At 41.9% G+C, this 57,139-nt stretch overlaps 1 protein-coding gene across 1 annotated transcript; it reads right to left on the bottom strand.

Annotated features, from left to right (window-relative positions):
• Window positions 1-1,164: 1,164 nt before the first annotated feature.
• On the bottom strand, window positions 1,165-56,253 carry kndc1 (kinase non-catalytic C-lobe domain containing 1). The gene is made up of 31 exons (XM_004554555.4): window positions 55,809-56,253; window positions 48,731-48,929; window positions 40,163-40,221; window positions 36,814-36,960; window positions 35,560-35,677; window positions 35,329-35,465; window positions 33,188-33,817; window positions 32,368-32,482; window positions 32,087-32,158; window positions 31,861-31,922; window positions 31,594-31,752; window positions 26,367-26,444; window positions 23,432-23,519; window positions 23,003-23,195; window positions 21,430-22,121; window positions 19,006-19,144; window positions 17,251-17,510; window positions 15,823-16,184; window positions 14,882-14,975; window positions 14,671-14,768; window positions 14,400-14,584; window positions 12,578-12,688; window positions 12,285-12,432; window positions 12,040-12,198; window positions 11,695-11,901; window positions 11,480-11,562; window positions 8,186-8,339; window positions 7,345-7,467; window positions 6,914-6,973; window positions 6,314-6,471; window positions 1,165-4,418 (listed from the first exon to the last, which is right to left on the bottom strand). The coding sequence occupies exons 1-31, from the start codon at window positions 55,905-55,907 to the stop codon at window positions 4,190-4,192; spliced, it is 5,418 nt and encodes a 1,805-aa protein (XP_004554612.3). The 5' UTR covers window positions 55,908-56,253; the 3' UTR covers window positions 1,165-4,189.
• Between the last annotated feature and the right edge of the window lie 886 nt (window positions 56,254-57,139).

Consider the following 57,139-nt stretch of genomic DNA (forward strand, 5'->3'; position numbering starts at 1 on the left):
CAGAGCAACAGCCGCACTGACTGTATTCATTTTTTTTTCTTAGTGGGTCACTAGCTTGGATAAAGTCACTCAGCTGGTTTAGTTTATTCTTGAGCAGCTGGAGCATCAATCTTTGTTTAAAAAAACTCACACAGGAAATAAAGGCATTTAGGGCCTTCTGGTTTAAATGAAGCCTTTAGTCATCAGACCCTGGATCACTGGTGGGATAACTGTTTAACTACCCATGACACACTCTATTGCCCAATTACCCAGTGGGTAATAGGTGGGCTGCAGTGTGTTACTGAACCATATATCCTATTACTGGGATTTTTTTTTACTGGAAAATCCTAAATAGAGTAAAAAGTGAGAATTTTTTTTCAGTTAAATGTAAAGCAGATGTATGAAGTCTGAGCACCCCTAAATTATGCCTCAGTCTTACACTCCACCACAGTCTCTTGCATGCTTAAAATCCCACTGAGCTTATATTAGATTTGCTTTGAACGGATGACATGTTTCCGATATCCCCAGACGTCCATACGAGATGTCAGAGACAACAGCTGTAGGACACAGTTCATCACAAAGGATGCTCATAAATATCTGAATATTTGTGCCTAACAAAAGGATTAAAATGGAATTTCAGTGCCCTCCGGTTTGCAGGATAGCATACTAAAAACTGATTTGCCAGTGAATGACTTTCTGCCAAAATTAATGGAGCACAAAACATGAAACATTTCGTTTTTTAGGAGTTATTTCAGTGCTGTGTACAGTCATTTCATATTTATATGAAACACCTAGTTGGAGGGAAAACTGAGCTTTACTTCTACAGTCGTCTGATTTCTGCACATTCATCTCACATATTAGCTTTTACTAAGATCAAAAAATGGCTGAAATGACGGCTGTTATCAGTATGATTTACAGTATGTGCAGTGCAGATAGGCACGCTTGCTTGGTGAGTAATATAAAAATGTAAAAGCAGATTGTGGTCAGAAGGTTTACTCCAGCTTAAAACTTAGTGTAGCCATCATAATATAACTCCCCACACTATAAATGACATTTTAATCCTGTAAACTGCAGGAAGACGGAAACCCAAGCAACAGCTCTCTGCCTGATACAACAGCACTCTAACCTGCCATACGGCCAATCTATCACGGATGTTGTCTGACAATAATGAGCTCTGGCAAGAGAAGGTTTATAAAATCTCATTTATTTGGCCATATTAAGCAAATCGTCATAGCACGTCACATTCCATCTCCACGCTGGGTTTCACCGCGTGCGAGAACAGACAGCAGACACAGGCTGAACATCATTCCTCGAGTAACATTTTGCATGCCGACATCTCATTATGTTCCATCATTTGCTCGGTAATGGCAAGTTTTTGTCACGACTGTGAGCGTGTCTTTCTGCATTTCACCACACGCTATTCTTAATGAATGCAATTACTACACATGGCGCTGTTTAAATGGGATTATTATATTTTAATTTATCAATCTAGTCATGTAATTCTTATTTCAAATCCTAATTGGTAAACAAATAGAAGCTATAGGCTTGTGACCAGCGAGAGGAAAAACAACATCAAGTGTTTTAGAAAGGTGTTCACCCACCATGTGTCACAGGAATATCTTCAGTGCTCCTTGGCATTGATTTTTCAGGTGTCTGGAAAGCTACTGGAGGGATGGAAAACCATTCCCCCAAAGACCATCCCCTCTTTTGGTGTTTTGGAGAATGCATCAGACTGCAATGTCCCCTCAATTAGGTTGAGATCTGCTGACTGTGAAGGAGCAGTGGATGGGCCCGCTGCAATACTGGATAAGAGAAATCTCATAATAGCTAGAAAGGATTTTTCATACAAAAAAATAAGGTGATCAATCAGAAACACATTTTTGGATCTGAAGCGAGCCTTCCCTCTGCGGGGACAACTGGAGCCAAACTGTGCCACTTAATCTCGTACCACCTCTGTGTTGAACTTTAAAAAGGAAAAAAGAAAAGAAATAATCGTGCTTTATTTCACTTGAATGACTGACATGGCTGGATTCAAAGTTTGCAACCTATTTACCTCCACTACTTTCCTCTGATGCAATTACTCATGCTCTGCAGGTTTTGCTGTGTGGTGATATAATGAAACGCGGGCCTTTAATCATTTTGGAATATGCACCGTGTACGCACAATATCAGCTGAAATAATGGAGTCCTCAATAATCTCGCATTCACTTTACATTGTGACTGCTATTTGTGCAGAATCACAGTTCTCTCTTTCATTATGTTTTCACAGTCATTTCAGTCACGTTTGTGTAGAAAACCATATGAATTCCCTTCAGAACAGAACTTGGATCTCCCACAAGTTCCAAGGAACCGAGAACATTTTGAGGAACTGCATTTCCAATGATATTAACAGCGTCTAAATTAAATGCCGTGTCAATCGAAACAGGAAAAAGTTCCCGCTCAGTGCTCACTGCTTTCCAGAGATTCTGAAACTTTTTGATGTCGTTGGCATCACTGAGTGCTCAACTACAGCAGCATTTTCTTACTGTACCTATTAAAAGATTGAAACTGCGGAGACCGTCTTTGTGGTTTAATCATCGAGCTGAGATCAATAAAAATCATAATGAAGAGAATTTATGACCAAGTCCAAGCAGTTTGATTAACACTGTAGCCAGAGCAGTTCTGGTTAAAATAAAAATCCCAAAGAAGTGACACGACGACATCATTTACCTGAAAATAGTGTCTTTTTGTCTTATGGGCTGACAGGCATGTTAATTGCTGCTGAGGAGGAACTGTCTTTGAATCCAGCGTCCAGTTCTTATAACAATCACAACACATCGATGCTTTGTGGTAAATGCTAACGTCAGCAGTCCAACATGCTCACAATGACACTGCTGCTAGTGTTAAAGTTTGCAAGCCACATTTTACGCTCAAAGTTTAATGTGTTGTTAAATTTGAGTTAGATGTAAACACAAAGTTTTCTTAGTCTGCTCTAAACTCAAAGCAGAAATGTCAAGCATGCAACCAGAACTTGCTGCCAGAGGCTCCACTGCAGTCCAAAGTATAGAAATAGCTGTGAATTCATTAATGACTTCTTCTTTCTGCTTTTATTAAAATGCACTAGTATCCCTGGTGTGTTCATGCAGTGCTAGCATAACTCCACTGTAGTAAAAATGTATCAGAAAATGAAAAAGCAGTTTTATATCTAGAAAAATTATTTGAATCATAAAAGAACCACAAGTTACAAAAGTTTTTTTCGACTTCATAGATCTGCTCTTATCTGTAAATTGTAATTAAAGGATGATGACAGCTTTACTTAGTGTGGAAAAGCTTTTTTTTTTAATAAAGGTTATGACGTGAAAATTGTACTCATTGAAGATCAAATTATACCGTATGTGCCCCGGGACTTAATAAGTGTGACATCCAGAGCTGAAGTATTAATGAAACAAACCTGACCTCACGACGGCGCTAAATTAAGAGTTAAGAATCGGTGAAGCTGTAACAGTCAGTTAGTTAGTTGTCGGGAGATTTAAGTGAAAACCAAACTACTGGTATGAGGAAACTAGTGAGAGGATTTCTAATGTTTCTGTATAAAACAAAAATATTTGCAGAAATAAAATCTTTACAAATGCTTCCAAAAGGTGCCAAAAAAGGTCATTTTGGAAGTTCCCCTTAAGGCTCCTCACATATCAGCTGATATTTTGCTTAATGGTGCATATTCTAAATATCTTATAATTGATCATATTACTACACTGCTATATAAAGAACCTTTGGCTTTTTGTGTTTTAGGCCCTCGCACAGTAACTCACTTTTTTAATCCGATCTTGGTGTTGGACAAGCATTGTACAGCTGCCATGTTTAGTCCAGATATGCTTACATACAGGTTTTAACAGCTAAATTACAGAAGAAGAATGTCAGTATTAGCTGAGGAAGAAAAAATTACCCACTACTCCTGTTGGTTTATAGGAAAAAAATGCTAACATGAAAATCAAGCATGTGGGAACAACAGCAGAACCTGTTCATACACAGAGCTTTTAGCTAAGTTCACCTCAGATTCTATATTACTGACTAAAGTTAAGGTGTTTTTGACAAACAGTCAATTGATATCAGAAAATATTTTCCAGTCTGGGACCAGGGAGTGTCTGCGCACTGTGGTCTGGACATGGCGCCTCACTTTTTGGCTCGTACATATCCAGGTGTTGACCTCTAACGCCGGGCTGTGAAAGCATGTCTCACTGGAAGGTGGCCTTAACCCTCCTCAGTGTGTCCTGGATCCTCCGTGTCTGGCGCTCGCTCGACTGCTGGAAGTTGGCATCGCTGTTGGCGGCCAAGAGGTGGATGTCCGAGGTGGTGAACCGGGCGATGCGGCGGCGAAGGTAGCCCTGCAGGTCCCGGTCTGGGCTGTAAGGGTACACGGCCTCTTGGAAGGCATGGACCTGACTCACAACCTTTGCTATGCTCCTACAACCAGTGACGGAACGATGAGGATGAGCACAACATGAAATGGGGAGACACAACAAAGTAACAGTGACACCATTATAAGAATACCTAGGTGGTGTTTTTTTCTTGTAAGCAGCATTCTTAGCTTTGCCTGCGACCTGGTTTAGAGAGCAGGGATAGCCCAGGGTCCACAGTAACCAGCTGTCTCTGCTAGACATGCTCGTGACCCCAGCATCTGGCTACACTGCGTCACCTCTCAGCATCTGGCCCGAAACCTTTTCTTCCAATCAAACGCCATCCCACAGGCGCCATCTGGTGCTAGCGCTACCCTAACCGACACCTCGAATTCAACAGCTGTGCCATCACCATCCAGCCGCCACGTGTTGTGACCTCAGCATCTGGTCAGCCATATTGGAACGAAGGAGAAGGACACAGGAAAATGCTTCCTGCTGGCTGACTTTGTTGTAGATGGATTCACAGAATATGAGGCCTGAGCTCATTTTAAGTTAATGGCACTAACTATTCATACTTTAGGTTACTCCAGGGACAGGTAGCAAGCTAACTTTACTGGCTGTATGCATGTTTGAACAGCATCACTCCTTTAACTCTGACATTAGTGCAAATTCCAGCATGCAGTATAATAACACTTTATGATTCCTAGTGATATTTTTGTGGGGATCTTGATAAGGAGAATTATGCACATGTAGGACTTTGGCTGCTTGTCATCACTTTGATTCCACGTTTCAACAAATATTCGACCGGCACAACTTGCCGTTCGTTACTGGCAGTCATTAGTTAGCAGTCCTCATGATGACTGCTCAGAATGTGTTGGCATGTGTGTTTTTCTAATGTGTGTACACATAATTAGCCATGCTTGCTCTTATATTACTCCATATTAGCATCTATGAAATGAGACGGAAGGAACGTTTTATCATCAGTAGTAACAAAAGCATACTTTCACTTAATGTGTTTGCCAAGTGTTACCTCACCACTATTTTAATTTTTACCTTCGCCAAGGTGCTCATGTTATTTGGCAGCTTCTGTGAGCGCGTGTTTCATTCTGTCTCTAAACACAACAGCTCAACAAGTTTTGAATGACTTCTGATAAAACCTTGTAGTGGTGTAAAGTGAGGTCACCAAGATCTTCAAGGTCAGCTTAGTGATTTACCCTAACCCTATTGGTCGAAGATGGACAGAAAGTCATATAACTTAGAACTACTATGACATTTACCACTGTGGTGTGTATTGTCATCATATAGAAAGTATTGCATGAAGACTTAAGATATTGTGTTTGACCTCTGACCTCTCCTTCAAGGTCAGTAGGCTGAGAAAGTCAAAGTGATAGAAATGCTATGCAGAGCTTTTTAAAACTATCTGTTTTACTGCCATTGTTTGTAACACAACATGTAGACAAGTAGGGAATTATGTATGTTGGGATTCTACATATCACATGACTTCAGACCTCAGAGGTTTTCTTCAAGGTTAAATAAGGTCAAACTTTAATAACGTGTCTTTTATCTTTAAATTGCACTTAAAATTTTTCTGCCTTCGTTTGCATTGCAAAATTTAGGAGATTACACTGACATATGGGGATATTAATATCGCAAATATGTCACATCTGACACTTTACATTTGACTTCTTTCTTGACCCCAAAACATGTTCTATCTTTAAAGAAAGTACCTGTCAAGAGAGCCCGAATATGCTGCCTTGTTAGTTAGAAATATACTGTTGCGTAATATTATATAAGAAGCTCAGGCTACCTACAGAAGTAGAGTGCGTGTGGGGGGGAGGGGGGCATTCAGTGGTCATGCCTCACATCCGACACTGTTTTTATTATTTACGATAAAAATCCAAAGGTGAGCAGGCTAGCAAGATAGTACCATAAATACTATACCATACATCAGACACAGCGTACCTCAGTTTGGTCCATTTGTAAGCCCCGGTGGTGAGAGTGAAAGCTCCGATCTCTAGCTGCTGCACGTGCATAGCCAGGATGTGGGCTGAGGGCAGCGTGGGCTTCTTTGTTGTATGTTCACCTCCCATAAGACACAGATCATCACTCTTCAGAAAAACCTGATTAGGAAGCAATACATCCACACAGTGAATAAATACGCTCTTACTGGCAGAGAAAATCAGGTCAAAGATACTTGATGGAGTCCAGTGCAGAGGTGATAGCGAGAGCCTCGGAAGATTAAAAAGAAAAAAAAAGTCAACCCTTTGGACATTTCATAGTCAATAGGCCACGCAATTTATCCTACAAACTATTACAGCTAAAATAGAGAAGTCGGCAAGTGTTTCATTTTGTGTAATGTGTCAGGTTTTTTGGGTTTTTTTGAGCAACTTGGAGCAGGAGAACCAGCTGTAAGCACACGACACCCGGGAAAGTAGCTCGAAGCTGTTTTTCTATTGATTTGTTTGCCCTGCAGCCCAGTTTCACAATATGTGGCCATCCTAGCCTTCAGTTACAAACACCATCCGTGTGTGCTCATGCTCAAACACACACACACGCACACACCTGCACAGCTCGTAGCTCCTCCAGAATCTCACACACCTTGGACGACAGATGTTTCCACGCCTGTTGGCAAAGGCAACAGTAGTTTTATTAATCATCACCAAAACAGCAGCTTCCATATAGCAACACTCAGTGAACGGCACCTCCCTGCAGATGGATATATGGAAATTTCTCCTATTTTCCCCAACTCTGTTTTTTTTGTTGTTTTTTTTAATCACTGCTTTTCAGAGTGGGGGGGTGGGGGGCACATTCTTCCTCGCTGTGTTTGTTCTTCCTACATCTTATTTGAATAGATTAATTTGAATTTTTTTATTTGTGAAACTAATTAAACACCATCCAAACCTTCTCGCAGTAGAGGGAAACATTTAGCTTGAGGGGCAGCAAGTTATTGCACAAACTTGTGTGAGGAGGAAAGCATTGTCACGGAGCCTTACCGGTAATTGCCTGACAATCACGTTCTCCAGACCTCCGAGGACCTGCATGGCCGTGGAAAAGTTCCTCGATTCGTAGCAGTGCTTTCCTATCCACAGATACTTGGTCAGCAGAGCAACTTGCTTCTGCAGGGGAGGAGAGATTGCAAGAGAAACAAAAATAAACAAAACAAAAAAAGGCAGACAAAGCAAAATGCTAAAATCACGCAGCTCTCTCAGGCTGCATTAATACACACGTACACTGGCAATATATGAAACATGTTACATGTCAAAGTGCTTTGTGGACACTATGTTTTATCTATTACTCATCTGCTTTCTTGAAAAAGATATCAATGTGAAAATTATTTAACGTGTGTGGAAAGTGTTCATCTGAGAGCTGCACTTGAAGCTCCTTTATGAGGACAGCTTAAATCAGTAGGAGTGAATCCACATTTGTCCAGGAGCTGCTTTTTTGGGAAGCAATGAAAGCTGTTGTCCTTGTCATAGAAATCATAAGCAACACAAATAACTGAAAGAATGAGGTAAAGCTGAGGTGAGGAAGTGCAAAGATAGTTTAAGTGCTCTTTAAATAGTCAGAGTATTTGTCATAACGGTGTGAAAAATGCTCCAAAGTGCACGGATAAGTCCTAAAACAGCTGAACATCTAGTGTGTTCTCAAGATGTATTCTCATTGGTTTGCTCGGCTTTTTGTGAGACTTATTAAACAGTTAAATAAAGAAGCTACTTTCAGCCTGTGACTGACACCAGAGTTCACGTGAGAAATCAAAGCCCGCGCTGTGACAGCGATCACTCCCTTTTATTCTCACCGGGGAATAAACTCCCACCGAGTTATGAGTCCTCTCACCTTGACAGAGTCGCAGATGACTATTTCAGCAGAGATCCAGTTAGTGACACTATCAGCGTACGTGAGCAGCCGCTGAAGGTAGCTCTCTGAAGCTGGCCCCTCACGTGCAAGCCCACTGCTCCCCTCTGCTGGTGGAATATGCTGCGACACATTTCTGTTAGGAGAGCGTGAGATGTCGGAAAATCTTCACTGGATTTTATGGCTCTAAGTAAGCGCCCACCAAAAATCCCATGTATTAAAGAACATCTTTAGATTTTCAAATTTTGTATTTTTCCAGGGAAGCTGTGATGGGTACTTCCACTTGTGGAAAATATTATACTTTGTTTATCTGGCATTCACCTGGACCTTTCATGTTTTTCTAGATGTCACCTGAAGAGTCGTCCCACCCACACACTACAAGACATAACTGCACAATTTACATTTGATACACAGTGAAGCCCACAGTTATTCATAGCTCCTCTTTGTTTGTGTCTTTTGTAAAGCAGTAACAGCGTTTTTCTGCCAAATTTAAACTCACTAAAATCTAAAATCTTGACTTTCTTTAAATTCTGTTCGACTATAAAAGCAGAACTAGCCACATGCATACCATTCAGTCAAAGTTTAACTGTGATGAACGCTCAGGTCAAGCGTTGTGAGAGCCCACAGAAATGATTGCTACAGGTGGGTTTAGAGTTGTGATTTAAACTGTTTCACAGAGTCTAGTTCAGGGATGTCAAACTCATTTTTCATGGTGGGCCACATACTGCCCACTGTGATATTAAGTGGGCCACACCAGTGAAACTCCTCTTTCTGTCAGTGTAAAAACATTTAACTAAACAGGTTTTTTCCGTCGTAAATGTGTAATTGCAGAAAATGTCCCGGGAGCTCATTGCTCAAAGTGTGTTGTATTTATAAAAATGAAGAATTTGTTAATTCGCAGAAAATAATTCTTGCCATGGATGGACTGTAAAAAAAATTCCATAGCAGATATGAAAAACAGGAAATTTTCTGTCATTTAATCTTTTATTTACCCTTCTTCCTAAAGCAAAAGGAAAAGCTGTAGAAGTGTGGGTGGAAGCAGACTGAAAGTGAAACACTACTGTGTGCAGTAAAGTATTGTCCAAGGTGGATCCAAAGACCTTTGACACTGGAGGATATGTTGACCTAAAGGTAGGGCTGCTCAATGAATCGAATTTTAATCACGATTACGATCTGGACTTTCAACGATCATTAAAAATGACTGAGCCGATTAAGATAAGATAAGATAGAACTTTATTTTTGTGTCTTTATGTCATCCATAAGGGATGCATTTGACATATGTTTAACATATTATAGCCCAACAAGTTACTTATAGCACTTTAAATATGAGCAATCGCTTTTTGGCAAATACCGGAAATCAGTTTTTGGCAGACAATCACTTTTTGGCACAACACCGGTCCGTGAAAATATTGTGGGGCATAAACGGTCCGTGGCGCAAAAAAGGTTGGAGACCGCTGATTAAGAGGACCCGAGGGAAGCTCGGAAAGCTAAGCAGAAGTTATTTGGAGAGGAGAGTGACTGCCGTTGGTTGAAAAGAGAGGTAAAAAAAAACTTCAGTGGTGTTGCACACTATTTTATATTATTTTTTAAAGTCATTGTTAACCCTTTAAAGCCGGTCAGAGCAGCACGCTCCGTTTTGCGTAACTATTTTTAAATCCCTGTACCTGAACCACGTAAGCTAGCGCAATAATTTGTTTTGCATATGAAACCGGAGGAGTTGTACTTACATCTGATGCCATCAGCTTGTCCTCGGTCACGGTTTCCTTCCACATAAAGCTTTGCAAAAACTGCATAAAAAGCGCTTGCAGGAACAAAAACATAATATTCCAGAAACACGCTTTGCCGATCCGACCAGCTGTTCTTAACACTTCCCACAGTGAAACAGATGTCAGCACATCGCATGTCCGCAATTTCCTGGCCGAAACCGGAAGTGACGTCATTTTCGCGGAAGTTGTAGTTTTTTACTTGTAGGCCTTAAAAGCCTATACTGGTCATGTTTGACTTTTCTGAATAGTTTCTGGGATGCTTAGAACTCGAATTGCACTGCTGGAAATAGTTTATTTTGATGCACATGCTGTTTTCTTTGCAAATTTGCATCATAGGATTGTTTTTTTGTTTTTCCTGCAGTATATAAAAATTGGTGTATCTCCAAAATAAAACTATGAAGACACTCAAAATAAATTTCCTGTTGGTGTAAACTATTTTTGCAACTTTTTTGTATTTAAAGTTTTGAGGGATAAACCTCTTAAATTTCTCCAAGTAGAAATATATGTAAAAAAACAAAACAAAAATGATTTTCAATTTTTTTGTAGTTTATTGCACTTTTTTGCAATTAATGTAGTTACTATGGACTTAATGCATACATATTATTAAAATATGGGCTATAACAGTTGTATAGCAACTTGAGATGCTCCCACAAATGGCACTACAACATGTAAAAAATAATATAAGCTCTGGCGGACTTGGTTCTATAGTAGGTCGTAAGGGTTAAATAAATATCGTCAAATATTCGAGATCTCAATTTCAGTGAAAATAATCGTGATTATCATTTTTGCCATAATCGAGCAGCCCTACCTAAAGGTGTATTCTGGAAAATGAGCCAGTGAAGATTAGGCAGTTTAGTTTGAGCTCAGTATCACAACTAAATTGTCTTTAATAACCTGCCAACTCCCTCGTCCAACGTCTGTGTGCTTCCCACACATTCACACTCTGATGAACTCATCAGGAGCAAGCTGCGGTTCAGTTTCTTGCCAAAGATTGTAGTAGCCAGTTAGCGAACTACCAGCCTTCCAATAAGTAGAATGTAGAGCAGACCTAGGTGTTGATGGAAACTTTATAAGTAAAATCTTCAGTATGCATATGGTTAAATAGATATATGATAATTTTAGTATTTCATGTACTGTGCAGAGAAGAAGTACAAACAGGTGTTTGTATATGGAACACACACTCTGCATAAAGACTGGAAGAAACAGCAGAGAAAGAAATGAAGTGAATCTGTGAGTGGGGACGCTGAACAGTTTTTCTATACAGGTCACTGAATGTTTGATGGGGTATGAAAATGATGTTAATCATACACTGCGACCTTCACAGGCAACACTTCTCAGCACAATTGAGCAGCTGTGGGTGATTGTGCATAAACATTCAAATGCTCTGCACCTAAAAATCCTTTCATAATAGAGGGCCAGAGACCTCTGATCGTTTGCCAAGGTGCTGTGAAAGCTATTTCAGAGGCTTTCAGAGGCTCTCTAATGCAGGCTTTATAGCTTTTGTACTCACTTGTTCGGGGTTGAGACTTTGTCCCTGACTCCTTGTATTCTGGAGTTGAGTAAATGAACTGGATGGCATCCTTGGAACATTTCCTGCATTACAAGAGTTACAAATACAAGATGCAACATGACAAGCTGGTGAATTCTTAGAGACACGGCTCCCTCTAGTGGCTTGAAATGATAACAACATTAGGTGGTGTACCAGTCACATAAATGGTGTGCTACCTGCTGCAGGAGCGTGAGCTGTTGGGCTATGTGCTGTGCACTGTACTCATTTTGGCTGAAGGGCAGTCGTTCTTCATTGTGCAAGCAAGTGCTGGAGAGCTCATCCATCAGGGAGCGGTGACAAGGCATGGGCAGAGCCACAGCAATGGAGAAGGCCTTCTCTTTAGACATGGATGCAGAGGGCTCCACCACTCGCGAGATCCTCCACTGCAAAGTTCACACAGAGGCTTAGAAATCTGGGAAGCCATGTTTAGGGCAATAAAGACTTCTTGTTAAGGGATCTGATCTTATTGGAAAATAGATCAAGATGAAATTTGGCTCAACAACAAGAATGTAAATATTGACCTTTTTCCCAAGATCCTCAGTAGATGAATGCAAACACCCAGAGTCATCGACTTCGTCAAAGCTGATTAGGCTCCCTGTCAGATGGCTTGCTGCACTCATACTCAGCGGGCTGTGAAGACCAATAAGCAAGGCTTCCCCTTGGCTGTCTACAGGAATCACCTGTGGAAGCATTAAATGGAGAATATTTGAGAATATTTTTCATTCAAAGGAATGGCGCTGTACACAGTGTGTACATATCTGGCTACCTCAGTATTAAGGAACTTTTCTAACACGTCCACGAGGCTGGAGTTAGGCACAAAGTCCACTGTTCTGCAGTCTGTTATCCAGAAGTGAAGCAAGTGCAAACTCCGATGGAAAACCTTTTCACTGTCTCCTGACAAATCAGGTCCCTCCCTGAAATGGGAAAAGAAATAAAACCCACATGTAACGTGTTTCATACCGTGTGCCACATTTTGATTAGTCATTTATTGGAAGAATTGGAACTGCACACTGCTCAGAGCTGTTCCTCTGTCGTCCTGAGCTGCTGGTTGTACTTTACCTTACAGCACAGATGAATTTATTCATTATGAACTGCAGTAACTGCTCAGGAGTGCAGAAGAAACGATACGTATACAGGAACTGCTGGATGTAGCCCTCCACAGCTGCATTTCTGTGATGAAAACAATCATAGAGACACTAATTAGAAATCAACACAAGGCATTATTAGAAACATGATATATAGAAAAAAAAGAAACACGATATGTAGAACAGATACATAATATACAGAAAGGAATATAAAAACATTCGCAAACCGTCCAGACCCGGCAAATATAACATACAAGAGGTGAAGTTGAAGGAACTCTGAAGCAACTTCCTGCTATATGTGAGTTACCCTACATGTCCTACATCTGGATCTTTTCCCACACAGATGTGTAAATTTCACAAAGCATTTTAGGGAGAGATCCTTCCAAGGTGCCCTAAGCTACTTTAACGACTCCTTTCAATGTGAGGGAGCAGTGACGTCACTAAAATCACAACATTGTCCAGTGGTGGTGGGTCTCATGTGAGCGGCCAGATAAATGGGAATTTATAAAGACCCTCTGTGTTTAGCTGAACCTGCACTTTGACTTTAAGGCAAATTAAAAGCTAAAATCTGTGAGCCAATTGTTGAGGACAAAAAAATGCCAAAATTGTCTGTAAGTTGTACTACTGGCAATAAAGCCCCCAAAATCTTGGAGGGATCTAAGGGGAAACAGTTTGATGTGTGGAGGATGATGTTTGAGAGCCTTAAAAGTTTCTTAAGCACAGGAGAAGACAGCAGAAAGACAAAAAGGTGGAAGAAACACTGCAAATGCTATCTGACCGAGCTAAGAAGCTATTGTAGATCTTACAGCTGATGCTGTTTGAGGTTAATTCCACTGACGATACAGTTACATGTCCCACCCAGTGCAATAACGCCGCTCATTTAAATGATCGTCACAACAATCAGACAACTGGTAACTCGAAAAATGCAGGAAGGAGGGAAACCGCTTCAAAGCGCGCATGCCCTGACAGAAGAAGCCCCATCGCTCTCGGACCTCAGCTGAGACTGCAGGACGACCAGAAGAGCTTCGGCTGAGGACCTCAGGTTACGCGCAAACGGTGTCAGGAGAGCTGAAACACAGCTTGGTGTGAGCCCAGAAAGGGCCTTAAATTTCACAGAAAAAAATCCCCAAATCAATTAACCAATAACCAATGAAGCGAAGCTAAAATAGAGGAAAGTCTGGTTTCTGAGTTTTTGGACAAGCTGTAGTTTGTGTAGTCTTTATTGGCTCAAACAAAAATATAATAAATTACAATAATATCACCTAGAGGTAATAAAAGGGGATCACCTGAGCCGTCAGCTGAGGGCTGGACGTGAGCTCAGCTGATTACTGTGGAGCGTGACTTCACAGCCAACCAGAATGCAAATCAGAGAAAAACTGCACTTCCAGTTTCAACTAATTGCACCTTTTGATCAAATGTTTCGTACCTAGTTCAAATTTTTAAGCCCTCAAGTTTAGCAGGTATGCTGCCTATCAGCCAATATAGTATATAAGTGTAGTATGCTGACATCCTTACAATTAGTCAGCATTACTGAGAAAAAATACCCTGCAAATAAAAAATTCCAGCTGTAATAAAGGCCTTATTTTAGAAAAAACACATCAATAAAACATCAAATATATTCTTAAGTTTCCCGTTGTAAGTGAATACACTCTTTTGACTCTGTAAAATCCCTTTGTTGGACACATAAAAAGCAGACGGAAGGTTAAATAACTCAGCCTATGACCTGGATCACAGCACTGTAAAACTTGACTAGAAAAAAAGAAAAGAAAAGAAAATCGACCCTCAATCAAATGTACCTGGCGTAGAGGTATGCCATGAGGCCCAGAGAAGATCCAGCCTGCAGAGTGCTCTTCCCTTTGCTGGTACCAAAACTCAAGACTGAAATGTCCTCTGAGGACTCGAGGTCCAACGACTCGAGTTCACAGACAGCCAAAGCGGGGAGCAACGAAAGCTCCAAACCCCACTGATCCACACTGAGAATCTGTGGAAATGAAAGAAATTCTATCAAGCTTACAAGAACTGGGTTGTTAAGTATGATGCATAAGATTTTTGGGTAAGCTTCTGTACCTCGAGGTATTTCTTCACACTATCCAAGAAGGCTACTTTGGACCTGAGTTCCTCGAGCTGTGACTTGAGTTTAAAGAGCATTGGCTTGCTCTCAGGACCTTTGGAATACAATAAAGGTACAATACACACACACAGTCTTTACATGCTGTATCAGAAACACAGCATTTTGCCATTTTCATACTCCTGCGGCGTGTTAAAACGAGCACCCAACCTTTGTTTTTCCTCTCTTGTTGAATCAACTTCTGGTAGAAATTTCTTGTTTTCTTTAGATTCCTTGTTTCAATTACAAGCTGCTGCTGCAGTTCCTGTTCAAAGGAAATCACACAGAATCATACAAAGGCCCTAAAACTGCACCACATGCCTTCTGCTGAAAGAAGCCGTCGGGCGTTTTAAGTGTGTATGGGCCAGTGTTTTTGTTTTTTTTTTGTCCTCTCTTCACCGTGGCAACAGAAAGCAACAGCTCTTTTGAAGTGAACTGAGTAAGAAGTCGCAGCATCGCAGCTCTTAAGGTACGTTTATTAGCTTTCACGCAAACCTTCAGAAGGAGCAGTGGTGCCATCAAAGCGCTCAAACACAAGGATGATTCATTAATATTCTTTTGCAAATGATAATAACTTTCTCTGCTGAGGGGCTAAGTTCAACATATTAATATTCAGATCCAGTTTGGAGAGAATAATATGCCAATTACCCTAAAGTCCCCCACATGTTCTCGTCCTATTTACCCCAAAGCCTGACCGTGCCCCACTTCATTACAGATAGGAAAATAAGTCCCACGCTTAATCAAAAAACTCGACCAGGTGAGGAGCTGAATGAAACAGAGAAGCACTCGATTTCAACCTCAAGCAGCACAACCAAAACGATTTAAACTTTAACTTCGAGGATATTTTGATGGAAATAACTTATCTCGGCTCAGGGCACAGAAGACTGTATTTATTAGTTTTTTTCAAATGCCTTAAAAAAGCGATAAAACATTTGCATTTACATGAATTTATAGAATAATCCATTGAAATTGCATAACATTTAATACATACACATTTAATGTAAGCGGCATGAAAAGGTGATAAATAAATCATGGCATCTCCCGTTCGTTCAAACGCTCAGGGTTAAGGTCAGGGATGATTCAGAGGCGGTGGCCATCGTAGCTTTACCCACCTGTGCTTTTACGTCCAGACATGGCGATCCTGTGTGCTGTCCCAGATTCCCTGCATACTGGATCACATCGGGACTAAAGCACTCTTCGCCGAAGAAGGCCAAGGCCCAGTCCGGGCTCGAAATGAGGCCAAGACCCTCTGCTCTGAAACCGGAGGAGAGAAGCCGCTCAGACGCCACGGAGTCGCTGTCCTCCATGTCCTCGGAGCAGTCTGGGCTCATCTGCTCATCGTGGGCTCCTGTAAGCCTTTCCTCTCTCTCTGATAGAACCTCAGCTTCAGAGGGGCTTTCATCGCTGCCCCCCACTGAATGACCTCTTCCTTCCATGACCCCCAAGTCTGAACTGTCAGCGTTCACGCCTGGAACTGTAAATAAAGACAGAAGAGAGAGAGAGAGAGAGAGAGAGAGAGGGATTGGATCACATGGAGAGTATAAAAAAGGCAAACTGGATTTGTGAAGTAAACAGAGAGACAGAGAGAGAGAGGGAGAGATCCAAGGGTGGCGCTGAGGGTGTTTGTTGCTAACCCTCTCGTGGCTGCACAATGCACTTACTGTTTAACAGATGCCCTTAAACCAATTCACAGTTCAGTCACTATCCTTTTTTTTTAATTTCAAGTATCTGTTCAGAGCCTGTCTGTAATCAAGACAGCCCATGTCTAACATACTTCAGTAATGACAAAAACAGACCCAAGTGTGTGTTTGTGTGAAAGTCACTGACCGGGAATGAGTTTCAGAGAAAAGGGAGAAGAAGAAAAAAGCCTTTGCAAGTTTGCTAGCACGCCTTGGACCCTTCTGAATGAGGCACAAACTTAAGAACAGCATCCAACAGCCGGCAATGGCCCTCATGACTGCAGTCAGCAGCCAAGGCGATAGAAATATACCAAAACATCACAGAGAGGGTGGAGTTTGATATCTAAAAACAGGACAGAATCTGCATGAATATCAAATCCCTTCATCTACTTAGTTAAGAAGAAAAAAAAAGTACTGCGCTTGTTGTACTGTGTTACAATGCAGCACTTGCACATAGTACTTAGTTACAAGTTTATTTTACTTGTACTTGAGCAAGTGAAAAAGCAACATTTCCTGTAAGCAGCAGTAATGTCTCCTAATCCCTAATCTATTTATGGGAGCAGGTTTGTAACTTAAACAATCCCATCTTCCTCACATGCCATTTTTAAAATCAGATTATATGCTGAATTTAAATGTATCTCAAAGGAAATCATGGCTGGCTCAATCACTCACAGCTGAAGATGAAAACCTCAGTCTGCGGGCTCAAACAGGTGATGCTCAGAGCCTGAGAGGGAGCACTTTTATTTGACTTGTTCATCCAGTTCAGCCTATGCATTTCAGAAACGGATCCAAAATATAACCGACTGTGAGAACTCTCCAATAAAAAAGAGATAGAGGTCAACAACCAAATCTTTCTCCTACCTTCACTGATGCAGTGCTGATTTTGCTCTGAACTCAATCTGACATCCTCGAGTACAGTCCTATTTTCTGCATGACAGGACTGGGCCTTGGTTTCTTCCCAAAAATCCCCAGCAACAGGACTGGACGGGCGGAAGTTTCCATTCAGATCGAGACAGCTGTTCAGGCAAACTTCTCTCTTCCCTCTCCTGACAGCGGCTATCGAGGATGGGGTAACGGTTGCCCTTTTCACAGCCTTTGATGGAGGCTGATCATTAGAGCTGCTGCACGGGGCACAGAAAACACACAGCATGTTCAAAGCAAATAATAATTAGCACTAACTGGGGGAATATTGCCAATGACATGCATTCAAGTAAGCAGGTAATAGGCAATTCAGAGAAAACACACATGGTGATGATAATAACTGAAACAGTCAACAATGCAAAGCACATACAGCACTCAACTTCACAACGGATTTGCTACTTTAATCAATAATGTACTAGAATACTGGCTCCAATGGAAAACTCGCAAAGAATGAAACAAGGCAGCCACTGAACATCCTGGAGCTTATCAGTAACATTATGCACTTGCAAATTACACCAACTGAGCCGCACAATTAATACTGTGCCAAAACAGACCACTGCAGTCCTTGTCAGGGTTAGAATGAAGCGTGTCTTCATCAAGTCCCTCAATCCCTTCAGAGAAACTGAAGCAGTGGAGGAACAGTGGAGAAACCCTTCACAGCTGAGCCCTGTGAACGAGCCCACAGCCAGAGGAAAAACATGTCTATCTCTCTACAAAGCTGTGTCGTCTCTACCAGAGCAGATTAAAGGGTCTGTCATATTGCCCTGAGCACAAGAGCATGAGCAACGCCTGGATGAAAAGACGTCTGAAAGAAGTGACAGGCTCGCCTCCGTGCTCGTCTCTTTCTTATGTTTAAATACATGCATGCATTCATCCATACACTTAAGTCTACCCAATGCCCAAGGCTAATTGTCAGTATATCAGTAACAATGCAGAAAGAGCTTTAAATGTGTTGACATAGCACTTGTACCGAAAAACTTACCGCATAGCTATTACCATAGGAGCTGCTAATGTGGTTGGCGAGGTTTGCAAAAGAAGGTTTGTTTCTTTTTAATGTTGGCTTTGAATGTGAAAGCGTGCAGAGGAGAAGATGTCATCGTTAATCAGCACTCCATCCCATAACTTATTCCAACATCTTTGTACTCTGCACCGTTGCACATGTAAATAAGCTACCTCCATTCTCCTGCCACATGGCTTTATCTTAAATTAGAAATCTAACTGTCTATTATAAATCAATTAATAGGGTCTGTATTTTGCCAGTTATTTCCATAATGGTCCTAATTTAAAACTTTGGAAAACATGCCTATAAGAGTTTACCAGAGGCCAAGGTGATGTCTTCAAATTAAACTACATCAAAATAAAATCATGATATGCAATATTATCTGTATTATCTGTATCTGTATGAATAATCTGCAAGATAACATTCAGAAACCATGTTTATTCATATTACACTAGTCAAATGATCTCAAGGTGACTGTTTTATTTCTAAGCAACATCAATTAATAATACTGTGTTGTTATTAGAGCATTTAAAAGCCTTTATATAAGGAGTTAATATTAGTTTATTTATGCCTCACTTCATTAGCTTAAACAACAGGCACTGTCTTTACAAGAAAAAACAAGCAAACAAAAAAAAAAAACCCGAACCAAAACCACTGTTTAAAAAGATAAACGATATGAGGAAAAAAATGCTTACAGTGTGGAAGTGCTGCAGTTTACCAAGCAATGCAATACACCCAGTAAGTCATCTTCCCAGTAGAGATCAGTGAATCTCTCCTTCACGATGCTGGCAAACGCCTGGTATTGGAGGTCCCTCAAAGAGAAGATGAACTCCCCTCGGAAAATGAAAAGCAGATTTTCAAATGAATATGTCTGAAAAAGAAAATCAGTGCAATAAAAATGCAAACTGGCATTAATAGAACATTACAATCTTAGACTTCGGGGCATCTATTCCTTATAACACTGAAGTCTACCCTATATGGGCAAAAGTAGTGGGCCACCTCCACATTACAACTACAGGAACTGCAGCCATAGAAATCTATGTCATGAAGTTCCTGGCACACAGCTTTTGTGTTGATGGTAATGCCAGAGGAGGTCTAGAACTCTACAGTTATTGAGTTAGCGTAGCGTTTTTATGCACTATTCCCCTCAGCAATTGGCGACCCCCCCACTCTGTAACTTTATGTGGTGCTTTCTGGTTGACTTGCCATTCCACTTTGCAATAATAATTGTAATAGTGGCATCCTATAACAGCAGAATTCAGTGTACTCCTCAGAATGACTAATTCTTTCATAGATGTACGTATAGGCCGACTGCATGGCTACATGCTTGATTTTTACATAACTGTGGCAAAAAGCCCCTGAATTCAAAGATGTGGCCCAATACTTCTGTCCAAATAGTGTATCTAGTATTCCCAGAATATAGGCAAGTAAAGGAAGCAACAGTGTTACATGTTTGCCAAGTAAATGTAGGAACATTGTACACTGTGTGATCACAAAATGCAAAAGCAAAACAGAACATGCATGCTTCCGGTCGCATTCCTGACTCGATGAAGCACCCTTTGGGACTGGAGTGCTGTGTTGGCATGGAACAAACTTGCATTTGGTCTCTGGGTTATAGTTTGACTTACTCAAAGTGATCAGAAGGGGACTTCCATAGAGTGAAGAAGTAATAGCAATGCTGGGAAAAGTCCCAGTGTGCACAAAGAGAAAACTCTGAAGAAGAGATCTACCAAATTTAAATCAGTTGAGGTTTTTATGTTATTATGAGTGGACTACCAAAGAATGGATTTTACCCTGTCAAATTAAGCTGGGTGTTGTTTGACTGTTAATTAGCTGTTAATAAAGCACTGTATATATTCTTCTATTATTTATTGATATAATTCAACTGCTAATGTTATGATTATGATTGCATTAATCTTACAAAGTTTGCACATACGGTGGAGAAGCCAGACCGTGTACTATTATATTTTTCCATTTATTAGTCTAAAAAGATTGATAAAAGGAAATTAGCTACTTCAGTGTTTCTCCCTGCTGTATAATCCTTACTTTTGCAATCTGTTTTGGATTGACTATACTATCCACGGATAAGGATGAGTCTCCAGACCTGGGTTCTGTAGAGAAATTGATCACAGTAGTCCAATTCATTGGAATTGTTTGTCTGCTTGCGTATCAATCCCGCTTATCATTTCCACTTGCACTTGAGCTACAAACAGTCTGCAGCGTGGATCTAGACATTACTTTTATTTTTATTGCTTAGCATTAGCATGCTGTCTATACAGGGGCTTGCAAAGAGCTGAACTGAAGTTGCATTAGCAGCATAATGCACGTATAAATAAAGAGGATGTATGTTATATCACAAGACGGCTGATAGATTTGTTTCACTAACTCATCTACACAAGGCATTTTCTAAAGGGTATAGCAAAGGTGGCAGTTTGTCGTGAAACAACAATGGCAATCTCCACATTTTGACTTTTTTTTTTCTCTTTTTCTCTTTTTGACTTTAATTGCGAAATTTCGACATGGTGTTCTTATATTGTCTATTCTTCTTCTTTCTTGTATATTGTTTTCTTTACTTTCACACCTTTGTGGTATTGCTTCCAAATTTCAGTGTGCAAGAAAATGTACATTGACAATAAAAAAGTTCTAAGTTCTAAGTTCTATTCTCAAAACGATTAACAATATTTTTTTTCTTAATGTGGCCCTAATACTCAGTCATAACCAGACCCTGAACTTCAACAGGCAACAAACCGAAGAAAGAAACGTAAAAGTAATGTAACGAGTAGTATAACGACTTTCCCTTGGGAGTAATTAAGTAACGTAGTGTGTTACTTTTAAGAAAAGTGTTCTGTGTAATATGTTCAAAACGTTAGGCTACTTTTTTGGAATAATGACCCCAACACTGATCGCAGCAAATAGGAGAAATACCTCTAAGATGCAAAAATACTAATACTACTTAGATATGGTCGTGACTCTCAAAGCGGAGCCAATGAGAACTCAACATGAATCGATAAGGAATCAAACCAAAAAGTAATATCAATTATGGAATCGGAATCCTTTAAATTCTTATGAAATCCAATGCCTACCCACAGATATAAATATAACTATCTGTAGATACATACCCATGGCAATGTCCTCATGCCCATTGTCCAAATATCCATCAAGGGAAAACTCCCCCTTCAACAGATCGATCACCTCCTTTAAGGCAGGGTGGACATCTGGGGAGCTGGATGTTCGAGCAGACTGGTTCTCACCTTGTGTTCTTGGATTTGTTTGGACCTTGTATGCTCCAAGCACACTGTGCTCCATGCAGGAGTCGGAAATGACTGAGCTTCCACTAAAATGTGATGATGGTGGTTCATACTCCTGTGGTCCAGGCCTAACAGGCACATTAAGACAGTCAATAAACGAACCATCAGTGGTCTCTGTGATTAGCCCCTGCAAAGGCTGAGGGACCAAGGAGAGATTTATATCCAACCCGAGGACAGACTCGGGAGCCTTGACCTGCACAGGCACTAGAGAAAGATGCCCTGTTGTGGGGTTCTGCCGAAAGAGGTAATTATTGAAAATACCACAACCATTGAGGTTAGTGGATAATGGCAGAGAAACAGAGACTTCGAGATAAGATATATCAGGGAGAGCAGAAGGGGAGTCGACCAGCATCTTGCTGCTAGAAGTTGTAAAAGATGTAGTTTTCTCCTGAGTACGGAGATTGGGTTCAGTTTGTGGAGGAAGTTGGTACTCAGAGGGTGGAGTGAAATCGAGGCTGCTTTTCACAATTTGATCCCTGCCTTTGGTGAATCCATCCATAGTCCTGTAAAATAGACAGTCAATCAAATCATTTCTCATAGGTATTAGGTGCATAACATTTATTGTAAATGTTTTTTTTTGTTTACTTTTTGATGGATCATAGCTATATACTTTACCAAACTGTCTCAGCATTCATGGAAAATATTTTCATTCACTGGCTTACCAAGATTTAGAGAAGTGAAATGTTACCATTTGTTGATATATTTTTATATATGTGCCTGTAAGACACTAATACCAACAGAAAATGTATATGTTTGTTTAATACATAGAGCAATGTGTTGACTGACTGCATGCTATTGCTGTCTTGTCACCATCTTATATTGCAACAATATTGCTTTACAGATGGCAACGGCCTGCAAGTGGTCACAGACCAGGTCCCCATCTAAAAAAAAACCCAAAAAAACAAAACAATTGAAAGACGAAATTTTTCTGCTTTTATGTGATCCAAGCTCCCAAAACCAGAGCTGGTGTGTCAAGTGATCAACAAGTGACTTTTATTTTCATTGCCAGATCATTTACAAACATTCTTATGACCATGACAATGACAACAAGTAACTATACGTAATAAGAAGGTCAACGTGAAATTACAGCTTGTGGTTTTGACATTTTGGTTTATACTATCAAAATGATTTGATTGCTTTAAAAAGTGTTTGCTAGTACGGCCCAATTTTAGGCCTTTATCTTTAAAGAGAACCACCCTAGCTGTTTTTCTTCTGATTTTAGCCTTTGTGCTAAGCTAGGCTAACCAGCCTCCCATCTAACGCTCAGAAAAAAAAGCACATTAGTGTATTTACAAAAATGGTTCTGAAACCTTTGTTTTACAAATAGATTGATCATTGTTGTTTAATATAATGTAAAGCCGTAATATCACTTTTGTATTCCTACCCTTCAGTGTCATTTGAAAAATGCTGGTCCCCCCCCTCTAAACCTCCTTCACTGGTCAGGATGATGGGGGTGAAGTGTGTGGCGGTGGAAGTGAAGGCCTCTGGGAGCTGGAGTTCCTGATTGACTGGATAGCTGTGGGGAACAGGGCCAGGCACAGGAGCCAGTCGGCTCTCAGTGGCCATGGGGACAAAGCCTACACACAGTTACCACAGTGCCATTTACAATATCAGTGATATTGTCTCGTGCAATGTACAAAATACCATCAGCTTTAATTCTGATTCAAATTAATGAGACCAAATACATTTTTATTAGTTTGTTTCAGAGGGGGCTTCCTAATATTTCATACATTTAGGATATGTAAAATATTGTACATGTTAAAGTAAAATGTATTGCACGAGGGTCATCCCTACTTAAGTAAAGCTGCCCTACCACTGTTGTTTTCAGCAGACTCTTCACATGAATTTTGGCATGTTTCAGTGGTCGTCAAATCTTCTGCATCTGAGAATTTTAAGGTTGGCTGAAAAGAAAATACAATATGTTCATGACAACTAGAACTGACTATTCAGTGACACAAAACACAACCGACACTGAGCACAAGAAGCTGACACTGACACTTTACTAATACATAGGTACAACAGCATTAATATATCTGTGGTGAAAAAAGCTCCTCCTTGAATCGCTACCTTATCGTGGTGGAGGGGTTTGTGTGTCCCAGGGATCCCAGGGGCTATGTTGTCTGGGGGCTTTTGCCCCCTGGTAGGGTCTCCCATGGCAAATTGGCCCTGGGTGAGGGACCAGACAAAGAGCGATTCAGAAGACCCTTATGAAAAGGACACCGAGGGAACAGTTTACCCTGCCCGGGATAGGGTTACCGGGGCCCTGGAGCCAGGCCCGGGGAGGGTGCCCGAGGGCGAGCGTCTGGTGGCCGGGCCTTAGTCCATGGGGGGGTGCTGGAGGGTACTCCACCTGGAGACTCTGTTGTCCTGCTGGGAGACTTCAATGCTCACGTGGGTAACGACAGCGAGACCTGGAGGGGTGTGATTGGGAGGAACGGCCTCCCTGATCTGAACCCGAGCGGTGCTTTGTTATTGGACTTCTGTGCTAATCACAGTTTGGCCATAACGAACACCCTGTTCGAACATAAGAGTGTCCATAAGTGCACGTGGCACCAGGACGCTCTAGGCCGTAGGTCGATGATCAATTTTGTAATCGTATCAGCAGACCTGCGACCTTATGTTCTGGACACTCGGGTAAAGAGAGGGGCTGAGCTGTCAACTGATCACCACCTGGTGGTGAGTTGGATCAGGTGGCGGGGGAGGACGCTGGACAAACCTGGTGCACCTAAACGCGTAGTGAGGGTGTGCTGGGAACGTCTAGCAGAGGCCCCAGTCCGCGAGATCTTCAACGCACACCTCCGGCAGAGCTTCAACAGCATTCCGAGGGAGACTGGGGACATTGAGTCCGAATGGACCATGTTCAGCGTCTCCATTGCCGAAGCTGCTGCATTGAGCTGCGGCCGCAAGGTGGTTGGTGCCTGCCGCGGTGGTAATCCCCGAACCAAATGGTGGACACCAGAGGTGAAGGGAGCCACCAGGCTGAAGAAGGAGTCCTATCGGGCTTGGTTAGCCTGTGGGACTCCGGAGGCAGCCGACAGGTATCGACAGGCCAAGCGGAATGCGGCTCGGGCAGTGGCTGAAGCAAAAACTCGGGTGTGGGAGGAGTTCGGAGAGGCCATGGAAAAAGACTTTCGGACTGCCTCGAAGAGATTCTGGCAAACCGTCAGGCGTCTCAGGAAGGGAAAGCGGTGCTCTACCTGCACTGTGTATAGTGCTGGCGGAGCGCTGCTGACGTCGACTGAGAAAATTGTCAGGCGGTGGAAGGAATACTTCGAGGACCTCCTTAATCCCACTGACACGTCTTCCGAGGAGGAAGCAGAGTCTGGGGATGAGGGGAATGACCCGCCAATTTCCGGGGGCGAGGTCACTGAGGCAGTTAAACAACTCCTTGGTGGCAGAGCCCCTGGTGTTGATGAGGTCCGCCCCGAGTTCCTGAAGGCTCTGGACGTTGTAGGGCTGTCCTGGTTGACACGCCTCAGCAATGTTGCGTGGAGATCAGGGGCAGTACCTGTGGACTGGCAGACCGGGGTGGTGGTCCCCATCTTTAAGAAGGGGGACCGGAGGGTGTGTTCCAACTACAGGGGGATCACACTCCTCAGCCTCCCTGGGAAAGTCTATGCCAGGGTGCTGGAAAGGAGAGTTCGTCCGCTAGTCGAACCTCGGATACAGGAGGAACAATGCGGTTTTCGTCCTGGTCGCGGAACACTGGACCAGCTCTTTATCCTCTCCAGGATACTTGAGGGTGCATGGGAGTTTGCCCAACCAGTCTACATGTGTTTTGTGGACTTGGAGAAGGCATTCAACCGTGTTCCTCGGGGTGTCCTGTGGGAGGTGTTGCGGGAGTATGGGGTGTCTGGCCCATTGCTACGGGCCATTCGATCCCTATACAACCGTTGCAAGAGCTTGGTTCGCATTGCCGGCAATAAGTCGGACTCGTTCCCAGTGGGTGATGGGCTCCGCCAGGGCTGCCCTTTGTCTCCGGTTCTGTTCATAATTTTTATGGACAGGATTTCTAGGCGCAGCCAAGTGGCGGAGGGCTTTCGCTTTGGTGGCCTCAGAATCTCATCTCTGATTTTTGCGGATGATGTGGTTCTGTTGGCTTCATCGGGTGAGGGCCTCCAGCTCGCACTGGAACGGTTCGCAGCCGAGTGTGAAGCAGCGGGAATGAGGATCAGCACCTCCAAATCTGAGGCCATGGTTCTCAGCCGGAAAAGGGTGGTGTGCCCACTCCGGGTCGGGGATGAGTTCCTGCCCCAAGTGGAGGAGTTCAAGTATCTCGGGGTCTTGTTCGCGAGTGATGGGAGAAGGGAGCCGGAGATCGACAGACGGATTGGGGCTGCAGCTGCAGTAATGCAGACGCTGCACCGGTCCGTCGTGGTGAAGAGGGAGCTGAGTGTAAAAGCGAAGCTCTCAATTTACCGGTCGATCTACGTCCCTACCCTCACCTATGGCCACGAGCTGTGGGTAGTGACCGAAAGAACCAGATCGCGGATACAAGCGGCAGAAATGAGCTTCCTCCGAAGGGTGGCTGGCCTCTCCCTTAGAGATAGGGTGAGCCCCTCCCGGCCATCCGGGCCAGCCGAGAGATTATATCTCTCGGCTGAGAACGCCTTGGTATTCCCCCGGATAAGCTGGAGGAGGTGGCTGGGGAGAGGGAGGTCTGGGCCTCTTTGCTTAGGCTGCTGCCCCCGCGACCCGGCCCCGGATAAAGCGGATGAGGATGGATGGATGGATGAAAAAAGGTTTACCGGGTGAACTCTGCTGATGAGGTTGTTCCAGACAGTCTCAGCATTTGTCCCCTGGCGTGATAAGTAGCCACAACAGCTCTGGAACAGATCCACATGAGAGTAAGTGTGATAGCAATACAAGGCACTTCATACACAGATATGGATAATGTCAGAACTAATTCTCTCCTGAAATAGCTCAAGGGTTAAAAACAAAACAAAAAAAAAAAAACACGCAGCAACCCTTTAAAAAGGATTGACAGGGTAACAGTAACAGTAAATTATGGCATTTGTCACAGAGTTCTTTGTTGACATAATGACAAGGGAAAAAAGAGATTACTCTAAGCAATGATGCTTCTCTTTGAAGTTGTGATATCTGCACAGTGATAAACAAAATCAAAATGGGCTTTATTTATAGAAAACTTTGCAAACAAGAAAGTGTAATGCAAAGTGCATTTTATAATAAATTATTTTAAAAAAAGTGTCATTAGAATACACAAACCAGTGATAGAATAGAAAGTCTATGCTGAATAAAAGTATTAAAAAATGGGCAGGGATTCTTTTTTAGTGTGAAACCCTAAATAATTATTGCACCATATATGGCTTTGATGCTCATGTTAGCATATCTTTATATTTATTTGGAAGGGACATTCCACATTGATTAACGCCAGCACTTAAATTCATCATGTACATTTTTAGCAAGCAATGTTTACCATGTTCACTTCATAGTTTAGTATTCTAACATAAGTTAGAAATAAATGTATGATAAATTGTAGATACATTTTTGCTTGTATTTGCTTTGTATTTGGTGCTTGACTAATTCTTTTAGCATTTTACATTAACATGTCATTAGTACTAAAAAGAGAGCTGAGTGTAAAAGCAAAGCTCTCAATTTACTGGTCGATCCACATCCCTACCCTCACCTATGATCATGAGCTGTGGGTAGTGACCGAAAGAACGAGATCACGGATACAAGCAGTGGAAATGAGCTTCCTCTGAAGGGTGGCTGACTTCTCCCATCTGGGAGAGGCTCAGAGTAGAGGCAAGGCAAGGCAAGGCAAGGCAAGTTTATTTGTATAGCACAATTCAACAACAAGATGATTCAAAGTGCTTTACAGAGACATTAGAAACAAGAACAAATAAAAAGCATGATTTAAAATTGAATAAAACAAGCAAATAAACTAACTAACTAATTAACAAACAAACAAACAAACAAACAAACAAACAAACAACAGTATATAAAATCAAAACAGATAAAATCAGAACAGTAGATAAAATCAGTAGTTAAATGTAAGTTTTGAAATTTAAGCTTAAAGTGTGGATTTGGTGCTTTATTCAAATGCAGCTGAGAACAGGTGAGTCTTCAACCTGGATTTAAATAAACTGAGTGTTTCAGCTGATCTGAGGCTTTCTGGGAGTTTGTTCCAGATATAAGGAGCATAAAAGCTGAATGCAGCTTCTCCGTGTCTGGTTCTGACTCTGGGAACTGATAAAAGACCGGATCCAGATGACCTGAGGGATCTGGATGGTTCATACTGGGTCAGGAGGTCATTGATGTATTTTGGTCCTAAACCATTCAGAGCTTTATAGGCCAGCATCAGAACTTTAAAGTCTATCCTCTGACGGACAGGCAGCCAGTGTAAAGACCTCAGAGCTGGACTGATGTGGTCCACTTTTTTGGTCTTAGTGAGGACTCGAGCAGCAGAGTTCTGAATGAGCTGTAGCTGTCTGACTGATTTTTTAGGTAGACCTGTAAAGATGCTGTTACAGTAATCAAGCCTACTAAAGATGAATGCATGGACTAGTTTTTCCAGGTCCTGTTGAGACATCAGATCTTTTATCCTTGATATATTCTTGAGGTGATAGTAAGCTGACTTTGTTATTGTCTTAATGTGTTTTTCTAAGTTTAGGTCTGCATCCATCACTACACCCAAATTTCTCGCCTGGTTTGTGGTTTTTAGATGTATAGATTGAAGTTCTCTGGTGACCTGTAATCGTTTTTCTTTGGCGCCAAAGACTATTACCTCAGTTTTGTTTTTGTTTAGCTGGAGAAAATTGTGGCACAACCAGTCATTGATTTCCTCAATGCATTTACCAAGAGCCTGTACAGGGCCTCGGTCTCCTGGTGACATTGTGATATATATTTGTGTGTCATCTGCATAGCTGTGATAGTTTATTTTGTTGTTGTTTATCATCTGTGCCAGTGGGAGCATGTAGATGTTAAACAGAAGGGGTCCCAAGATGGAACCTTGGGGAACTCCACATGTGATACTTGTCTGCTCAGATGTGAAGTTACCTATTGATACAAAGTATTTCCTGTTTTCTACGTATGTTTTGAACCAGTTTAGTACAGTTCCTGAAAGACCTGTCCAGTTCTCCAGTCGTTTGAGTAATATGTTGTGGTCAACTGTATCAAATGCTGCACTGAGATCCAGTAAAACTAGGACTGACATTTTTCCACTGTCTGTATTCAGACATATGTCATTAAACACTTTGGTCAGAGCGGTTTCAGTGCTGTGGTTCTGTCTAAAACCTGACTGGAAGGCATCGTAGCAATTATTCTGTTTTAAGAAGTAACTGAGCTGTTGAGAAACTGCTTTTTCAATGATCTTACTTAAAAACGGGAGATTTGAGATCGGCCTGTAGTTGTTCATTTGTGTCTTGTCAAGATTGTCCTTTTTCAGTATAGGTTTGATTACAGCAGTTTTTAGTGATTCTGGAAACACACCTGATAATAAAGAAAAGTTGACAATCTGTAACAGGTCTGACTCTAAAGTCTTTGAGACCTTTTTGAAAAAACTTGTTGGCAGGACATCTAAACAGGAAAGGAGCCAGTTGAGGTGGCTTGGGCATCTGACAAGGATGCTTCCTGGGCGGCTCCTGGGTGAGGTCTTCACGGGATGTCCCACCGGGTGGAGGACCCGGGGCAAACCCAGGACACGTTGGACAGATTATATCTCCCTGGGAACGCCTTGGTGTTTCCCCGGACAAGCTGTAGGAGGTGGCTGAGGCGAGGGAGGTCTGGGCTTCTCTGCTTAGGCTGCTGCCCTTGCTACCCGGCCACGGATAAGCAGAAGAAGATGAAAGGATGGATGGATAGTACTGAATGCATGGGGGCATACAGTATCAAATGGGTGTTGCAAATCAACTGCATTTATTAAACTGATTATAAATAAGTATGACCACTTCTGTAAAAGCAGAGGTTCTGTCAGTTTGCTGGTCTGAATCATTGTAATGTGTGATAGCAAAATGCCCTGGAGGAAAGCAGGGCTGAACTGCTTGACCCTTTTTTGTTTTTTTATTTTCATTACTGACACTTGATTGTCCAATCAAATATCAGATCTCTTAATGCAACCAGCCTTTCACTATAGATAGAACATGGCAGCACGGCTGAAAGTTTTTGCTGAAATTAGGTCAAGCAACAGGACAATGATGCCAGGAAAATCTAGAACAGAATAGCCGTAAAGGAAAATAACAAGGTGTTGTAATGGTGCAGTCAAAGTTGAGACCTCAACCTGATTGAAATGCTGTGGTGAATGAATGGCTTCAAACCTCAATAAAATCAACCCCTCTATAAAATAAAGCAGAAAGACAAGTGGGCCAAAATTCCTCCACAATGACATGAGAGTGTCATAATGTCATGGAGAATTGGATTAAAGGACTCAGGTGCGAGACTCCTTGCAGAATGACAGTGGATTTATTTACAGTGAAAAGGTGAGTTAACAGTTCGAGTCTATAATCCAAAAAGGGCAGTGCAGTGATACGGCGACCTCTCCTCATGGTGACAGTGCAGTAATAATCCACAACAACTCCTGGTGCCGGCTCCTCCTCCAATCCCTGAACCCCGGTTTAGTTCAACGTTCCAGCGTTGGTTGTGACTCAACCGCCCCGTTAAATAGGTCTGCGCTGGCAAGGTAATTCTGCACAGGTGCGATGATTCTAGCTCAGGACACTCCCCTCCGGTCAACTGCCGTTCCGTGCCACGGCTTCCGGAAGTACATGTTCCAGCAGAAAAACACATGCACAGGATGGAGAGGAGAACACGACACAGTACACACAAACACCACAACAAATTGGCAAGACGATCAGTGAGGACCGTCTAGCCATGACACATAAAGTCTTTTATGAAACAAAGACTCCAGGTTCTGATAAAGTTAGTTCTACAAGCTATTAAATCATTTGGTTTGGTAGTTTTTTACATACTGCTTCTGCAATTTATCTGTTGTATTTTACTAACTTTAAGTCCTGGTAAGGATCAGATCTTTTTTTTTATTATGTCCTGATAAATAAAACATTAGAATTTAAAGATGGGATACATTGTTTTTTTTTTTTTACCATGACTTTATATCTGACCATAAAACTCAAAACCCGACAAACCTGTTTAGCATGTTAACATATGCTAATTAGTACTGAAGCCACAGTTGCATAGTCTGACATTTTTTATTTGCTCATAAGTGGAAATATTCGATGTCCTAAGCTTTACAAAAACCTCCAAGTCTTCTAGAGACCACAGAGGCCAGAAATACGGAAAAAAATAATTTGTGCAACAGCAAAGGTCACGAGGAAACCATGATATCAATGGAATCAAGCTGCTGCTGTGGCTCTTTGCTATCAAAAATCAAAAAGTCTGTAGTATTGTTCTGAAATCTTCAGTAGTGCTCTTAAACTAACAACAGTAAAGACTCCCCGTGGCCTCTAAAATGGCACTGGGAATTCTGTACTGCATTTTAAATGCTTAAAAAAAGTCATTAATTCTATTCTATAAATATAAGCACCTACCTTTGTAAGATAACTCCGGGCTTCTGTTTAACATGCCAGCGTGTTTGTTCTAAATGTAAGTTTTACAACCCAATTTTCATTTGTAACAAAAACAAAAAAAAGCACAAATACTGAAATCAAATTGTCATGTTGTATTTTTACAATAACTTTCTGATGACAAAAATATCACTAGCTGGAGACATTCTTGTCAGAAATTTCAGGAATTCAAAAAGCACTGTGATAGTTCATTTGAAGCTAATGTGGTAAAAGACTGTGATGCCTTTGTAGGTGTTCAAAGAAGAAAACAGAGTAACAGCCAGCTAGTGATAAAGGGTTTTCTTGTCTGGCAGTGTCAGGCATAGAGCCCCACAGATAATTTGCTTTGACAACCACATAAAGACTTTCATTAGAGAAAAACTAGCAACTCATAGTGTTAGATTAAGGTGACAATTCATGTTTTTTAAATAATAATAATAATAATGGGTTATGATACTTTTTTAGCCATGTCGATGGTAGGTCGCTCGATAGGCGTCCTCTTAGCCATCTCCAGGAGCAGTCTCTTTAATTTCCGAGGCATCGCCAGTTTTTGATTAGGTGATAAACTGAACTTGGCTGTGGCCCAGAGAATGGCAGCAACCCCATACACGCAAACCTGAGCAAAGACAGACGAGAACAAAAAGAAGCGGGTGGGGGTTAATTTGAAATAAATTATTTAAAATTTCGCTTTAAAAATTAATGAAAGCAGTTCTGACAGACCGACCTTCTCTGTTACAATTCCATGCTCTTGATATTCAGGAGCAAGATAAAATTCATCTCTAGATCCTGCAAAGGACACTTACAGTTAGTTCCTAAAGTCAACATATACTCATACACGTTGGATAAGAGTGCATTTTCAGTGAGTATTTTGAGAGTATACAACTAGAGATTGCAAATCCCTCCCCAAAAAACATGACAAACACAACAGCAGATGACTAAGAAGTACCTACCTATGTTTTTAGGTTTCAAAAAAAGCACTTCTCCCTTGCAGCCCACATGCGCCGTGTCCAGGCATAAATAGGCTAACAGAAAAGAGAGAAATCAGCTGCACAGAAGAATTGTGAGCTAGAACCATGCAACGTAATTTGCATAATATTTCTAGTCAGTTTTTTTCTCTCCGCTTTGGAACTTTCTACCAGTCTATTGTAAGCGCTAGCTCTAAAATGAAGAGAAAACTGCTGTTGCAGGGATAGTTTCTTCCTGGTTTTGTGAACACAGTGGGTAAAATCACCTGGAAAGTCAATGTAGCTCTGCAGTGAGGTTAGGCAGGTGTAACACAGAGCCCACAGCTCATTAACTGTCAGCCTCCGTCCACAACGAGCAAGCAACTCTCTTAGAGAGATCCACTGGAAAGAAAACAAGAACAAACCAATCTTAAAAAGGGAATGTGTTACAGATTAAAGAGTTTCAGATGCTCCCTCAGAAGGCCTAATTAACTCTAACTGGAGCAATTCCAATCTATTTTTTAATGCTTCTATTGCTGCTGAGTACCTATGTGATTACTCTGTCACTTGACTCTAATTTTATGGTTTTGCGGGTGTGAAAAATGTGTGGGTGAGCTTTTCATCTGACTAAGCTGTTTCAAAGAGGATTAATTATTTGCAAAAATCTGAAATCAGGTAACAGTTTTACAATACTGTATCTCTCTCCACCTTTTTTTTTTTTAGAAGGTGCGAAGTACTCTGGACTTTTTTTATTCCCTAATAATCTTAGCAATCTCCTCCTTGGCTAGCTGCATGGTGAAAGCTCAACAATCTTAAATTATCATCATCGTCCACTCAAGCATTTTTCACCAAAGCTTTTCAGCCATCTTAACATGAGCAAAGATCCTGTACTGACATAGGTCATACAATGCAGTTAAAGACTATGAAATGAACCCAGCTCTTCCCTTCTTATTCCTCTAAAACTGCCAACTCAAAGCTTTTTTGAGAGGATACAAAAAAGTTGAGCCCACTTCAGCCTTCACCTGAGACCTCTGTTGTTTTTCTGCAAGCAAATATGTGATGTGAGCATAGAGCCATAAATTTAAAGGCTGTCTGGCAATGGCTAACCTCATCCTGAGATTCTTCATTCAGGAACAGCATGCTTTTGGTCATGTAGTTATTAGGAATGTATAGACTGTGGTTTAGTGAAGTCTGGTCTTCAGAAGAGTCCTGTTCCATGTTCAGGGAAGTACAGGACGAGGAATCCTGTACTTCCTGCACAAAGTCCTGTATGAAGTCCTGGGCGCACTCCTCACACTGACTTTCGTGGCACTCTTGAATATTGGTGTGTTCAGTCTCGGCAGCATCCTCAGTTTCTCTGGACATTTCCCAGCAGTCCTCACTGTTACAGTGTGGGTACGTCTCACAGGACTTTCCCCGGCTGAATCTCTGAAGTCTGTTACTCCACACAGACTTGCAGCTCAAGTGCTCGTCTGCTCCTATCTCAGTGAGGTCTGAAACCGGTATACTGATGTCTCCGTGACTTGGAGGGGAGAAGCAGGGGGGGTTGTTGGAGTCCGGGACAGAACAGGAGCGGTTAAGGGCCCCCCTCACTCTGTTCAGCCTCTGCTGCGCTCTCCTCCTCACTGGGGAGCTGTTGTGAGAACGGCAATCCATCTCATCTGTCAAGATCAAGCTGTCTCTTTCACTGCCCTCCATGTCCTCAGCCCAGAGAGTGGAATCCCAGCCCCCACACAGCTGCAGATCGAGAACATTATGATTGGTTTCAGCTGTTTTGAAGGCAAAAAATAAACTTAATTATCTAGATGGTAAAACAGAAACCATAGTTTAGATAGCTGAGAAAACTGAAATGGAAAGAACATAAATCTCAATTCTGCCCTTTTTCAACTCCATAGTTTTTTTTCTTGATATTGTTATGCTTTACAATTTTATATTGTATTCTGGAGTTTTGAGCCTAAGGTGACCATATGAAGATATTCTCTCTGACATCACACAGATCTATGGATACAAATATGGCCAAAGAGTTTGGAGCATCTGAAGCCCGAGCTTTTAGGGATTACTGATAGAAATTAGGTCCCTATGATTTGAAACTTTTGCCAAGCTTAATATGAGCATCAGTGCAAATATACAGCACTGCCCAAAGATCTTAAGCCACTCTACATTTCTTTATGTTTTTCTTTCAAGCAGTCAGACTTTCTTGTATTTTTAAGTTTTCTTGAGCAATAGTTATTCAGGCTTTCTGAAGGTCTGTCCTGCAGTCTGTCCTTAAAGAAATTTCAGGTAATTGGACAAGAGGAGGAAAAAAAAGAAAAGACAGAGCTAAAAAATGATCTATGGCAGCAGATGAACACTATCTAAAAGTCATGTCCTTCAGAAACTGGAGCAAATCCAGCTAAGATCTGAGAGATACCCTTCAGATGATCAAGAAACTGTCAAGAAATCATTCTAAGCAAGGGAAACAAGGAGAAAATGCTGAGGTGTGCCAAATAATACAAGAACTGCACTGAGAATCTGTGGAAACAGGTTTTATGGAGAGATGAATTATTTTGGTTCAAATCATTGTCAATATGCACAGAGGAGGTCTGGAGAGAGGTACAACAGTGAATGTCATTTGTAAAACACGGTGGCGGCTTTGTCATGGACCACACCACCATTTTCGAAGTGGTGTGGGATCATCGTGACAGAGAACAGAATAAAAGTCAGCCAACATCCAAAGAAGAGCTCTGACTGTCCTTCATGAAGCCTGGAGAAATATTCCTGAAGATTACTTAAAGAAATTCCAAGAAAGCTGCCTAAGAGAGTTCAAGCTGTGTTGAAGAATAAAGGTGATCATACCAAATATTGACTTTCAAGCTCTTTATGATTGTACAAACTCTGGTAATCTAATAGGGGTATATATAGTAGAAGTTGTTTTTGAAATTCTAACAACAATGTAAATAAAATCTTGTAAAGCAAGTTGTATAGTAATATTCTACTCTTTGCAAACACAGTTAAATACTGTATATGATTCCTTTAAGGAATGTGTTAACATGTTGCTTAAATCTGCCAATAACTTTTCTGACATGATGTTGCATCACTAGCTCATTTAGCACACAGTCAGAAAATGAAATAAAACATATATTTCAATTATGAAACGGCTCTGAATAGGTACCAATAACATTCTGGAAAAGCTGTTTGCTGGCAGTACAGGTTTTTAAAATATTTCTTCCTCCAGCTGCTTGCTACATTTTTAAAAACTTGCTCCATACCTGCTGCCTGGACAGACCATTTGTTTTAACAGAACTGTCATGCTGATCTTTGGTGTTGTCATCTGAGCTCAGTCTTTTAAGAAGACATTTAGGTTTGGAATGCTGCCATCTCGCCTCCCAGGAGCTCTCCTGCCCATCTGTGGATGCCAAAAGAAAGAAAATAACAGCAGGAGAAATCACGGAAGAGACTAAGCGGCGATCTGTTTGAATACACGTGATGAACATGATAACCTTGAAAGTTTGAAACCGATTCAATGGAGAGCACGCGTCGTCCAACTGAGGAGAGTTTGCGGCATACAGCTGCAGAGGAGGTGCGGGACAGCCGTCCTTCAGCCAGAGACAGGATGTCCTGTGGGAGTGTTACACTTGCAGGTTTGCAACACATGAACAGACAACACATACATAGTACCGTGTGTATGTGCTACTTTTTCAAGTAGTTGTGAATAAATGTATTTCTCCTACATATTTTTTTCATACATCACATACATACACAGTGTTTCACTGCGTGGATATTCACTGGATTATTGGCATCTATGTTAGAGCTGTAGAGCATTTTTGGACTTTTTATCTGTTTATGCAGTTTTGTCTATATTTTCAGTGTTTAATCTCCCTTTTTTCTTTTTGAAATCTGTTGTTTATCTCTAGATTTGGACTTTTGCCTGGGTGTTTTGGCAACCCCTTCCAATTAGCTGTTTCTGGAGGGATGACTGCTCATAATCATTGACTAGTTGCTGGGTTTTTTTGCGATTTTGTTACCATGAGCTCTTCATGAGCCTTATTCTGTATGCTTATACGCAGACTTCTGAGAGGGTTCTCATAAAGTTGTAGTACATATTACAATCATATAACACCTTTTTCCACTTAGAATGAGCAATTTTACTTCTGTTTTTCTTTTTCATTGAGGTTTATCTTGTAAGAGGCTGACAGTGAAATGCAAAACTTGCAGTGACACATTATTTCCACTTGATGCTGCTCAAGAGCACGGACTGACTGGAGTAATATGGACTATCAGTTTGTCTAATAGTTGAAAAGCAGACATGATTTAATACTACAATAATCACACAAAGTATCCATATATTTGTTCTGACTGTAAAGCAATAGTGATTCCGTGTTCTGCTGGGATGTACTGTTTGGCTTGATATATGTGAGGAAAGCATCGGTACAGGCTACACATTGCTATTGGCCAATCATTATCCATCGTATTAGATCATGACGAGATATTGCTTTTCAGTTCTTTTCCTATTTGTTCAACACGACACATTTCATATTTAACCATATTTTCCTGTCTCACTACATGTCAAAAAGGCAAATCACCCAATTTTCCCATTTGTGTGAAAGTTATAATGATTTTAGTGTGATCCCAGGACAAAACGCCTTCTGAAGCGAGACCTCTAATTATTTCACAGCTGTCTCATGCAGTTTAAACCACGCAGCTTTCTATAAATCATTCTAACAGTAATAAAGAGTCAGCAGGTTTTTTTGTACCTGCAGGAGCGGCCGGTCCTCAGGCTTCTCCTCCTGCATCTGCTCCAGCAGCCTCTGGATTTCTTCTCCCAGATCTGCCTCCAGCTCTGGCTCGATGACAAAGTTCAGTGCGGCAGAAAGCGTAGAGCCCAGAGAATAAACATGGCCCTGTAGCCGGGGGCAGACAGGGAGACAACGCTGTCATTATCACGAAGCAGCTGCAGCTGTGAATTTACAGTACACACAGAGATCTGAATCCATGAATGAGTTTAGAAAAGCTCAAAATAACACTCTATCCCGTAACGACTTTATAGGCCATAATTGCTATGCATCGCTGCCATGTAGGCATATTTATGACGGAGCCTTTGTGTTGCTTTGCTTCGCTGACAGTGGATATTATGGTCAGCCCTGAGACAGCAGTGGATATGTACCAGGTGCTCCGGAGTTCATGACCCACACATAACTATCGCTCCCAACAGTTGAAGTGGGCTCGATCCATACTTATGTGGTAAACAAATGTGCAAGAAGAAGAAGTTCTTTAGAAAAACTGCAAAAAATTAGAACGCACAGTTTACTTTGAAATCCAGTTACATAAGTCTGCTGCAAATGTATTCATGCGGTGGTGAGAAAAGTCGCACCGCTCAGTGGCACAGTGCGACTTTCACATTTGAATTCTGCATTTCTACGGAGGAAGCAGAAAGCTTTAGAATTCAGTCGCATGAAAGGCATTTGTCTGTTTCCTAACAATAAAGTTTTTTCAGTGCTGTATCCATAATACAGCAGACATAGATGTACAGAGAAGTCTAAAAAGATGAATAGAGTGGTTACACAGCTGCACTCAGCCACAGCGAAAAAGGATACATAATGGAGATGAACATTTATTAAGCCCAGTGAGAGAAATGCAGACTTACTTTTAAAAGAATTGCAGCAGGAACAAAGATAAATGTGCAGAGGAGAGTACTCAGACATGTTTACACCTGGAGCTGCAAGCACCTTACAATGAAAAGTATGCAAATTCGTAGATAAAGAGGCTCGTGCTTAAACGCATTAGTCAGAAGAACAACTCGATCCAGTCTGTTTTAAGATTTAGACTGCTGAATGTTAAAGGGAAATTTGGGTTGAATTAAACTGTAAGCTTATTTTCATAGCTGTGGACACAGTTTGTGTTTGTCATGATGATACTGTGTACCAGCCAAGTGAATCACTGAGGTCTGGGATTATAGTCAGTTAAAAGAGGTCAGACCGTGTATCAGGCATGAGCTGTGAGGCTGATTCCTGCACTTCAGACTGACTCAAAGCAAAGAAGCATTTGCTAATCCACCCATCCAAAATGAATATAATGTAATCCGATACAACTCTTCTGTTATGGTGTACATAATATACTGCCATGTTCTTGCTGACACAGATGTAGGTGTTAATGTTTTAGCAGTGAGGTCACACTTAGTGGTGGTGTAGACTGAACTGCTTTATATTCAGGTGTCTCTGACATTTCGCACCGCCCGTGAATGTAAATGGGGAGGAAAACAAATTAGAAACACCTCTCAGAATAATGTAGTCAAGTGTAATTCAGGGCAGGATTCGCAGCAGATCTCTTCAACTGCAGTGAAATTGACCGTGCGTATATGAGTAATCAAAAGTGGCAAAATGGTGTGTAACCTGCTATTTGGTTAAAAATCGCAGATAGCACACACGCATTTAAAATATTTAAAAAGGCTTTTCTCAAAGTGTGCCTGCCTGAAACGTAACTGTGATGAAATATCAACATACACAGTGATTAATAATAAATGATATTCATCTGGACAGTTTGCTCAATGGCACATTGTTAATCTGCACAGCGGCTACACGGTGCAAAAACAAAAAAACCTCGACTATGGCTGGGAAGTCGGACTTTTTTCATAAAAGTGGTTTTGTTTACACCTGCCTAGATCACTGATAATTTACTCTGAACAATAACAATAATGTGCCAGTGTAGATTCTCAGCTGAAAGTATGTCAGGTATGCAAACCTGTGCATTGCATAATGAATCCACACTTTATATTCTGGTGTTAAATTTACAGCTGCACAAACTGTATGCATGACATTGCCATAGACGTGAACATGTAATCAGTTGTTTTGTTTTAGTTCCTGCCAAACCATTTTTACACTCTTGAAATTTGTGCAAATAATCATTATTTAGGAACATCGCACAGGTATTCAAGTTATTATGTATGTACTGTAACACAGTCATAATAAAATAACGCGCTATTTAGGATCACCATACATCATTCCCTATGTGCCTTTATGTTCTTAATGGAAATAATTACATTAAGAAACATAGTTATCACTTTGACATTCAGTTCAATCTACTGACCTAGAAAGAGCAGTCAAAGGTCAAATATAACATGACATCTAAAATTTTTATACAGTGCTTTTTACAGTGTTTCTTAACAGATTTGGTATGGTCTTTCCTCATGTTGTGCATTTTCCATTGTTATACCTCTCTGACCTGTCTTCCCCATGTGATGTTTGTGTAATTCATGTATGGTCGGAAGGGTAAGATGGCGCTGGTACGGCTGGCAGCCTTAACCCAATTTCCCTCGGGATGAATAAAGTATTATCAATCAATCAATTTTGGTCCATTTCACTTCAGTCTGTAAGAATCCTAGTTTAGTTGATTCCTAGTTTCCCCACAAAGTTTTATCAGAATTCATTCACAACCGTTCGAGCGATCGTGTGTACACACAGAATGCCATGCACGTAAATGCTACCAAAAACACAACCTTCTTGCCGTAAGTAACTACACATTAGTCTGTATGACTATTTGCAGAATATTTCTAAATAGCATATAATCAATAAAATGAATGTCACTGACTTGGCCAGAATCTATAGTGATTTCCACATCTCAGTCTCTATGTGATGTATCAAACCATGGATATAAATGGATTCAGTTTAAAGCTTCAGAGATGTAACGCACAGCTTTCACTTTGGAAATAAATGGTTTCATTTATTGAATTGTGTGCTCAAATGAATAACAGCTGTTTTAGAGCCGCCATAAACTGTGCATACTTGGAGGGGGGAATAAAGAGAAAAAAAAGGGCTAATTATTACAGACATACAGATAGAATTTATTGTGAAAATTATAAAAATATAAACTATTTTGGAATTAGGAAGTTCACAAATATAACTGTTTCACAGCTCGAGGTCACAGAGGTGGGCATATAACTGAATGGCTGCTGTCTTGCATGGAGTTTAAGGTGAGAGCAGAGAACAAACAACACTCTCCTCTCTTTCAGCAACATCACCACTGTGTGCTGTATTGAGAAACTCCCAGGGGTGAATGACTGCACTGTCCCTTTGACCACATCGAGTAAGAAGATTCAGCATTTCTCACCTCAAACGTGCTGCCCGTGTTGTCAAACTCAGGCGGCACGAAGGAGCCTTCTGGATCGTCTGCAGGTTGAAAGCATACCAATTAACTGCACCATTAAGCATGCAAACATCATCATTTCATCAAAGTGGGGAACAAACAGGCCATTTGATGTAAACACTCAGACGTACAGTCATGTCAGTTCTGTACTGTAACCTACTTGCTAAGCATATCCCATAATGAGATGCAAATCAGAGAAATATGCACCCAGCACGCTAAACCACAACGGTCCAGTGGGCTAGTGCAGACGCTTCCCTTCATTTGCCTAATGCGTGTGTCAGAGATAATCCCAGGCAAACAAGACATGAGCAATCTGCTGATCAGAGCAGGGAAGCAGGCACAGAGGAGCAGCTCTGCATTCTTCACTTTGTCCTCCTGAAATAGGTTGACGCTTAGACTGGACATCCAGATGCACGAAAACATCACTACGAATGTAACATCCACTCCCTCGAGTGAGCTCAGGAAAAGACGGAAAAGGCAGAAGGGGAATAAAGTGGGTCAGGACAATTTGGGGGCTTGTCTGCTAGAGCTAGGCTATCTCTTCCTGGTGTTCAGAGGTCAGTGTGAATTTCTGTGCTTTTCTCCCCTTTCACCTCCTTTCCTATCACCTCTTTCAACTCATCCTTTTTTTTAAAGTTATGTTTAACTTCACCTGATTTTTTGTTCTCAAGCCTTGACTCACCTGTATGCTTTCTTCTTCTCCCCTCATCTTGCCTTTCCTTCTCTCTCCTCTCCCGTGTCTTCCTTACTCTATTTCCAATCTCCTCTCCAGACCTCTTAAACTTTTTGACTCCTCTCCTCTTTTGTTCTTTCACTCACTCATCTTTTCCCGCCATCTTCCTTCCTTTTGCTTTCATCATTCCCCTCCTTGTCTTTCCTTCTCTCTACTCTCTGCTTGTTTTTCTTTCCCCATCTTTTTTCATTTTACTCCTTCCGTTTCTTTTAAATTGCTCTTTCCTCACCTCTCTTTTTGTCACTCCTTTTCTCATACTTTGCTTTTTCATCTCCCCTTGTCTTTCATCTCCTGCACCTACCCATTTTCATCTCCTCTTTCTCTCTTCCTTTGTTCCATATCATCCTCCCTCTTCTCTCCCCTCCTCATGTCTTTTCTTTAATTTCTTCATCCTTTATCCCCTTTTCTAATAATTATTTTGGAATTTCAACAATATGTCACCAACATCAGTCCCTCCCTTACCTTGTTAGCATTCTCTCTTCCTTTGACATTTTGATCCAATCTCTCACGACCGTTCATTTCCACAAACCCTGCCTACCCCACTCTCCTTTTAGTTCCTTCTACTCTTCCTTCTAGTTTTCTTTCTTTCTCTCTCTCACTGTATTTTGTTCATATATATATATATATATATATATATATATATATATACATATATATATATATATATATATATATATATATATATATATATATATATATATATATATATATATATATATAAAAACACCCAGCACGCCCCTGCGGGCGGTTTATCCTTCAAGCTCGGGTCCTCTACCAGAGGCCTGGGAGCTTGAGGGTCCTGCGCAGTATCTTAGCTGTTCCCAGGACTGCGCTCTTCTGGACAGAGATCTCCGATGTTGTTCCTGGGATCTGCTGGAGCCACTCGCCTAGCTTGGGAGTCACCGCACCTAGTGCTCCGATTACCATGGGGACCACCGTTACCTTCACCCTCCACATCCTCTCGAGCTCTTCTCTGAGCCCTTGGTATTTCTCCAGCTTCTCGTGTTCCTTCTTCCTGATATTGCTGTCATTCGGAACCGCTACATCGATCACTACGGCCGTCTGCTTCTGTTTGTCTACCACCACTATGTCCGGTTGGTTAGCCACCACCATTTTGTCCGTCTGTATCTGGAAGTCCCACAGGATCTTAGCTCGGTCATTCTCCACCACCCTTGGGGGCATCTCCCATTTTGACCTCGGGACTTCCAGGTTATACTCGGCACAGATGTTCCTGTACACTATGCCGGCCACTTGGTTATGGCGTTCCATGTATGCCTTGCCTGCTAGCATCTTGCACCCTGCTGTTATGTGCTGGATTGTCTCTGGAGCATCTTTACACAGCCTGCACCTGGGGTCTTGCCTGGTGTGATAGACCCCAGCCTCTATGGATCTTGTACTCAGAGCTTGTTCTTGTGCTGCCATGATTAGTGCCTCTGTGCTGTCTTTCAGTCCAGCTTTGTCCAGCCACTGGTAGGATTTCTGGATATCAGCCACCTCCTCTATCTGCCGGTGGTACATACCGTGCAGGGGCCTGTCCTTCCATGATGGTTCCTCGTCTCCCTCCTCTTTCTTGGGTTTCTGCTGCCTGAGGTATTCACTGAGCACTCGGTCAGTTGGGGCCATCTTCCTAATGTATTCTTGGATGTTCGTTGTCTCATCCTGGACTGTGGTGCTGACACTCACCAGTCCCCGGCCCCCTTCCTTCCGCTTAGCGTACAGCCTCAGGGTGCTGGACTTGGGGTGAAACCCTCCATGCATGTTAAGGAGCTTTCTTGTCTTTATGTCAGTGGCTTCTATCTCCTCCTTTGGCCAGCCTATTACCCCAGCAGGGTACCTGATCACGGGCAGGGCGTACGTGTTGATGGCCCGGATCTTGTTCTTACCATTCAGCTGACTCCTCAGGACTTGCCTGACCCTCTGCAGGTACTTGGTGGTTGCAGCCTTTCTAGCGGCCTCTTCATGGTTCCCATTTGCCTGCGGGATCCCCAGGTATTTGTAACTGTCCTCTATGTCTGCAATGTTGCCTTCTGGTAGTTCAATCCCCTCAGTTCTGACTACCTTCCCTCTCTTTGTTACCATCCGACTACACTTCTCCAGTCCGAACGACATTCCAATGTCATTGCTGTATAGCCTGGTAGTGTGGATCAATGAATCGATGTCTCGTTCACTCTTGGCATACAGCTTGATGTCATCCATGTACAGGAGGTGGCTGACAACTGCTCCGTTCCGTAGTCGGTATCCGTAGCCAGTCTTGTTAATGATCTCACTGAGGGGGTTCAGGCCTATGCAGAACAGCAGTGGGGACAGAGCATCTCCTTGGTAGATCCCGCACTTGATGGTGACTTGTGCTATGGGCTTGGAGTTGGCCTCTAGTGTTGTACGCCACATCCCCATTGAGTTCCTGATGAAGGCTCTTAGGGTCCCATTGATCTTGTACAATTCTAGGCATTCCAGTATCCAGCTGTGGGGCATTGAGTCATAGGCCTTCTTGTAATCAATCCAGGCAGTGCACAGGTCGGTCAGTCTGGTCTTGCAGTCTCGGCTGATTGTTCTGTCTACCAGTAGCTGGTGTTTTGCGCCTCTGGTATTCTTGCCAATTCCTTTCTGTGTCCCGCTCATGTATTGACCCATGTGCCTGTTCATCTTAGCCGATATGATGCCTGACAGGAGCTTCCATGTAGTACTGAGGCAGGTTATTGGTCGGTAGTTGGAGGGGACCGGTCCCTTCTTGGGGTCCTTGGGGATCAGGACCGTCCGACCTTCGGTTAGCCATTCCGGGTGTCTCTCGTTAACTAGCAGCTGGTTCATTTGTGCTGCCAGACGCTCGTGGAGTGCAGTCAGCTTCTTCAGCCAGTAGGCGTGAACCATGTCGGGCCCTGGTGCTGTCCAACTCTTCATACTGGAGACCCTTTCTTGGATATCTGCCACTGTGATGGTTACTGGACCCTGTTCAGGGAGGTCGCTGTGGTCTGCCCTCAGATCCTCTAGCCACTGAGCATTGCCGTTATGGGTTGCATCCTTCTCCCATATGCTCTTCCAGTATTGCTCCGTCTCCAGCCTTGGTGGTGCTGTTCTCTTATTGTTCCCTTGCCACTGAGAGGACACCTTTGCTGGTTCTGTGGAGAACAGCTGGTTTATTCTCCTGCCTTCTATCTCTCTGGTGTACCTCCTCAAGCGGCTGGCCAAGGCTGTGAGTCTTTGCTTGGCAGTTTCCAAGGCCTCAGGTATGGACAGCTTGCTGTATTTCTTATGCACCTTCTTTGTCGCACCTTGCTGTCGCACCAAGTTTTATCTCTTAGATCTACGCTTCCTTTGGTGGCTGACAGTATGTCTAATCCTGACTGTTCTGCTGCCTTACATCAATTTGAATTAATTTCACTTCCCACTCTGAAGCGTATAACTGAGAAACTAAACAATACTAATTGTGTACATGATGTTCTTCCATCTCGTATAGTCAAGGATTGTTTTAATGTAATTGGACCCTGTCTATTGTCTATATTGAACCTCTCCTTGCTTTCTGGTTATGTACCTTCAGTTCTTAAACATGCTTTTATTCAACCCGTTTTAAAGAAAAATAACCTGGATCATAGTGATTTTGCCAACTATAGACCGATTTCCAAGCTTCCTTTCTTGGCTAAAATCCTTGAGAAGGTGGTTCTACTTCAACTGCAGACCTACTTGGACGAGAATAATATAAATGATAAATTCCAATCAGCCTTTAAACAACATCATAGCACTGAATCAGCGCTGCTTCGTGTTTTAATGATCTTTTACTTATGGCTGATAATGGTCGTCCTTCTGTTTTAGTTCTATTGGATCTTTCATCTGCATTTGATATGGTTGACCATAACATCCTAGTCGCAAGATTAGAGCACTCTGTTGGCATTAAGGGCACTGCCTTGGACTGGTTCAAATCTTACCTCTCCAATCGGCTTTCTTCGGTACATCTGGCCTCATCTTCCTCTTCCCCTGTACCTGTTTGCTGTGGTGTCCCCCAGGGTTCTGTGTTAGGCCCGACCCTTTTCTCACTGTATATGCTTCCTTTAAGCGCTATCTTTGAGAAATACCACATTGCTTTTCACTATTATGCGGATGACATCCAGATTTATTTTGAGTTACATGATGATCTCGCTTTATCTTTAAATAACTTTCGTGAGTGCATGAGTGAGGTCAAGAAATGGCTGTTGGCAAATACTCTTATTCTCAGTGAAAAAAAGACTGAAATCATGATTTTTGGCAGTAATGCCCTTCGCGCCAAACTTCAAGATGCCTTTGGCTTTCTTACTAGTTCTTTCTCTGATACTGTCAGGAATCTGGGTGTCTTGTTTGACAGCTCCTTTAAACTTGATAAACAGGTGTCTGCTGTTGTCAGATCTAGTTTTTATCAGCTTCGTCTCATCTCCAGGGCCAGACACTATATCCCGTATAATGACTTAGAAAAGCTCATTCATGCTTTTGTAACGTCAAGACTAGATTACTGTAACTCACTCTATTCTGGTCTCCATGTTACCCTTCTACATAGATTACAGACAGTTCAGAATGCTGCGGCACGTATTCTAACTAAAACCAAGAAGTTTGACCATATTACTCCGGTTCTTGCTGAGCTGCATTGGCTGCCTATCAAATACCGTATTCAATTTAAAATTTTGCTGCTTACTTTTAAAATTATCAATAATACTGCACCAACCTATCTTAAGGAACTTTTAAACCCTTATGTCCCTGCCAGGGCTTTAAGGTCATCCTCGCAGTTATTGTTAGTTCAGTCCAGATCTCGGTTGAAATCTAGAGGCGATCGATCGTTTGCCTTTGCTGCACCTGAGTTATGGAACAGCCTCCCGATTGGCATTCGGGAGTCTGATTCTATTTTTTCTTTTAAAGCACGCCTTAAAACGTATCTTTTTGAACTTGCCTTCTCTACCCGTTAAATGCTGACTGTTAACTGCGACCTATTGCATTAACTTTTTACTATTCCTTCATTCTTGGTGTTCTCTATCATGCGGCACTGGGTCTGCTATAATCTATGTGCTGCAGTCCATTTTATTAGTGGCTTTCTACTGTGAACATTGTCTGCTGTTCTTATTATATTTGATATTAATGCTCTTAACTGTATTATTTTATTGTTTTTTGTAAAGCACTTTGGTATGCCTAAGGCTTTTAATGTGCTCTATAAATAAAGGTTGTTGTTGTTAAGGTTGTTGCTGCAACTCCGTTAGTTGGCTAACCTCCCTCCGTGCTACTTTGATCTTGCCCTCTAGCCTCCTTCTCCATGGAGGGTACTGCCCCTTGTCGCTGTTCAACTTGTAGCCAAGCATCTCACTGATCACTGCTGCCGTATTGTAGATCAGCTTGTTAGTGTCGGTAATCGTGGTTGTAGGTATTGCCCGTAGTGCTGCATTAACATCATCTAGCAGACCTTCTGAGGGTACTTCACGTAATCTTGGTAACCGGCTACGGGGGATCCAGGTTTCAAGCTTGGCCATGATCCTATTTTTCAGGTCAGTTCCTCTCGCACTCAACGATCCTTCTCCTATCGCACTTGGGGCTATGTACCCAATCTCGGGTGGGGGTGATGATATCGCCCCCCTGACCTGGCGTCCTGACTCCTCCTTGCCGTAGCATTTGTGTTGTACCTCGTCAATCTCTAGCTGTGAGAGCAGTCCCTTCTTTCGAATGTTGGAACACTGAGCTACTAGTTGTTTCGCCGTCATTGTGGATGTTGGGTATCGAAGAATCCATAGGTCCCTCATCCTATTCATCTAACCCCTTCCGCCGGGGTTACTTGCGTAGTAGCATTCCAACAACGCCCTGTTTTCGTCTCTTGCCCACCGATGCCTTCTTGTTCCAGTAGCCCACTTTTCGTCAGGGTGCCCTGGTTCCTCAACACCTGACGCGGACCTTGTTGATCCGGGCGACGTCCGAGCCAGCATGCCTTCATATTTATCTGTCTCGCTCATGTCTGCAGTAGGCTTGCTTAGCATAGGGGGTCTAGCCTTAGGACCCTTACTGGATACAGACGCCCCAGGCAGGGTTAGGGTTATATATATATATATATATATATATCAAAAAAGCTCAATCTTCAATCAAACATGAAAGATAAAAGGGCAGACAGGAACAAAAAAAAAGAAAAAAAGAAAAAAGGACAAGACATGTAAACTCTTTGTAGTCAGGACATATTGTAACACAGTGAAATGGGCAATGAAGGCGAGTAACAAAAAAAAAAAAAAAAAGACAGCCGTTGTCAGTGACGCAGTTGCCTCCAGGGTGATGGTGGGAGCTTGGTGAGTCATGTATGCCTACAGCATTTTAACACAACAGGTAGCATGAGCCAAGCAATACCAGAGATTCATCACGCTTTCCAAATGTGCTGATCGTATTTCCCACAGCGCACAGCCGGCACCGTTTCATCACAAACTGAACAGCTTGCGATGTGAAACCTTGTGGGAAAAATCGCGGCTTTTCTTGGTCATCGCTGTATAAAAAAACCATTAGAGCACATTTTGTTAGCGTGTCTCTGCTCTGGCGATGCAAACGCTGCCAAAACACCCACCATGACATCCAATTACCTTCCTGATATTACCGCAATAGTAAATCATCTGAAATAAACAGCATTAAAGTGTCGCTGCAACTGTTGTTCCCACTGAGACCCATCATCAAAGCCCCTCAAGGTCACTCTGTGATACAGCGTTAGAGCCCGTTTGTTTGTGTGTGTGGGCATGGGATTGACCAATACACCATGTGTCTGCTTGAAATTGCACTGCGATCTGACAAACAGTTCAATTAAAAGGAATCAATAGGGAGCCGTGCAGCAAGGAAAGCTGGGAATGCGGTGCACTGATGAACGATATAGATGAACTCTATTCAGTAGAACTAACGCAAGAAGGGTAATGTGAGCACTGCAGTTTCTTTCTCTTCTCGCAGTGTGAATCATAGCCAACGGACTGAACACAATCCAATAAAGCATGGCAACAAACGAGACTGCGAAGAATTTCAGCTGACAGAGTAATCAAGACATCACTTCAAAGCGTCTCTATTACTGACTGAAGAGATGCGTGGAAATTAAAAATGGATGCAACCACTTTAACGGATGCCACGGCGGCTGTGAAGTGTTTGCGAGTGTGAGCGGGCCGAGTGCTGCTAGGCTATCCACGCTGTTACCACAACAACAATCCCCCTGGCAACCCTGTTGATCTAATCAATGCTTATCAATTTCTGACGGAGTATGTGCACGCTGCAGTGCAAGCGCTCATATATGTGATGAGATGCAAAGGAGACAAGAAGAATAGAAGAGGTGAGGCTTAATAGTTGCTCACAGAGTATTTTCATTTAATGTCACTGGGCCTTGCAGCCCTGTGATGGGGTAAAAGATGTTGTCTGTGCAAATCAGGGCAGACCTGCCGACCTCGGCAAAGCGCGACGCATCCAGTGAGACACTAACAGAGTATTTTCAGGCAGAAATTTGCAAATTGAAAGTGATACAGATCAGGGCAACAAATCACTAAAGGGGGGAAAAAGGCGCCTGTTCTCTGTATGTCAGAAAAAAAAGCTCGAGCTGCAATTTAGGCACAATCTGTAGCTCTGATCTGATCTGCTATATTCAAAGTATAAAACTGATTTCTCCCTTTAGCATGTGTGAGCTTCAGCACTCAGCTTTACTAACAAGTGACAAGTAAAATTCTATATATATGAAAAATGCCCTGAAAATAGTCAGAAACAATAACAACTGCCTGTAATTAGCATATACAAAGGTGGTTAATGTCTAAAAAAGGAACACAGGACACAAGCCTGAGCTATAGACTCACCACTGAGCTGCTCCATGAAGCAAACATTCCCATGGGCGTTGAAGGCCAAAGTGTCTGGTGTTATGCACAGTGTGTGGAAGAGGTGGGAGGGTCTGATGCTCTGCAGGGCCAGAACACACTCTGCACACACTGCCCACACCTCCTCCTCAGACAGACAACTGTCCTGCAAAGAAAGGATGTCTGCCAGAGAAACATTTTCCTGTGGACAAAGCACAAATACACACAACTGTGGGTATGTACACTAAATAAGATCCACAGTTGAAGCCTGATTTGTTTATATGTAGTTAAGGTTAGGGATAAGGGCTTGCCTTTAGAATTTCTTCAACAATGAACACTTTGAAGGAACACTATTTGCTCCAATGCTCCCATTTAATACAGTGTGTGTGAAGGCAAATATTAATAAAGAGCTCTTTGCCCTTTTTTTATTTAACATTTGGTCGCATTTCCTATTAGCTTGTAGCTTGGGACACAAGAGGGCAAAACGCAACAGCTATCTTCAATAACGGGCACCGAACCCGCATAGACAGAAAAAAACTGAGCTTCCAAGTCAGTCCTGGCGATCCACATTAATGCACATCCATTCAGTTATAATTTAATGATTCAACTAGTTTAAGAAGGGTTTTCACATCTTCCTTTTCCCCTCATGAGCACCTAAATGCACCATCAAACAGCCTCTTGCTCTCAACTGCATTTCAGTCAGCCAACTCATGTGAAACGGCTTTATTAAAATGTAAATAGAGAGTGTGCAAAGTAGACGTTAAAAGCTCTGACCTCATTACTTCCTGCTGAACAGAGGGGACGGCAGAGACTGAAGTTCTACCTAATCCCTTGAGGACCTTGATCCAACAGGTTGATGCTGGAGTGAAAGTGACTCATGTGCATCATAGCACAGCGGCCATGTGGAGGCAACAGCAGCAGAGGAAGCATTACAGTTCAAATGAAAAGTGTTATTGCAAAAGGTAAAAGGTGTTGGACAGCATGGATACAACTTACAGTACAGCAGAGACAGATTTGGTTTTGTTTTATGGTCTCTGCAAAATGCAAATCAACACACTGCTGCAAAAATTTGAACTTTTTGCTCTGAGTGATTCTGGCTTCATAGAGAAGGGTACATTTGTAGATGAAGCTACAAATGATGGATGTTGCAGTCTCTTTTGAAGCTTTCTGTCATCTTAATATCAAATAACTAAAATTATTGGGGGGAAAAAAACGCCAACATGCACACAATCTCTTGCAAACAATTTGGAGACAGTGGGACGGAAAACCTCTCTTTTAACAGGAAGAACCAGGCACGGGGAGGGGAAGCCATCTGCTGCAACTGGTTGGGGGTGAATGGTGGAAGAAGCATGCAAAAGGAGACAGCATAAAAGATGCAATATACCAGATATTTCGATAATGCATGGCATTTATAGGACCAATGTGTATGGTAATTTTTAAACTGGTGTATAAAAAATATGGTTCTGTATTAGTATTTAGTTTCTCAGTGGTTGTGCACAACACTTCCTAAGGATATTATGATATATTAACTGATCCATCGATCGATTAATGTAAGTAACACATAAAGATTATGTTTGCTTTTGCATCTAAATCTTATTTAATTCATGACAGATGATTTTTGGAACATGAAATATGGTGCAAATGATACTTATTTAAAAAAAAAACATTTTGTTTAAAGGTTTGGAAAGAAAGTCTAAGGGGCTTGGAAAGCAAAGCGTCTGGACTTCTTTAAGTTGCTTGAAGACATTTCACCTCTCATCTGAGAAGCTTCTTTTATTTATTTAAATTTTTACTTTTTAATTATTTTACCTGCATTTTTTAATCACTCTTATATTTAAATGTTCATTTGCTATTTTATCTAGGGATTGAGAGTAACGTAGTTTCTATTCTCTGTATGTCCTGTACATGTGGCAGAATTGACAATAAAGGTGACTTTGACTTTGACTTTGACTTCTTCAGTTCTAGGGTCAAATGGTGGAGAGTCCCAGATTTAAGCCCATGTAGCCAGTGTATCAGAAAAACTCAGGAGAGTCTTCTCCAAGCACGACATCCCAGTATATTTCAGACCCAGCAACACACTCAGACAGAAACGGGTTCATCCCAAAGACAAAACTCCTAAACAGAAACTTAACGATGTGGTGTATGCTGTACAGTGCAGCGAGGAATGCCCAGACCTCCACATTGGAGAGACCAAACAGCCACTTCAAAAAAGTATGGCATAACATAGAAGAGCCACCTCCATGGGACAAGACTCGGTGGTCCATCTGCATCTAAAAGACAAATGACCTGGATGACTAATAAGTTTCACAGACGTTTGGAAAGAAAGGAGACTCATAAAGCAGCCATTTATTATTTTATTTTCTTTCACAATGTTTGGCTTTGTATAGCAGAGACATGGCAGGTTTTGAAATTCAACCCCTTGTCATTCTTTTATGGTCTCTATTGTACTTTCTGTACACATTAGTCTTTAATTTATTATACAGTGGGGCAAAAAAGTATTTAGTCAGCCACCGATTGTACAAGTTCCCCCACTTAAAATGATGACAGAGGTCAGTAATTTGCACCAGAGGTACACTTCAACTGTGAGAGACAGAATGTGAAAAAAAAATCCATGAATTCACATGGTAGGATTTGTAAAGAATTTATTCGTAAATCAGGGTGGAAAATAAGTATTTGGTCACCTCAAACAAGGAAAATCTCTGGCTCTCACAGACCTGTAACGTCTTCTGTAAGAAGCTTTTCTGTCCCCCACTCGTTACCTGTATGAATGGCACCTGTTTGAACTCATCATCTGTATAAAAGACACCTGTCCACAGCCTCAAACAGTCAGACTCCAAACTCCGCCATGGCCAAGACCAAAGAGCTTTCGAAGGACACCAGGAAAAGTATTGTAGACCTGCACCAGACTGGGAAGAGTGAATCTACAATAGGCAAGCAGCTTGGTGTGAAAAAATCAACTGTGGGAGCAATCATCAGAAAATGGAAGACATACAAGACCACTGATAATCTCCCTCGATCTGGGGCTCCACGCAAGATCTCATCCCGTGGGGTCAAAATGATCATGAGAACGGTGAGCAAAGATCCCAGAACCACACGGGGGGACCTGGTGAATGACCTGCAGAGAGCTGGGACCAAAGTAACAAAGGTCACCGTCAGTAACACACTACAACGGCAGGGAATCAAATCCCGCAGTGCCAGACGTGTTCCGCTGCTGAAGCCAGTGCATGTCCAGGCCCGTCTGAAGTTTGCCAGAGAGCACATGGATGATACAGCAGAGGATTGGGAGAATGTCATGTGGTCAGATGAAACCAAAGTAGAACTTTTTGGTATAAACTCAACTCGTCGTGTTTGGAGGAAGAAGAATACTGAGTTGCATCCCAAGAACACCATACCTACTGTGAAGCATGGGGGTGGAAACATCATGCTATGGGGCTGTTTTTCTGCCAAGGGGACAGGACGACTGATCCGTGTTAAGGACAGAATGAATGGGGCCATGTATCGTGAGATTTTGAGCCAAAACCTCCTTCCATCAGTGAGAACTTTGAAGATGAAACGAGGCTGGGTCTTCCAACATGACAATAATCCAAAACACACCGCCCCGGCAACAAAGGAGTGGCTCCGTAAGAAGCATTTGAAAGTCCTGGAGTGGCCTAGCCAGTCTCCAGACCTCAACCCCATAGAAAATCTGTGGCGGGAGTTGAAAGTCCGTGTTGCTCGGCGACAGCCCCAAAACATCACTGCTCTCGAGAAGATCTGCATGGAGGAATTGGCCAAAATACCAGCTACTGTGTGTGCAAACCTGGTAAAGACCTATAGTAAACGTTTGACCTCTGTTATTGCCAACAAAGGTTATGTTACAAAGTATTGAGTTGTATTTTTGTTATTGACCAAATACTTATTTTCCACCCTGATTTACGAATAAATTCTTTACAAATCCTACCATGTGGATTCATGGATTTTTTTTTCACATTCTGTCTCTCACAGTTGAAGTGTACCTCTGGTGCAAATTACTGACCTCTGTCATCATTTTAGGTGGGGGAACTTGCACAATCGGTGGCTGACTAAATACTTTTTTGCCCCACTGTATACCTTGACGAGTGTGTTTTATAGAAATGGAACCCTAGACTTAAAACCAATCAAAATTTAAATAAAATTGGACTATATTAGGAGCCACATTAATTTGATTCACAGGTCCAGCTTGTCGGCTGGTGATTCGTGCTCTTATTTTAAAGATTACTTTGACATCATTAGGACATACAGAGCATATGCAACAGTTCATAATGGATCATGGCTGGCTTCCAAACTTTGATGTTATCTTATACATCTTAAACTCAGATTCAATGTGAACTTTCCCACCTCAACAGGTCCTTCATGTAGGTAAGAGTGATGCATTAACATTAAGGAGCAATAACCAAAACATGATGTTGAATTGAAAAGTAGCTTTTAAGCCAGAATGACACATTTCCTGTTGGTACTGTAGGTACCAGTCTTCTTACCATTCAGCTGACATCTTGTGAGGCATTGTTTTCTGTTAGTTTAAGCATTTAAAGGATTACTTTTAAAAAGTTTGCTGACTTTACCCCAGTAATAAAGATTTTTAAAAAGGGTTTCCTGTTGCAGATGTCTCTGAGAAATTCAGTTTGATTCTTTGAGTGTCCGGTCTCTGTCTCAGGATGTATCTGCAGGAGCCTGGCACAGCTTGTTAGCCACAAAAATGCTTCCAGGCTTGACTTCACCGTCACAAACGTTGACTACATTTGACTTTGACTGTAATAAAAACGGACACTCTGACACTCATTGTAATAATTACAATATAAGTCTCATTTTTATGAGGAACTAAATCTTTGCCACGTAAACATGTTCAGTGTTTATATGCCCCTACGGGTCTTTACTTGGAAACTGACTCATGCCTTGATTAACACTGAAAAAGATAACTCAAACTTACAAATGACTGTAACTAAGACGCTACATAATCTAAAGTTGAAGGCTTTACAAGATATGTTTGCCTTCATTCATTCATTCATTAGCGCTAACAGCTGAAAATATCTGGTATGGTAAATGGCCTGTATTTGTATAGCGCTTTTCTAGTCCCTAAGGACCCCAAAGCGCTTTACACAACCTGTAATCCACCCATTCACACACTGGTGATGGCAAGCTACAATGTAGCCACAGCCACCCTGGGGCGCACTGACAGAGGCGAGGCTGCCGGACACTGGCGCCACCGGGCCCTCTGACCACCACCAGTAGGCAACGGGTGAAGTGTCTTGCCCAAGGACACAACGACCGAGACTGTCCAAGCCGGGGCTCGAACCGGCAACCTTCCGATTACAAGGCGAACTCCCAACTCTTGAGCCACGATCGCCCCATATAATATAGCATCCTGCACGCTTAATTCCATGGAGTGAATCTACAGACCTGTAGCAACACACTGCATCGTCTGTGTTCCACTGGCCCCATTTACCCCAGCAGACGCAGTGATCTCACAGATTCCATGAAGCATTAAGCATAATGCTGCGGTCTGATTATTACAGGAACTTCTCTACAGTTTGCAAGTGGACACAAAAGCTGGCCTTAACTCAGGCAGAAGAGTGGAAGTGGAGAACGAGTGCGTGTGTGTGCGTGGAGGCGGTGTCATAAAGAAGTGATTGTCACACTATATCTAGCACTTTACCAACCATGGACGATTTTTTTTCTTCTTTCATGACAGTATTTATATCACAGCAGCTTCATTTTTCTCTAACTCCGAAGGTCTTAACGCTTCTGTTCTCTGATAATCTACAGCTCTGCTCTCACTGACAATCACTGCTTTATCTTTGATTGCACAAGAAGGGCCTATCTGTTTTGATTTACGACTGTCTTGTAGGTGCAGCAGAGTTGCAACAGATTGCGAACAAAGCATACTGATGTGATCGAGTGGGGTAGAGCCAAATTACAGGGCAGAAAAGTCCCACTTCAAGCAGCAGCAGCAGCAGCAGCCGCCCCATAAATAGACAGTTTCCCTTGAGAACAGTGCAGGGGAACGTTAGTTTCTCTCACCCCCCTCAAGTTAAATGTGCTGTCCTATATAAGTTTGCCTCTGAGTTTCAAGGTTCTGGTGAGGCTCTTGGTGTGGTGCATGTCTTTGCACTGCAGTAATGGGAGGAAAGGCAAAAGAGAGGGCTTGTTCTCCTGTATTATGGTGTAAAGATGCACACAGAGGGAGAGGAGGACAATTTTCAATTCTGGCACTTGAAGAAGTGCTCATAACAGCAACAAACAAAATCCTCAGAACACGGTATTCCTTCATCATGCATCATTTGAAACTCTGTTTAAAAAATAAATAAAATACAAAAAGATTATTCAATTTAACAAAGAAACACTAAAGACTGCTGATGGTTTAAATTTGGAACCCTATTTTATTTTACACATAAGGTGGGCATCCCCTATCATTCCCAATGGGAGCTCTTTGGAAGCACTCTTTAGGAAGGCTGTCTTGTACCATTATATAAAGTATTGAGAATTTGGTTTAATGTGAATTTCCAAAAGTTGTTTTTTATCTTCCACACCATAGAGCAGAGAGATTACCTTAAACAGATATGTCAGATATGCAACATAACCCAGTGTGTCCGAAAAAGAAAAAAAAAAGTCAACAAGTATATTAAATTCCGTCCACAACACCAAACCCTTCTCCACCCATTCTCTTCCAGATGTATTTTCTGCTACCCTGGCAGGAAATGGGTTACTCTAAATATACTAGACTGTTTTGCAGATAAAACCTGAAACCTTTTAAGTCTAGGTATTAAAATTATTTCTGGAGAACATTTTGACTTTTACTCGCATTTAAACAGTGAGCAAGTCGATTCCGATCCCTTGTTTGTCTTAAATCATCGTAAATGTTAAGGCCCTAAGAACGTTTCTCTGGCTGACTTTAACCACTAAGAGGATTAAGAATTTCAACCAGCAGCTTTCTAGGAAACACAAAAAGAGGCTGTTTCATATCATTTGGATGCTCCAAGCAATCGACACCGGTATCTTTTTAAAACAAACAAACGCCAATGTTTAGTTATAACTTCTTCCTTTTAAAAACCCCGCTCCCTCTCACCTCATCCTCCAGCAGTGGAGGCAGATGCTCAAGATCGTATTCTCTGTCTTCGGCTTTTCTTAAGTACGCGTCCGCCGCATCACTCCCGGAAGTCTCCATTGCACCAACTTTGATTCCCTCAAGTAGTAAAGCGAATTTCGGAGCACACCGCAACGTTTCCAGTCGACACAGATGGCATGTCTGAGCTCTCGGGGTACGCTGGGCACCACTGGTGGGGGTTCAAATGCTCGCTGCAGTCCAGCAGTCAGTCGGTGGTCACTGCAGGACAATCCTGACCAGAAACGACGCCGAATAATCGATGCTTCCTCAGCGACCGTCCACAGCAGAGTGATGCTGCTGGAGGTGTTTAAGGCTATCGGTAACGCCACAAAAATCAGGCTACACACACTGAAGGCGGTCATGAGCTGCGGATCTCTGAATCCTCCCTTTTCCCAGTGCTGGCAGAGCGGAGAGTACTGCTGCCTGCATGCTACAGTTGGCTTCACGCCTCCGTTCACAGTGCAGCTTGAGTGACTCATATTCATCACTTAGTCCTTATTATCTCTTCTAATTCCAATGATCTGGCTTTGTACGAACTAGTGTGTACTAGACTTATTTATTCCACCATACTGGCTACATACTCATTTCTTAATTGAATATGAACTATGCCCTCAATAAATTCTCTAAAGTCCTGTCAGTCTGCAAAGCTGATATTTATTATTATACCATCATAATGTGTTTAGGAACTTAGGAAGGTTTAGATTACTTTTTTTTCTTCCGTGAGAGTGATTGGATCAAAAATGTGTAATATTCTTCACATTCTTCTGGTTTTTGTACCTATAGGAATATCTGAAATGATCTCTTAGTTTCATTCAAAAGTAAGAAGGCGACATTCTCAGCAGCATTTCTTCTTTGTATTAATTGCTACTTTGATTGAGAAATGAACAGGGCTTCTCATCTGTCTTTGCCCAAAAGTCACTTTGAAATTTAATATTCTGAAATTGATCAAAGCTCAATCCACTGATGAGAACCTGTGTTATAGTTAAAATGTTCAAATGAAGCTTTTAGTTGGCTAACTCAATCTATTAGATAGTCAAGAATAAAATGTTCTATTCTTCATACAATACTTGCCAAAACATCCCTCGAAATCTCCTGTTCTCCAAGTGAACACTAAATCAAATAAATGCAGTATTTATTAAAATAACTGACAGAATAGTCCAAAGCAGACACCTTAAATTATAGACAAAAATACAAATTTTGCAATATTTGCATGACTTACATGACATTTATTTTATACCAAAGTAAATGTAATCCTAAGTTTATTATCAAGTAGCAACCACTGGGGCTGAAAA

This window comes from Maylandia zebra, linkage group LG13 (assembly GCF_041146795.1).
Source record: "Maylandia zebra isolate NMK-2024a linkage group LG13, Mzebra_GT3a, whole genome shotgun sequence".
Taxonomy (NCBI): Eukaryota; Metazoa; Chordata; class Actinopteri; order Cichliformes; family Cichlidae; genus Maylandia; species Maylandia zebra.

Bases quoted from the DNA above. Each gene is read 5' to 3' on its own strand.
- kndc1 (XM_004554555.4), bottom strand. From the start codon at position 55,907: ATGGAGACTTCCGGGAGTGATGCGGCGGACGCGTACTTAAGAAAAGCC. The intron at 14,976-15,822 runs GTGGGTAAAGCT...TCCTTTGAACAG, and splicing joins GTCTGGACGTAAAAGCACAG to GAACTGCAGCAGCAGCTTGT. The intron at 12,199-12,284 runs GTAGCCAGATAT...ATGCTTCCACAG, and splicing joins AAAAGTTCCTTAATACTGAG to GTGATTCCTGTAGACAGCCA.